The sequence below is a fragment of the Cibotium barometz genome, chromosome 39 (assembly GCF_041138505.1).
Source record: "Cibotium barometz isolate CiBa-2024 chromosome 39, ASM4113850v1, whole genome shotgun sequence".
Lineage (NCBI taxonomy): Eukaryota > Viridiplantae > Streptophyta > Polypodiopsida > Cyatheales > Cibotiaceae > Cibotium > Cibotium barometz.
The window spans coordinates 27,037,648-27,109,736 of NC_141084.1; the positions used below are offsets into that span (position 1 = coordinate 27,037,648).

A 72,089-nucleotide genomic window follows, 5' to 3' on the forward strand; every position below is an offset into this window, starting at 1 on the left:
AATTAGGTGTTTTGATGCATCTAGATGCTTTCAAAAAACTCAAAAACACTAATTTCGACTACTCACATGATCACTTTAGACTCCAAATAACACATTTTCTAAATTTTTGGTCTCTTGAAGTGAATTAATTACTCTTAATGGCAAAAACCAGTCCATTAAGAGAAATTGGTCAAATTCAAGGATTTTTTGATGGTTTTGAGATTTTTTTTGAAAGATTAAGCTATTCCTAATGTTTGCTAGCACTCTAATGCAAACAATTTAAATAATAACACACAACTAAACTAAAATTAATGATTTTAGTTCTATGTTTAACACACTAAAGAGAGCTAACATTCACTAAAAATTGCATTCTATTGCATTATTTGATGCAATGGATACAAACTAAGCCAAATACAAACTATGTGCAAGCCCTAATAACATGAAAAACTACAATAACAATAACAAAAACAATAAATTAAGCAAAAAACATTCTTTACAAAAACAAAAAAGAGAGCTATTCTATACCAAATCACCATCAAATCCACATCTTTTTTATGGGAAACTATTAATCAAGATAATGGGCAGTGGGGTAATGCATAGATTAGAGGAACAACGATGGAAAAAGCCAAGGGATAGCTCCCTAGCAATAACGCCAAAAATGTTATGGCTCACCCGCCCTAACCCCCCTTGAAACACATCCAACAAGAGTACCTAGTGAACTGCAACTGTCGTGAGGATCTTTCCAATGGCCAAGCTCATAACCGTCTCCAAGCTCTACAACTCCTTGAGAAGCAATTCCACTATGCCTCCCACAAGCGTTGTCGCACCACCGCGTTGCACTACAGGTACTCGTCCCTCCTCTCACCTCACATCACTCACACACACTCACTAGTATGCATTAGGGAGAAAGATTAGCAAGAGCAAGACTCAATTGCACAATGGGAGAGTATATTATATTATGAGAGATATTCACTTATATACATGGCCATAAATGTTCACTCACTTGGCCGACCGGGCACTTTAGGCTCATAAGAGGCCTAATGCTATTACAATGACTATTCTCATAATATATCCATGAAGTACATCACTTAGAACTTCATCCTAACTTGCTACCACATGCTCTTGAAGTGGGAATTGCCATAAATACTCTGTTACACCATTACGAGCGCCCATCCAAGTTATAGCTTTGGACACCATTGCTTCATATCTTGAATGTATGACCCTTTGGAGTATCTACCGTGACTCCTTGATGTAAGATAATGGCGGTAGCTCTTGTTAACCCCAGGAATGGGTTAACACTTGACCCTTCCTATGCTTTATTTAGCCCTCTCGAGTTTGATCACTTCAAAAAGCTGACTATTGTTGTCCATGGGGCAACCATGTCTAATTTAGTCTGGTAATTACTACTAGTACCCACCCTCTTTGGCCATAATGATTACATTCACTTGGGCATCACTCGTGGAAGAGCGTACTGGGTCTAGGCAGGGGGAGGAACATCTTGTGGGTCTCCAGCCTCTAGGATTTTGACCACCAATTTCAAAAGTAAGGAAGCGGGAAAGGGCCACCAGAACTTGCCCGGATGGGGGATATTATTATTTTTTCAATCAAAAAGTTCCTATCCTATCCAGAAGGGTATAGCGTAGTTCACTAGGGCATTGGGTCATTGCACTGTATGTAATAGTGGTATATTGATATTCTTTAAAAAAATAGAGAAAACAAAACCAAATAAAATTCACCATTTATATGAGGTTTTGTTTGCAAAAGAAATGTCTACAAAGACTCAAGCAAGTACTAAATCAAATGCAAAAATGACGAGGAAATAAGGCCCTACTTCCAAGGAGTCAAAGCAGCTAGAAGAGTCCTAGGAATTAAAGAGAATACCAAAGTTGCTATAGATAGGTCATTATAGGATGCTGAAGGGTGGGTAACTAAGCATAGTTATTCATCTAGTTGGTTGGGCGATGTTGGAAAGAATGGAGAACACATACTTGTTCAAGTGTTCCAAAGGAATACAGATAAGGAGTCCTAGTTGTTTACCTACCATGTGCTAGAATGCTACTTAGTTCTTAAGGAAGATGGTGTGATGGAGAGGTTGAAGGCAACTAGCTTAGAACATATGGCAGCTTCCTGGAATCCTTAATATGACCCTATTCTCATAACCAAATTCCTAAACTCTTATGATGCAGACAAGGGGGTGGGTGTAGTAACCATAAGAGACTATGAGGCTAAGATTAAGCTACATAGAAAGCTAATCATTGAAGCATTTGGCTTGCCTTCGGAGGTGTCATATTTCAAAGTAAAAACAAGCATCATAGATATCAATAAGCACATAAAAAAATGGAGTAAGTCACCGCATGGAGAACTCTTTGCACAGATCTTGGATCCTAGTAGAAATGGCTTGTAGGGTAGTCTATCTTCTCCCTCAAGTAAAATACATTGACAGACATAACATGATAAAATCTTGGGCTATCTTTATGATTGTAGAAGGCAGGAAGATTGGGCATATATAATCTTTAACAACCTTGCTGTTTATTGTGTAGACCATAAGTATACAATTGGTAATCCCTATCTTCTACAAAAAGTTGTGGATTATGCGGCTAGGAAGATCCTTAAAGAAGAGGGTATCAACACTCCTACTCTCCTAGGACAAGAAGATCAAAGGCAAGACCAAAGAGATCAAGGCTCTTAGGGTAGAAGCAGCCAACATGTGCAAGGTGAATCTTCATCCATGTGTAGGAAACCCCTATTGTAATCTCTCCACAAGCACAGTCTGCACAACAGCAGCAACAACAACATCTGACCCTAAAGGCAAGAGTAAAATTGATTATGGTATAACTACTTGAATAACTAAAGAAGCATCAAAACCCTCTAAACCTCTGACAAAGAAGCAAAGGATTGAAAAGAAAGTCTTAAGCCCTAAAGTGCAACAAGTATAGGAGCAGGTACTCACTCTATTTGGACTAGACACAAAACAAGCAAAGGAGGAATCAGGGCTGTAGCTTTTAGAGTTGACAAGTTTACTATACCAAATGGTTACAGAGTTTTACAAACAAAAGGCACTAAGATAGGTAACAAATTGACAAGGGTAATTAACCAAATGGTTGCAGAGTTTTACAAACAAAAGGCACTAGACAGGCAACTGACAAGAGTACTAAACCAAATGGTTGCATATTTTTACAAATAAAAGATGCTAAGACATGCAACAAGTCATTGACCAACAAAATACTCAAACAACACAGCTCAAAGCAAAACTACAGGAATCGGCCAACCAAGCAAAGTAAATCAATGAATTGGTGGCCAATCTGGAAGAGGAAAAAATGGTGTCTTTAAAGTGGGCTATAGATGCTAACATGCTTGAGGGTCATTATGAAAAGGTAAAAAAACAAAACCAGGATATTATAAGAGAGCTAGACACTGCAAGACTTGCCTTGGTAACAACAAACATGAATCAGGTTCAAAGCAAGGTTATTGAGGAAACAGCTAGGCAAAAGACTTGACAGCCCAATGTAGTGACTTGGAGTGTAGATTATATGAAGCCAAGGAAAGCTTGGTACAACAGCTTCAAAAGTAGAACGAAGAAGAACTCAAGCTAAACCTCAAGCATAAGGCAAAAAAAGACAGTTTATTCCAATAGCTAAAGAAGGAACAAGAAGATTGCACAAAGTATCGTGATGAAGCTATGGACAAAGCAAGAGAATTGGAGTCTACTGTCCAAAAGAAAAATCAGAATGAAGAGGAGGAGTCTTCTCTAGTGGAACAAGGGGAAGGTACACTACTTGATACCATCTCTAACCATGCCTCTAATCTAGCCACCTTAGTTACTGTAGTGGGTTTTTAAAAAGATGTATAGACCAAATGCCCCAACATTTGTAATGGCCATTCTTCATGGGGATATTAGTCTAGAAAGCCCTAGTGATCTCTTCTATACCCCATTGCATTCTATAGTTATCAATTTTAAGGCCTGGGTTAGGGTGCTTCTAAATTCTCAAGATTTACATGTGCTTTAAGATTTAACCTTTGAAGCCCAAACATCTGGGGACTACTTAGAGCAAATCCTAAATTGGATGAGACCTTATGAGACTAGGGACTGCTCCGTGTATTTAAGGGCTAGGCAAAGCAATCTTTGTCACACCTCTTGGGCATATGGAAATAATTCTGACCATTACATTGCATTTGGAAAGCCTAAAATGAGGGGGAAATTCTTTAGAATTTGATTTGCCTCACATCAATTACCCCTCCATTGATGAAACCAAAGTCATTCAATGGGAAAATGATTTCAAGTAATGCTTCAATTGCAAGCCACCTAACACAAAAGAAGATGAAGGGCTGGGCAAAGCTTTAGACAAAGCTTTAGATAGATTAACAGACCCATATGTCACTGCATTCCTTGTGAATGGTCAACCACAACTGTCACCAGAGAGAGGTTCTAAAGGCAAAAGTGAAGGTAACAGTAAAGAAGCTAAAGCTACACTAATACTAAGTCATGTAGGAGAAGTTGACCTACCTTTACAAGATTTGCATAAAAAGACTAAGGAATGGGCCTATGAGGTCCAATGGGTAATAACAGAGCTCACACTCATTTTAAGAAGGCTTATGCAAATGGTTGGCACTCATTTTAAGAAGGCTTATGCAAATGGTTGGCACTCACATGATGGAAAGGCAATAATGGAGCTCACACTCATTTTAAGAAGGCTTATGAAAATGGTGGAAGGGCACTCACATGAAGCTCTGGAAAAAGTGGTTAGCAGTGTCAAGGATATTGCTGCTTAGTCTCTAAGTCAATTGACAAAGGTGGAAGGGGAAGTTAACTAGCTCTCTTCCAAATACTTCTAGTATCTATGACCAATTCAAGAATTTGTGGATAGTGATAAGGAAATGTGGGATACACAAAAGGAATTTGCTGCCAAGGAAATAGTAAGTTTAGAGTATACTCTGGAAACCATGAGGAGCAAAAGGCCATGTTCGGTTTGGGACATTGGCCTTTTGGATCACTATTTTTTGGCTGAAGCACTTGTGGTTCCAAGAGGAACATATTTACTATAATTAAAATGGTGATATGCTGCCTAAACTTGTATATGGTAACTTTGCAGTATGACTTCAAGTAGCTAGGGATGATATACAACTAATTTTATCCTTTCTGCCCCATTATGCAATTCCCCTCTCACCTTTGGTATTTTCATCAAGGAATATGGAGGGATCTTTTATTATGGCCCGCGCACCCATTTGTGTTTAATTTTAGAGCTTGGGTGAGATTCATTACCCTCACTCAAATTTGGGATGATGAGGAAGAGACAATACAGTTTGGAAGCCTCAATAGTATTGTATAATTTTAGAAGTCACTACCAGTGGTGGATGTAGGATAGTTCCTGGTGTGGCTGGAGGTCTATGGTGTGCAAAAAGTCAGGCAGGTTTATAATCACTTGAAGGATGCCCATAGTGTTCTCTATCACCCTTTGGGTATAGTAAAACTGTTTCATGAAATCTATCGCGTCCTAAAAAGAATGCTCTCAAGGACATCCCAAGGGTTAGATTGGACAGTGGACCTTATTAATTACCCCAGAGTAGAAGCCATAGAGGTTCCACATCTACATTCTTTATATAACCAACTATGGGAACTAAGGCAAGAATCTCAAGAAGATGAACATAGGCTTACAAAATTTACTTATCATTGCCTTGTGGAAAGGAATAACATGGGGGTCGTGCCTATAGTTCAGGACTCTATAGGATTGCAGATAGTGCCATCTACCATTCTTCCCTCCCCAAACCTCTTCTCCCCCACCTCCCCCTCCACCGCTCAGTTCATCTCACCCAAGTACCAGCACCCAACCACCACCACCCCCACCCCCATCTCGTACATCCACACTACCACTCTTCCCTCCCCAAACCTCTTCTCCTCCCATTCATTTTCCTACACCACTACCCTCATCAACCCCACGCTCTTTGTCATTACACTTGGGAATGCACAGTGCATTCCGTGACATTCCATCCACCTCAACCAAACCCCCTCCCCTGTTTGATGCAAACCTTGCAACGAGAGCATCCACATCGACCACCCCCAACCCCCGTCACTCTCACAACACAACAGCCCTCCCACCCAAACCTCAAAGAGGGAGATATTATGCCACTGCCACCACAAGAGCGCGAGGAGGTTGACCCTGTGCTAAACCCTCTCAATTGGTGGGACCCCCTCGACTGCATAGAGTTCGAGCAGGCGATCGCCATCCTGCTCAGTCGCCGTCAGGGTCGATAGCTCCAGGCAACGCCCATCACTCACCTAACGGACTGCATGGACATCAATGTCCTGCGCCCCTACCTTGAAGCCAAGCATCGATAGTGGCGACGAGAACACCCACCCAAGGAGGGTGGAGGATACCACCGGCCACCCACCGTCGCTGCTTGCTCCACCATGTTCAAACTCATGGGTGAGAGGTGCCCATTTCTGCTCAAACCCTTCGTTTGGGACACTTACTGAAATGCACCCCATGCACTCCGCATCAGCCCAAACTACCTACCCCATAAGGAGACAGTGGGCGTGAAATGTATTCCACGAGGAGTAGAAGAAGAACCCAAAGCTACAATTCAATTTTCCATGGTTCTCTCCTCTGACGGTGAAGCAACCATGTACTAAAGATACAATGATCAAGCGCTTCAACAAGTTCATTCGTCGCTAATCAAGTACCAAACCCAACCGTGATCATTGACGATCAGATTTTTTCACTTTGATCATCATGTTGTTGGGATCCTTTCCGGATTGGGACCACTACAATGAAGGTGGGGAGGGCTTGGCCTGCGACATCATCAAAGGCCCAACGATTAAGCATATTATGAGCGGATCATGTGGATGCCCAACTGGTGCTTGTAAAAATTCAAAGACATGATGGAGACGACCTACTGGACCAGCTACAAAGTCTTCCATCAAGCCCTCCTACTCCAACCTGGAGCCACAACTTCATCCGAACATACTCGATCTACTACCGATAGATCTAACCAGTTCTGAGGGACGGACTTGAATTAGGGAGGGGGTATGTTAACCACTCTGGTTAACATTACCTTTAGCATGGCTACACTTATTATAACCCATCTTTTGTAATCGCGCAAAGTGCTTAATGTAAAGGGACATGGGATGACCGAGCTTACGGCTTGTGTAATGTCGGTCATGAGGAATAGTTGTACATAGAGCTAGGAACACTAGTTTTGGGCCCCTAATTGTAAGTGGGCAGCTAACCATTATAACTATGAGCTCTTGTATATAAGACGTTTTATGAGATATAAAAAGGGACAGTCCCATTAGTCTCATTTGAGCTTTGCCTCTTCTCTCTCTCTCTCTCTCTCATTCGAGCTTGTGGATGTGTGCTTGCTTGATTGTTGGTTTGTTCTTATAGGGATGGCGATGCTCTAACCTCACTCCTTCTCTCCCTTTACTTTGCTCTCTACCGAGTTCCTCTTGCATGCATGTGGCATGAAGTGAAGGTTGAAGCTTTCCATATCTCCCTCCTTCTTGCTCTCTACCTAGCCATTGAATCTCTTCTTGGGTGACATAAGAAGAGGTGGAGTCAACCCCTAGTGGCTTCAAATCAAGGAGTTAACCCTCATTTAGGTTTTCTACTACGTGGCAACTCTCCAGACTCGACCCTTGCATGTGTCTCTCTTCTCTTCTCTCTTCCTCTTTGTGTGCAAGGTAGTATGTTAGGCTTAACAAAAGTCCAATGCCAAAACCTCGCAATCAATAGCTATTCCTAAATAAGTCTCTCAAGCGTAACCATCTATCTCTAAATAGGACCTCAAAGGAAAATCCTCGAAATAAAAAATTCCTCATCGACCAACCTCACCCCACAAGAGAATGTTGCATGCTCAAAAGCCTCAACATCAGTAGCCACCACTCTACAAGAGACTTAAACCTCATTGTCAACAATGCCCATTAGTCTCAAATCCGCAACCTCAATGCCACCCAATGTGAAGGAGGACCCCAAACCTTCCACTTCAACCAAAAAGACAACTCCACCATGATAGCTAAGTTTAAGTTATCTTAATGGTATCAAAATGTGGCTAGAGAAGTGGCTAGTTGTAGCTCAAGGCTACTACAAAGGTGCCAATCGAATTTGGGTGCGTGGACAATCAAATCCTCTTCCTCAACGTAAAACTCAATGGCCAAAGAAGAATAAAACTACTCCACAATGTCATCCACAAAAGCTTATGTGAGTTCCTCAAAGAATTCCAGCCACTCAACAAGTGCAGGTAACAAAAAGATTACTGCAAGCTCAAGGGTACTCCCAAGGTAATACCAAAGCTTGATTCCCAAGCACATCAAGAAGCCACCCAAGCTTGCATAAAGAAAGAAACCTCAGCACCAAAAGCACCAGCCACCAATTAAAAAATGTTCATCAAAGATGGGTGCCTGTGCACATGCTGAAGAACAAGGATATTATGGAAATCCCATCATATGGTTTCTAAGATCAAACAACGTGAAGAAAGCCTCACCACCCACCAACTTTAATTCCAAAAACTTCACCTAAAGTTTGACAAGAATGGAGGCCCAAGCAACACCAAGCAAGCCACTCAAGCCCCCTTGTGCACTCAACACATACACAAGAGCTTGGGTGTTCAGTCCAACACCAATGGCAGCCAACCAGAATCTGTACCTACCGCCTTGACAACGCTTGAGCCAAAAATTCAAGAATCAATCCCCACATCTGCAACACAGACTTATGAGCACATCAAGGACAAACTCACAATGCTCTTTTCACCCCTTTGGATGAGAAGCATGAGTACAAAAGCTACGCGGCAGACATAAGGACCTATTCTCTCGAAAAGGAGCATAGCCACAAGATCCTATTGTGCTCGCAAAGTGGCATCCATCCATTCATTCATTCACATTTATCTGATTCACATCACATCTCATTCATTCACATCCCGATTCTTCACATCCATTCACAGAATTTAAACATAGAATTTAAGAAAATTCTAATTTTGATATAAAGATTCTTTACGCATCTACTTATGCATAAAATAAAAATAAATCCTTTATGCATCTTTCTATGCATAAAATCAATTTAAATGAGAATAACACTTTTGAAATAAAAATAAATCCTTTATGCATCTTTCTATGCATAAAATCAATTTTAATAACAACACTTTTGAAATAAAAATAAATCCTTTATGCATCTTTCTATTCATAAAATCAATTTTAATGAGAATAACACTTTTGAAATAAAAATAAATCCTTTATGCATCTTTCTATGCATAAAATCAATTTTAATGAGAATAACACTTTTGAAATAAAAATAAATCCTTTATGTGGGGTTAGCCCTACCATGGCTGGAGCAATTGTAGGTTGAGGAAAGGTTGGAGGAGGATCGGGGCTAGGAGGATAATATACCATTGGAGGCCCTTGCCTTATAGGTGGGTTAGATTATGCCCCTTGCGGTCCCATGTGGTACCCAGGGTAAACTCCTTATGGTGGATACTACTGATATACAGGCGGACTGGGCTGATGTGAAGGGCCTGGGTAGACCCTTTCTCTTTGGTACGATGTTTTTGGTCCTTGAGATAATGGACATGGCCCTAGGTTTTATACAGGTCTTTGGGCCCTATAAGAATCAGCCATTCCTGAAACGTGCATGGCTCTCCAGAGACTGGTGGTTTAGTCTGGGTCTTTTGGCTTTTGCCCTGCCCTACTTTTGCTCTAGGATCTAGAGATGGCGTGGCTCACTTTCTTGTGGATAATCCATACCTTTCACCCTGGGTTGCGGTTCTTCCAATTGTGTGTTTCCCAGGGTAAAACTGCAGAGCCTCGAAGCAAGGCTTCTCTATGAATGTGTGGGAGAGGTAGGAGCTTGCCCTTGGATAGATGGTCTGTCCATGCAGTGAGGTTCAGGCTCTCTCCTATCTCGAGGTTAGGAGTTCCTCGTCCCATACTGGGATGGTCTTAGCTTTCGCTGGTGCTGTCAAAGACAAGCACCATTTGACTGATGGGTCCAACCTTATAAGCGAGGGAGCTTCAAGAGAGTTCACTTCATCAAAAAGAGGGCTATTTCACACCAATTTACCCAAGCATAGGTGCATGGAAATGTGGAACTACTGTGCAGAACCCCCCTGTGAAAAGTCTCTCTATTTTTTTAAGGGAAATGTAGCATACACTTTGGAATGGTACATGCGTACATTTTCAAAACTTGAAGGGAACGAGTGCACACTTCTCAGAGGGCAGATGACATGAACGTTCTCTTCCTGAAGGTCACAGGCGTGGCTTCACAAAGGAATGGGCATGCGCTTTGGAATGAAGAAGGTATGGCTATGGTATTTGTTGGAACACGCATGGCACTATCAAATTCAAAGATTTTCAAGATTTGTATGGGGATTTCAGGGAATTTAAGGCTGCAGGTCTGACAGCCACCCACTGTATTCCTGACAAATTCAATTGTACCCACTTGATTGAATGCAACTGAATGCACTTTATGCCCAATTTAATGCAATTATTCCAGTTTAATGTAATTGCCACATTCAGGGCTAAACATCTTACTAGATTTGGCTAATTGAGAAGGGAACGGGTGTGGTAAATATGCGACAGCCGTGGCCTGTAAAGCAAACAGCCGTTAGCTTCTCAAAACAGCCAAAACAAAATGCAGTTTTTGCTTGATTTTTCCTCAGATTCCAATTAATTAAGGCATCTTCCCACCAACTTTTTTTTTGATTCAATAGAGAGCTAGAACTAATCTCAAGCTATCTATTGGTGCCTACAATGCTTAATGAAAACTAACTAATTAAGATTAATTTATGGATTAAACTAAAGTGCAAACTTGATAAAAAAGAAACAAAAATTCAAAGAGTTGCATGAATGTCAAGGGCAATGTTGAGCACTTACTTGCTTCTCCCTCGCTCATAGTGAAGATCTCGATGCTCCGATGCTCAATCAACCTTCAATGTTCCATGGATTCACCATCAACAAACATAAACAAACACAAAATCAATGGATTTGCACTCTAACACTGGGCTAAACAAGGACTCTAGCAAAATGAATAAAGTGGAGGAGTTACACTTAGCCAACCTAAATGAGGGTTAACTCCTCGATGTGAAACCGCTAGGGGCTCACTCCACCTCTTCTTGTGTCACCCAAGAAGAGATTCAATGGCTAGGTAGTGAGCAAGAAGGATGGAGCTATGGAAAGCTCAACCTTCACTTAATTCCACATGCATGTAAGAGGGAGTCGGTAGAGAGAAAAGAGAAGGGAGAGAAGGAGAGAGGTTAGAGCATCACCATCCCTACAAGCACACACCAACAATCAAGCATGCAAGCAAGCAACACAAGATAGAATACATCCACAAGCTCAAATGAGAGAGGGAGAGAAGAGGCAAAGCTCAAATGAGACTAATGGGATTGTCTCTTTTCATATTTCATAAATGTCTTATATACAGGAGCTCATAGTTACAATTGCCTGCTGCCCATTTACAATTGGGGGCCCAAAACTAGTGTTCCTAGCTCTATGCACAACTATTCCTCACATGACCGGCATTACGCAAGCCGTAAGCTCGGTCACCCCATGTCTCTTTTACATTAAGCGCTTTGTGCAGTTACAAAAGATGGATTACAATAAGTGTAGCCACGCTAAAGGTAATGTTAACCAGAGTGGTTAACAACTTTTTTGGTTAGTAAAGATGGAGTTGAAGGCATAGATGCTTTATCGAAGTTGGTTATTGATGCAGATGATAGGTCTTTAATAACTAGAGAGGCTTTTGAGGAAGAGGCTTGTAGCTTTTTGCATTCAACATCATAGAAATCCCCTAGGGTTAGATCCTCTTCCCTGCAGTATGGTATCGTCAACTTTTTGTTTTTGACTATCATGATGACCATATTGCTAGCAAAGCACAATGGTGCTTAGGTACTAAAACAATCCATTTATGGCCCAAGATTGAATTTGCTTCCAACACATACTCAACCACAAAAAACTTGCACATAAGGAGGTTAGATTCCATATACATTGTTTGTTTAGGTACTAAAACAATCCATTTATGCCCCAAGATTGAATTTGCAACACATACTCAACCACAAAAAACTTGCACATAAGGAGGTTAGATTCCATATACATTGTTTATTTAAGTACCCCAAACATGGCATGTTGATGTCTTTTGTGAATGGAATTTTCTCTGGATAAGCTTTTAGTGTTGGTTGACCTAACAAATCCCATAACTCGAGAGTCATGAGATTGTGTTCTTGCTGTGGATAAAGTTGTGCTTAGAGTGTGTTGATTTTATTGTAAAGTTCAAATCCAACTATAACCCTTGGGATATTCTGAGTAAGATATGTTGGAAGTTCCAGCTCCTCCACAAGGTCTCTTCCTCCTGCAGGAGCAATCTCACAATGCCTGCAACAGTGTTCAAGGTGACTGTTTGCATGGATTCTTCAATTGAATACCACGAGTCACATACCCAAGTTCCACCTAGGACAACATCATACTCAAGGGGATTTGGGGTGACATAGAATTTAAATTCCACATTTCCAATTGTTTGAGTAGCATAGCTAAAGCAACCTGGAACTTCAATGTTTTGTTCATTGGCACCTCTTTTAAGACTGTTGTCTTTAGGGATGATTTTAGGTTGTCCTAATGATGCCCAAGTGTCTATTGTCATGATGTTATGACTAGCTTGAGGGCTAATCAATGCGTGTTTGCACTTAACATCATTGCCCATAGGGAAATCTAACAATACCATGATAGAATCTTCAACTGGAACCATGGATATTCCCATATCCGATCCAATTTCCATTCCCATTTCGGTTTCAATTTCCCATTTCTTCATGGCTCTCGGTTTTTTCAAGAGTTCCCAATGTGTACAATGGCACAATCAATCCTTTAGCAACTTTAACTTAGGTCTATTTGTTGGAAACATGCGAATCCTTATAGTCCTGTTCTATGTAGCTCTTGATATATTGATATAACTCATGGTTATCCTTTAAAGGTGCAAGGGTTGTGGCTATGCTAGCTTCACCACCACATGAGAGAAGAGCACTCCTCCAAAAGAGGATTTGAGAGACTACACTGCATCATTCTTTGCAATATTTCTCTTGAAAGGGGAAGCGATACTCTTCTGGTTTTTGTATTTTGGTTGTTTTTTTAGGTTTGACTCTTCTTGGCTTAATGAGTTCAATTCGGTAGAGAGTATGTCTTCCTCTTGAGAAAGGGGAAGTGATACTCCTCTGGTTTTTGTATTTTGGTTACTTTTTTAGGTTTGATATTATGAGGTTCAATCACAACCGGTGATCCTGTATGACACTCAACAATGCTAAGCATGCTCTCATGAGCTTGCTTTTTGCTTTCCGCATATGCCATGTGATCTTGATTTTCAATTTGGGGTAGTTGGGTGGGTTCTAGTTTTTGGATTGGCCTATGAGGTGCACTGAGTGATGAATCAGAACTTGTTTTGTCCTCACTAAGTGACATACTAGAACTTGTTTCATCTTTTGACTTTCTGTGGATCGTCAGCTTTTCATCATGTTTGCCCATGCGACAAGAACAAGCTTTCTTTCGAGCTTTTGTTTCACATGTCGCACATGTGGGTTTTGTGGTTTGAGAGGTAGCCTTTGAGGTATTCGCATGTATCTTTTGGCTCTTTTGGGGTTAGGTCCTCCACAGGCTCCTTTTCCCTATCCTTTATTTCAACCTTGGTTTTTGACAGTTTGTTGGCCCGTGTTTTTCTTGGGTTTAGAAGGTTTGGCATCCTCTTTTGGTTTTTGCTTTAAAAAATGCTCCTCTACCCATTTTGAAGTGTGTTCTTTTGCATTCTTTTTTATTGTTTCTTGTACCTTGGCTTGCAAGCGTGTAAACACATTCAAGGGTACCGTGGAAAATTGTCCATTTTACACACTCAAGATGTTAAAAGTTATATTTTGCAACACAAGCTGCATTGAAGCAACTCGCCTTGGGGAAAATCTTAGAATATGTGATCAATGCCACATCGTTCATATATGGGTTGCAAAGTGTTAGTGATTGTGGGCACAGAAGTATTCCAAACTTGCAGTCTGCCACTTTGTGCTGTTCATGACAATAGAAACACTAAAGTGTTTGCTTAACCGCTTCCTCAGTAGTTTCTAACCTTTGAATTGCGTCTGTTTGGGGCACAGGAGGTTGAGGTTTTGAGGTAATTGTAGGTGAATAGGGACATTAAGATGTGTCGTGACCCAAGGTTTTGCAATGTATGCAGTATAGAAAGATAGGCCTAGGGTATGCACATTGGGGATTAGGATGGACGTAGTGATGGCAATGAACACAAGAAGGCATTTCACCCATCACTTTGAGAGGCATTAAGGATATTTGGTTTTGAGGGAGGTCATCTTCTCTTAGAGATTCCGGTTTTCAAAGCTTTTAAGTAAGGTTGTATAGAATTCAAGAAATGATAATTCTAAGAAGATCAATTTTTCTTTAGCCTTTGCTTCACTTGGTTTATATGAGGAACATCTCATATCATGATCATCCTCTATCATGTTGTCATCTAAATGTATTGCTTCTTTACAACATTAATCGAATGTTTTTGGATTGGATACAATGATTAAGTTGTGTAAGATATTTTTCTTTATACCCATTATGAAACATCTCTTCAATTGAGATCGTTTAGTTTCTCCCATGGCTCACATCGTGAGTCCAAGATTTTTGTCTGAAGAATAAAATATCTAATGGTTTCGTTTTGTTTTCGCTCAATGGAATAAAGTTCTCTTGCTGCACTCCACTGATCACCTTGTCTTGAAAAGCGGTGGGAATAAATGCTATTTTCAAGGTCTTGAAATTCACCTTAATCGTAGTCATCAATGTGATGAACCATCGACTAGCCTTTCCTACTAAGCAAAGATTCAACGCATGTATCTTGGTGGGGCAGTTAGGATTTTCAAAGGCTTCACATCTTTGTTCAAACATTTGCATGAATTGAACAGGATTAGTCATTCCATCATACTTGCCCATAGTTTTGGAAATCTATACGGCTGTGTTTTTGGATGAGTCACTGAGACCATGTGTGGGTGCTCTTGTGGTTAGGACCTCATTTAGTCCTTGGGCAACCCCCCTTCCTAGATTAGTTAATATGTCCAAGGTTTGGGCATTTAGGGACTACAAAGGTTTGGTATCTAGCACTTCTAAAGGTCTAGGTCTTGTGGTAGTGCTAGGAAAGGGACCAAATCTCATAGAGATTAATGTGACAGGGGATGTAAAACCCAATGACACACTTGTTGTCAGCATGGCAAATGGAATTGGGAGGTGCATTTGGGGCATGGATCTCAATGGCTTGAAGATTTCAGCCATCGGGTTCAATTTGGGTGTGGGCCCACATAATCCCTCTATCGTTGCCATATCTTGATGTTGTAATTACTCCTTAATGAGCAAGCATACATGTTCTTTTTTTGCTTTTTAGATTTTCTTACAGCTCGTTACAGCCTCAGGAGAGGCCTGGCGCACCCTTCTCTGGGTCAAATGAGGGTTCATTTGCCTTAATTTGCTTAGGCGCTAATGTACATGAACCTCTTAGATATATTTTTTCTGAAAAAAGTGTGTGCCACTGGTGTCCTAGATGGAAGCTGAGATCTTAAAAGCGCATGTGAATGCCCTTAGGAAAAACTTTTCCAGAAAAAGTGTATACTATTAGCATCCCAGATGGAAGAGGAGCTCTCAAAACCTATTTTCCATAGCTGTCTCAAGATGAAAATGTTTTTCGGAAAGATTTTTCCTGCTTTGCAGCTTGTTTTTGAATGTGTTTCAAAAGGAATTTGGAAAAATGCTATATGAGAGTATTTTTGGAGTATTACAACTTTGTCTCTCTAACGTTTTCCTGATTTTGGACACTCAAAAAGTAGCCCAAAAATGGTACGCAATCTTTTTCAGGCTTTTTTGGGCAATTTTTAGTGCTTAGGCCCGTTTTTTGCCTTGATTTTTGGGCTGAATTTTGAGGCTGCTGATCGAAGGCCAAAATGATGGATTTTTCCCTCGAACGCAAGACCAAATTTAAAGAGATCGATGCAAGCTTTCCGATGAGCACTAGAATGTGGTTGGAGGCCAAAATGATGGATTTTGCCCTCGGACACTCGAGACCAAATTTAAAGAGCTCGATGCAAGCTTTCCAATGAGCACTAGAACACGTTTATTAGCTTCACAGTTTAGGAGATATGAGCCTCCAAATAGGGTTGTTTTCTATACTCTTTCCCTCCCCTGGGACTCCTTACACACGCCATGAAAGTCAGGAAACTTTCACACCGTGAATTGTATCTCACACGTGAAAGTTATTTCACGATTTTTGTTATTTTTATGTGGGCCTTTTTCATACCGTGAAAGTCAAGGACCTTTCACGCCATGAAATTCATCTTACGCATGAAGGGGTCCCATGACGTGAAAGTTAAAGGGTCCCACGCCGTGAAACATGTATTTTTTTTTCACACGCGAGAAACTTTTACGCCGTGAAACACGTATTTCACGGATTTTTTTGGGAGTCTAGAGAGATATTCAGGTTTTCTTGTGTGTAGGGAATATTTTTTTGAGTTTTTAGGAGAACTCAATACTTCTTGGAATTGAGGCATTTACATTGGCAGCTTTGTGACTTTGAGACTATGGTGGATACAGAATTTTGGCCTCCCTACAAAGCTTTTAGGAGAACTCAATACTTATTGGAATTGAGGTATTTACATTGGCAGCATGCTACCAATAAGTTCTTGTAAGTTGGAGTCGCCTAGCCTAAAAGTGGTAGGCATAGGAGTTCAAGTCTAGTCTCGCCAGTCAGTTTTCCAACCATTGCCATAGCCTTGCCCAGTTGTGTCAAGTGGCTAGTTGGTTTTCCAATCACTAGCATAGTCTTGGCATATTGCATCTTCATTTGCTTCCAAAATCCTCTCGTATGCTAGAGGTGTCACCAATCTAGGCATTGGCATAAGAGTCTAATGTCGCCTAAGATTTTTTGGTTAAGGGCATAGTCTTGCAACATGGAGTCATGCATAAACATTTCCTTATACATATCTACATATTGCATATCCAAATATAATAAAATAACATAAAAAATATAAAAACTCAAAATCTTGAAACTCCCTACACTAACGCAATGTGCACTTTTATCTTAAGACTAAAAGCCTCGACATCAAAAGCCATCTAGGTACATTTTGGATGTGGAGATCTTGGCGGGATATTCCTCACCTAAGATACGACCCATCACCTAGATTACCCCTTGATTTCTCTTCTTGCACAACATGCTCTTCATTTTACTATGGAGAATATGGACACTTGCATTTTTCAAGTGCATGCATTAGGCACTCTTATTTGTTTATACCCGTGCACATGCATATGCACTTAATCTTGGCTTCACCGATTTCGACATCGACAACCAATATGTATCGCAACATCATGAAGTTATATTAGGATCACTCGCAAGGTTCTTCCACTTCAAAGGCTCTATTCATCAACACACTTAAGAGAGGTTTTGAAGTTAATCGACAATTCGACAACACTAATGATTCTACAACATTTGACAATCCAATGATGTCTTCAATGCAGCTAATCTTCAACGTCCCTCAGACTTTGCTTTTCTTTGCATTAGGTCCAAGGAGACAGACCTACTTGAGGTAAGGGGGGAGATGTTAATTGCATCTCTGATGGTGGTTGATTAGCTGGGAGGTTGTCTTAGGCGGGCCCACCAATTAATTTTTTAAAGTCCATCTAAGCGTATCAAGTGATTAGCATCATTAGATTACTCTAATTGGGTCACTTATAATGTTTTGTCCACCCGAGCGGGTTTTTTAGCACTTCATGAATGTAATATCTTATGGATTTTTCTTGCTCAAATGAGCACATCACGATGTAAACAAGGTATGTCCGAGCTAAGTGTAATGCTAGCATCAAATACACATGTATACTAGTAGGTGTAAAGTTATCATTTTTACACAATGGCCGCCCAAGTTTGGGTGCCGGCCACTTATAAGTTTTCTATAAATAACAATGTAAGGATTGAGAAAACACACTTCCCTTTTGCAATCTTGGAGCTCTTGTGTTCTCTTGCTCTTATCCTAGAGTGTGTGAGTGAGAGTTGCTTGCAGGTTATTGGTTTGCATCACCATAGCTATGGAGCTGTGAGTGGGAATGTCCAAGAGAATCAACATAAACATCATTTGATGACAAAGTGGTGGGAGGTAAGTTTGCACTAGCTACTCTAAGTGGTTGGAGAGCCTCCCTTGGGAAGCTCTAAATGGATTTTCCTTGCATCCCCCACCACGACAAGTAAGTTGTTTCATAGAGCCTCCCTTGGGAAGCTCTAAATGGATTTTCCTTGCATCCCCCACCACGACAAGTAAGTTGTTTCATGTCTTTCTCTCATGTTGAGCCTTTCATTAGTGTGTGCATAATGACATTGCTTGAGTTTTCCTTAGAGTGTGGTGAAATGAATTTAACATATTGTAAGGGTTTAGACACTACCCTTGGATTAAATTTCCAAGGAGTAAGACCTATTGGGATCATATCTAATATACTCAAGAATGACAAATTTGAGGGATATGGTTTCCACACATGGCAAACGAAGGTCAAGTTTACCTTTATGAGGAAAGCGTTATGGGGTATTACATCAACGCTTTGAGACTTAGTGATATATATATCCATCACATAGATGGAAAGGATTCATCACATGAGGCATGGAATACTTTAGACTCTTTATTTGGGGCACAATCTAAAATTCTAAAATCAGCCTTTTAATCAAGTTTTTTGGGCTCAAGTTAAATTTGGGAGAGTCACTTCCAAATCATCTTAACTATATGAATAGTATTCTCATCCAACTTGTAGGGATTAAAAAGAAAATTGAAGAAGATGTGATCATAGCTGTGCTCTAAAGAGCCTACCCCAAGAGGAGTTTGGTAACATTGTTACTTCCCAACACCAAAATTGATAGATGTGGAAGCATCTCTTCTAGTAGACGAAGACAATAAAGTCAAGCAAAGGCAAGGCAACTTGAAGGGGCTTTCTTCAACAAAGGAGGCTATAAAAAGTTTGGTAACAAAGCATCATCCAAAGGAACAATAAAAAAAGGATTTTCCTAAGAAGTTATGTAGCATGTAACTTCTGTAAGAAAACATGATATGAAGAAAAGGGTTATTTCTTTAGAAACAAAGCACAAAAAGATCTTCTTGTTGCAAGTGAAGGCAACTTAAGTGGAAAAGATAAAGAAGAAGGTGTCTCCTTTGAGGCCAACTACACTAAAGACCATTAGGCTTTCTAGACCAACTAGTCTGAGATCGACCTATTAGTCAGTCCTCTATGCCAAGTTAAATATAATCATAACTAGCTGTGTAGCATCTATCATCATAACTAGCACTGTAAACCTCCATGATTAAGGCCTATGTTCACTTGGATGGTCATCATAACCAACATTGTTATCAGTAACTAGAGCTAGCATTGACATCATAGTGGGGCCATAAATATTTTGTTGAGGGAGGGTGTTAAAATAATACACCAAAGACTCCACTAGTGACATTAGGTCATAAGAGCATTATGGTTCTAAGGTCTTAGGCCACTTTTATATAATGTAATATGGTATATTCAGCTACACAATTCCATAAGAAGAAGGCGCCTATTACAAGGGGGGGACATTTTGCTTGCACCTAAATCTAGGTAAATAGAAGATCTTGGAGGTGCTCAAATCAAGGGTAGTTTAGGTTTTTGCTTAAGGATTAACCAGACTCTATTGTATTGCAACCTATTTAAAGGTAATGATATGATGCATGATTATAAAACATCCTTCTCCTATCTCATTATGTCATTATGTTGTCCATTTAGCTAAGCCATGTGATTAGTGTTAATCTCATCTTTGCTTACCTTTGTCTCCATGCTTTCACCATGAGTTTAATCATCTATCTTAAGCTGCCCCCTTAATGACAACACAAGGTGAGATCTTAAGAGTTTATGGATTGATGTATATAGGACTCTTAGAGTTATATTCCTTGACATAGAATCTTGATGATTGCTAGCCAAGCCTCTAATCGAGCTTACTATGGTATGTCCATTTGCATGTATTGCCTCTCCATAAGAGCTAGGCTTGTTTACCCCTTTTGATGTACTTAAATAAAACTTATGGGAATAAAATATATATTACCTTGTCTTTTTGTTTGAATATTGTCTCTTTTTTTTTAGTAATGTTGTGTAAAATAAAAAATACAGTATGGCCCATAACTTGCCTTTCTCCCTAGAAGGACACGTGTTCTGAGTTGCATTAGAGCATCTAGCAATGACATAGTTATGGCTGTGAATTCCTATCTTTGAGACTATTATTTTATTAGGTAGCCCTATCAATCACTCTTGTCTTCCTCCCTAGAAGGACAAGTGATCCGAGTTGCATTTGAGCATGTGAACAATGATAGAGTTATGGCTATGAATTTCCATCTCAGTTATCAAGACTATTATTTTATTAGGTAGCCCTATCAATCACTCTTCATGTGGTGTCACGAGTGGGTCAAGGATAAAGAAAAGTTTATTGTGATGATAGACATAGATTATCTTCCATTCTATGCCTAATCTGATATTGGCCATGATTATGCAGAATTTAGATTTTGTAAAGGAGTAAAGAACACGTGGCATAAGTATTTTCATCCTAGACAAGTATTTAGCCAAGGTAAAGCATATTACTCTATATCTCCCTCAAGAAATTTATAATTGTAGGCCAATATTGTCATTTTAGCTTTTTAGATCCTAGAAATAAAATCTTCCTTGGCAATATAATAGAAATTATTGAGGAAATAAAAGAATTTTTTTCTTATTATTTAGTCTGCCAATATTTTGATTCAAGTAGTCTTCTCTTTCAGAAGAATCATGAGATGTTGGAATCAAGCTCAAAACATTATACTAGAAATTGAGACATTGGATATTGATATCTAGAAAGCGCTCCATAGATCTTAGCTATAGAAGCATTCCAAGGCTAGGATTACAACCTTGGAGAGGCAATGTTGAATTGGACATATTCTATGGATGAGTACCTTAACATTGTTGAGTCCTTTGATATTTTATGGATGAGTACCTTAACATTGTTGAGTCCTTTGATATTCTATGGATGAGAAATCTGATATTATGGACATATTCTGTGGATGAGTACTTTGACATTATGGAGTAGAATGATAGAAGCAAGATGACTCTTGCCAGATTGAAGTTTATCGGAGTAGCTCAGAATAGTTGGTGGAGGAACCACATTAAATCTTACCATCTCAACCAAGAGTATTGAGATAGGAAGACATGAAGACTCACCTCCATCAAAGGTTTTGTCCCCCTAGATTTCAAGAGGAGAAGATGAATGAATTTCTAGAGTTATCTCAAGCACAGTTATCTCAGGCAAGCAAACCTACTGAGAGTATCATTAGTCTTATGCACCTAATGCTCCTGTGATAGCTGATGAGATACTTCTCCATCAGTTTGTTAGAAGATTGGATCCTCCCCTAGATAGATTTGTAAAGAATGTAAAGCCCTCTTTGTTAGCCGAAGCAGTTAGGATGGCTGAGGAATTTGCATAAGCTTTTCCTAAGGAGACTACCCAGCAACAAAAGCCCTTTTTTTAAACCCCCTCCCCAGAAGATAGCTCCATCTAATTTTGGTAAGCCAAAGTCAAAGAGAAATAGGGAATAGGATCTACTATCATTCCTTCTTATGTGGCACATTCTCTAGTGGCAGGATTTGATCATACTTATAAGCATTATTCCAATAGAGTGATTATTGCCTTAGAAGCGGCAGGAGCATCAATAGCCACTTTGATGAGCATTGACTTGTTGAGTGTACAAGGAGGAATTATTCATATAGGAATATCACAAGGATTCAAGAAGCCAAGATGAGGGTGTAGCCTTTTATATGGTAGTGATGGTGTGCTTGGGCATAGGCTAATAATGGGCCAGGCACTTTTTTCCACTTTAGGAAGTTTTTCCCCCCCCTGAGCATATGTACACACTCTTATAAGTGTGTGTAAGTGACCTCATCATGTTACTTCACTTGTACTTCTCTTATTCTTGTCAATCTACTTTGATTTTTATGCTTCCATCTATCACTCCTTGCTTGCTACATCTATGCATATGTTGTTACCTTGATGTCCACTCCAACAATTAGTATTAGAGTAGGTTCTCTTGGCTCTCACTCCCTTGTTATCTTCTCCTTAAACTTCTCTTTTGGCTGTCTCAGATTGAGCTATCCTCTTGGGTGGAGAAGGTAAACCCTCTGTAGTGTGATGTTAACTATGTTTTTGTACATTTAGGGCTCGTGCGCATGATGTAAGGTTTCTGTAGACATCCGCGGGAGTGTCAATTTGACATTACATCTTTGAGCTCATCTTCAATAGCTTCAATAGCATTGTCAACATTTTCATTGATCATTTCCACACTCTACACTCTGTAATTTTTCATATACTTTGCAGGTTTCCTTCATCATCTATGATCTACTAGCAACCATCTCAATTGCGTTCAACATTACCTACAGGTAGTTGGTATATTTGTATTTTGTGTTGGAGATTAGTTATTTGCATGATGTTGAAATGGTATAGACAGTATTGGGATGCTTTTGAGGATAAGCTTGGCAAGACCAACTACCCATTATGGTCATATATGATGCATTATGTACTAGTTAGCCAAAGGGATTTGGACTATTGTCATTAGCATTGAGGCACGCTCTATCTTGCTAGCACATGATAGTATAAGTACTTTGGATGGAGACATTAGTTTAGATGTAGTACTACATGTGGTTTTTTCTCTAATGCTTCTTCCATCAAACTGACATTTGATGATGAGAATTCGCCTGCAAGTAGGCTTTGATGAAAATTGGTTGCACTTGCTTGCCACCATAGATACCATACCCAAGGCACGCAGAACTCATTTTTGTGACGAGGATGGAAATTCAATTGCACCAATTAACCACCTTCTTGGAGCCATATCTCTGATTGAACGACAAGACGAATTCGAACATGAGGAACTAGAGAAGTCCTTATTAGTGCCTTAGCTGAGCTAAGATCTAAGATGAAGAATGAGAAAACCTCTAGAGAGGGGGGAATGGAAATGATAGAGATTGGAGTTTCCACCTCCTCTCGTAGATCCATGAACCACACTCCCATAGCATACCCACGGCAATTGGTAACCCATGGGGCACCCGATTCTCAAGAACTGTAGGCTGAAGGAGTGAACGAGTTACACACACGGAGTTTTTTGTGTTTGTGTTGTAAGTTTGTCAGAATATCACTCTCAACCATGGCCATGTGAAGCAAAGAGCTTTCACATTTGGTTTGTAATGTGTCCAGGAGTCCCGACGCTCTGCCGGGCACATAAACCTTGACATAGCTGAATGACGGTGATGAAGCACCCCTGAGCGGGTGTAGAGCGAGAGAGAACTCGTAGAGCTATGGCGGATCATGCGCTACTGGGCAGTGCGGTTGGAAGGAGAACATCAGGTATTCTTGATTTTCGTCATACAATAGATCGTTTTCTGCTTCCTTCGTACACACATGCCATAGCTAGGGTTAGAATTAGGGTTCCTGCCTGTAAGAGTTGGATCTCTCATCGCCATATCCAGAGCAGCTTCTTGCTGCGGGCTGCTTTGCCTCCTCATATTGTGGAAGAAGACCTCGCTACAGAAGAGAACTCTAACTCTAACTCTAACTCTAACTCCAACCCTAACCCTTATTTGTCTGATGAGGACGAAACCCTCACCCTAACGCGGTCTTTGCTCGGGAGCTGGAAGCCACCGCGCTATCTGTGGAGGGCAGTGGCCACTCTGATTATTGCCGGCCAGGTGATTCTGCGCATCCTGCAGCGGAGGGTTCATGTGCGGAATGCTCTGCAGCAGCTGGAGGTGATTGGCCCACGGTCGCTGGGTGTCTGCTTGCTCACGGCATCCTTCGTAGGCATGGCCTTCACCATTCAGTTCGTCCGGGAGTTTGCCAGGCTTGGTTTAACCAGGGCCGTGGGTGGTGTTCTCTCACTCGCCTTGTCGCGCGAGCTCTCGCCCGTAGTCACCGCCATCATTGTTGCTGGTCGGGTCGGTTCTGCCTTTGCCGCGGAGCTCGGCACAATGCAGGTCTCAGAGCAGACAGACACTCTCAGGGTACTTCGTACTGACCCCATCGACTACCTTGTCACGCCCAGGGTCATTGCGTGCAGTGTAGCTTTGCCCATCCTAACCCTTATCAGCTTCACTGTTGGTATGGCTGCCAGTGTTCTCCTTGCTGATTCTGTCTACAATGTCAGTGCCAACATTATCCTTGACTCTGCAAAGAAGGCTCTCCAGCCATGGGATTTCATCAGCACCATGATCAAGTCAACAGTTTTCGGAGGCATCATATCTGTGGTAAGCTGCGCATGGGGTGTTACCACTCTGGGGGGTGCTAAGGGTGTAGGGGAGTCCACAACTTCTGCAGTGGTCATCTCCTTAGTGTGGATCTTCATTGCTGATTTTATACTCTCATGGTGCTTCTTCCAAGGTGCTGGGGATGCATTGAAGCGCATGGGATAAACTGTCAAATTGGCATGGGCGATACGTTGGCAGCACCTACCATCTGCAGCTGTCTTACATGATTTTTTTCCAATTTAAAAGAGTTTACAAGGGTGTCAAAAAATGATATTGAGGTGATATGCGTAAAGTGGAAATTGTCATGTTGGCTTAAATCAGTTTTGTGCTATTATGCTCTGATTAGAGGCTGATTATCTTAATGTGGCTCGGTGAAATAAGCTGGCCTAGAGTCTTTGCCCTTGCCCTAGCCCTAGTGCACTTACAGGGGGATGTGCATGCGTTTTTGCTGTACAGTCATATGATGTAGCTTTGGTCCTGATTGGCTCATTTTATATTCGAGGGTAATCAACCTTTCTGTGTTTGTGGTGAGTAAAGGGGGTCTTCTCTATTGTAGATGATTATGCCTTTAACTTGGCATGGTACTGTAATGCTAATGTCGATGTTATTTACATTCTGACATTCTATGACATGTAATTCATGCTATGTGCGCATTGTATAGGACTATCGTAATGCATTACAGAACATGGCTCTGTTGATATGCAGAAGATGTGAATTTTGAAGTGAACTTGGTGTCTGCCTATGTAGAATATGCGAATTCTGAAGTGGGTACAGTACAATATGCAATTTTAGCTGTAGTTGATGGGGAGAGCATAACTCCCAATTTGTAGTACAACGGCTTGGATAAAAGGTTATATATATATTTGAGACAGGTTGTGAAAGGGTAGGAAGGATAGAAGGATGATGATATAAGGAGTCACGAGAAATGTAGGATATAAAAGACTCGAGGTGGATGTTTTAAATAGTGGTGCATGAGGATGAGGCAAAGTGCCACATAAGGATCTAAATACATTGAGAATCTGTACACATCCTTTGAAAAAAATGAAGAGGTTTCCAGGTTATATGAACGTACTTGTCTTATATTAAGGCTTTCAATTGAGAGGTTGGAATCTTAGCTGCTACAAGTCCAAAAATAATTTCATGCTTTAAATATGTAGATTTGGCTTTCTCATTGAAGATGTGACCACCCTGTACGTACTGTACGGTGTTCCGTACAGTAAAATTTTTTATGTACGTAAAAATACGTACCATTGGCAAACAATAGGACATTCAACACCTTTCTACATTTAAGGTACATAAAAGTTTGAAACATTCAAGAATCAAAATAAACCAATTTGCATGTAGTATGTACTAATTTCAAAACACACATCATATACTTGACACAATGGCTGTCAAGACAAAATAGACGTAGAAAGGCTCATACTAGAGCATACAAATAACAAATGTCTGATGTCAACCTAAAAGGCTGATACTAGAGCATACAAATAACAAATCATAAATGTCTGATGTCAAGAGTCAAGACTCAAAAGTAAAAAACACTAAGCAATAACAAAGAGTCTCGACTCGACTCTCGAGACTCTACTCTTTGAATCTCAAAACTCCTCATCGGATGAGGATGATGACACTCCTGAAGAGAGCAAGTCCCCATCTGTCAGGACGTTGCCCTCTTCATCATACTCTGGCTCTGCCATCATACTCTGCTGTCCTGGATCATCATCCTCCGTAGGCTGAATGAGAGGAACAGCCTCATTTGCCCGTCTCCGAGGAGTACGGACAGGAAGCTTTCCTCGCCGAATGGTCTCTCGTCGTGAAACTTCTGGACCTGCATCTCGCCCGACTAACGGGAGACTGAGAACTCGCGCACGTGACCTCGTCACACGTCGATCCACACTCTCCAGCTCTCTGTGCAGCATGCGAATAATCTCCTCCTGATCGTTTCTCACAAGCTGCTGCTGCTGCTGCTCAGTCTCCTCTGCACTCCCCTCCGAGACCAACTTCAATTTCGATGGATCTGTCTGTTAAAAAACAAAATGCAATTCAGTGTTCACATTATTAACAGCGTAGAAAGTAGTAATTAGTAATTACAAATATTCGCTTGTAATATGTATAAACGCTAGCCCAAAGTTTCAACTTTCTAACCTGCTTGGGTGTCCCCAAAGCGTGGTAATCTCGCACAAGCTTCATATTTGCTCGGCAGTAGACCAATCTCTCTAGCTGTGCAGTGCTGAGTCGATTACGGATCTTCGTGTGAATTAGCGAATAAGCGCTCCAATTGCGCTCGCATCCACCAGCAGAGCAATCCTACATGTCACATGTGCATTGTGACGTGTCAATGGTGACAAATTACAATGGACATTGGACATGGTCATAGACAATAGACATTGATGATTGGACAATGAACCATGGTCCCAGGTCCAAAACACATGTATGAAAAATGTAAAGATAGAAAACTTTACCTGTGAGAGGACACGTAAAGCGATACGAGTGAGCTTTGGAAGACCTTGTCTTCCATAACTCTGCCACCATGTAAGAGAGAACTTCGTTGCCTCCGGCCTCAACGCCACAGCTCTAGTAAAGGATGACCCTAAATTATTTTCATAGCTTGCGAGCTCTGCATCAATGTCCAACTGCTCATCCTCCTCGCAAATCAAGCCAATGTACGCATCCTTGCCCTGTAGTAGACTCCTGTCATTAAAAAGAGTTGGCTTCTTGTAGAAAGGATGAAGCAATGCAGCCATCGCATGAATGGGCCGACTCATAAATGTCCATCTCTTGTCTACAATAGCCAAGATCTCTTCCCGACTGTAAAAGCATTGACGCAACATTAGTTAACAGGCTGAATTTTGATTATAGTATTTACTATTATACATTATAGTATTGTACTAAATAGTTAATAGACTCGAGAGTAATCATTGCAGAAGCAAGTACATACCGATCAAGCGCCAGTGATCTGCAGCCTCTGATGTGTGTCTTCATCTCTGAGAAGAGATGATAGACTAGGCCCATGGTGGAGCCCTCCATGTCTGTGACACGCAGCAACACATAAATTGGCTGCAATGCTACTATCATAGCCTGCACCTCCGACCAAAAGGACTCATCAAGCACCCGCCGCTGTATGTATCTAGTGGACTCCTCCTGTGCGTGATGCATCTCTCTCCACTTCGGGTCCACTACTGTCTGTAGAAGTGGATCCCTCACTGCATAGAGTCGCTGCAACACAAGATACATATATGCAAATCTGGTCTTCAAGGGCCGCACCATGTCAAGTGTACTGTGACTCCTAAAGATAGCCAATGCCTTGTGCTTTTTGCGAAAAAAAGTAGTCATTTTTGTGGCATCGGAAACAATAGGCAACACCCATGTTAACTTCCCAATGTCCTCCATCAACAAGTCAAGACAGTGAGCTGCACATGGAGTCCAGACAATGTTCTTAAACTCTGCCTCAATCATCTCACCCATAGCCTTGCAATTGGAGGCGTTGTCAGTAATAACCTGCACCACATTCTCTGGGCCAACCTCAAGTATAGCCTGCCGGATGTGCTCATAGATAAACTGACCTGTAATCCGCTCTCCAGCCTTTCCTGCATCAACAGCACGCAAGAAGTACGTGCCAAGGCAAGACGACACAAGAATATTAATGATGTGTCGCCTACGAATGTCACTCCAGCCATCTGAAATGATGGTGCACCCAAACTGCCCCCAACCTGCCTTCACTGGTACCAATGCCTTATCTATCAATGCTTTCTGCTCCTCAAGCGTAGTGGTCCGCATCTTATTGTATTCCAACCCCGACCAATCCTCTGTGTGTCCAACCTGGGCTATGGCTCTGACCATCCTCTGCCACTGCTCAGTCCTCAAGACATGAAAGGAGATGTTGCACTCAATGAGAGTGCGAGCAATCTCCATCTCAGCCACTTTCTGGCGCTCCTTCACCCAAGAAAGAGAGGCAACTCGAGAAGGCAAGGTAGTCTGCCTTGGTGCATGCATCTCTCCATCATCCTCCACATAGTCCTGCTGCTCATGCATGGTACGAGCCCTCTTCCTACTACCAGTGGGCTGCTCCTCCTGAACCTGTGAAGAACCACCCAAGTCTCCCAAGAGTGCATCATGGAGAGCATCCTGTGTCTGTTGACTACCTTTCACCTTTTTCCCTGCACCCATTGCTGGAAAATTCTCAGCAATCAACTTATCCCTAATGTCCTTTGGTACTGCCTTGCACCCTGCACAGTTATTGGTTGTGCCAATGCCTGTCAAGTGCATAACGACGCGAGAAATGGTACTGGTGAGCTGAAAGTTGCAATACTTGCATTGCCATCGTCGCGTGCCAGATCCAGCTTGCCCTGGTGTGTTGACAATGCGGATCACATTGGTGTGCTCTTGCCAATACGGGTTAGTTGGCTTAGGCATGATGGCTCTTGAGACTTTTGTCTGCACCTGCCAAGTGCGCAGCACATATGCAAGAGAAAGAGATAAGACTCAAGACTCAAGAGGGAGAGAAAGAGAGAGAGAGGAAGATGCTCAGTTTACCTACACGCACGCCTGGCGGCAAATTTCCAACGCTGTGGTCGCCTGGGCTTTTTCGAAATCTTCCTGCTATCGCCTCTCTGTAACGCACGCTCTCTGGAGTCTAATAATTAAACTTGAAAGGCCTAGTATGTACCCAAAGGCAGCCGCCAGGCGGGCGCCCATTCATACACGCTCGGCGATTTTCAGCATTAAAAAACCCACACGTACGGATCGATCCGTACGTGTACGGATCCGTACAGTACGGCCGTACGGTACGGATCAGATCCGTACGTACGTATATATCAACCATGCTCATTCCTACTAGCCACGCTTGGCTAACAACCCTTGATCAATTAGAGGCCGAGTAATAAACAATCCTGAGCAAAGCTAACTGAGGAGCTACAAGCAAAACAATTCTAAGAAAACAGTTGGAAACGATACTTGTTGAAGCTGGCTTTTTTCAAATTTCAAGAAGTGTCATATCTTTCTTGATTGCTAGCAATTGCCATAGTTGAGTGTAGGTTAAAACACCTTTGCTTTTGTATTTACATACGCATGTTACCCTTGAAAATGGGAGTGGGCATTGTAAGAAAGCATGAAGTGTAGTGCAATAACAATTCATACACAAAAAGGAAATTTCCATGTGCAAGACAAAATGCTCAAATTGCACAAAAGAAATAATAATAATACACAATTAATTGTTGAATAACTTCCATGTGGCTTCCCTTGAGGTGTGAGCGTCGAAAGTTTATGTAAAAACCTAGAAGTCATGATGGATGTTGGGTATTACTATATAATATAGAAGATAACTTGATTACTTGATTGGTAAATCAAAGCCTATACACCTCGTTGCAATTATCAATACGTTAATTGTGTTAGCATAATGCCTATTGAATAAACTAATGATATTAATCATACATTGCACATGATCTTATTGAGCCATTCAAACTCAACCATTTGCCTCCCCTAAAGAATGGTGTGACCCAAAAAGCACTAGTCCAAGTTATTGTGTTTTGAGCGTGTTAGCATTGGTCCATGAATATACAGCACCTACTTAAGAGGCATCCAAATCTTCAAAAACTCAACCCAAGCCTTTTGTCTCTAGAGACCTCATGCTCACACTACCAACTATTTAGATTACTTGCTTCTCCTTATAACAAGGGTTTTTGAAACTCCAAGAAATCAAAACCTACACACAAGATGATTGGGATAGAGCATTGATTAAAAAGAAACCTCCTACCATGTCGACCCAAAGGTGAATGTTATCCATGCCGATCAATGGGGATCTAGTGAATTGATACTCCAATAGATCTTTGCTGAATGTCACCATTGGAAAAGATAAAATTTAGCATCAAACCAATTAATCAAGAAAGTGTTAAGTCATTAGACCTTATGAAAGATCTACAATTGATACTCCAATGGATCCTTGTTAGAAAGGTTTAAGCCATTAGACCTAATGAAAGATCTACACATGATCATGATCGTCCTTTAGCCTCATTTAAAGTAGTCTTTGAAAGACCATGGCTTACAACAATGTTGATGTTACACAATTGTGGAAATAATAAAGTTCATTCCATAATTTTGGCTGTGCCATCAAGATTAATCCATACACTTGGGTCAATACTTAAGGATCTTGATTTAGAGCGACAAGATGCTAGAAAGTAGTTGTTAGATGTAGTCCTTCTGTGTATCTCAATGTGCTTCATGCCAGCATGTGAAACAATGGATTTTTTTTTACAATTTCCATACAAATATGATTATCATATATAACAACTTAGTGTGATGCTCTTGAGTTGCTCCCATGTGCCCTAAAATTCTCAACTAGAGTGCTTCATATGAAGCATAACGTGCTGCCTCGTTGCCACTATAGGCTAATTCTTACTGATCTATGAGGTAACTCTAGACCCAAGTGAAAAGCAATAGCCAGAAACTATTTTTTTTTCTAACAATCTCCTACCTAGTTTGAGTCACAATATCCAGTAGTCAAGGTCATGCCTAAGGTATAAGTGATGTTCTACTCAAGTATACCTAGTATGTATTTTAACACCCACATCCTTGCCTTCCACACCGATGGTTCTTCGAGGGCTGATTTAGGAACATGCAGTAAAACAAAGCTAATGTGTGGTTGTGTATATTGCACAAGAAGATCAAACTCCCCACCAACTTCTTGTACTCCTTCATATCCATAAGTTCGAGTGTCAAGTTCGAGTGTCTTCTGCAGAAAACTTCACATCAAATTCCATCTTGCACTCGGCCATACCAAATGCCTTCAATGTTTTCCTTGCATACTTTTATTGACAAATGAAGACGTAAATCTAAACAAAATGCATAAGATAAGGTCTTTAAAAAAATATATAAAATTAACATGTTTACCTTGCATACTTTTATTGACAAATGAAGACGTAAATCTGAACAAAAATGCATAAGCTAAGGTCTTCATTTTAAAACATAAACTTAACATCTCCTTCATGTGTTGGAACTTCTTCTCATGGTTTCTATTAAAATGAGGTCATCTTTATAAAGGATTATGATCACATACATGCCTTACTCAAAGAAAATGTATGAATTTATATCTAAAGGATTATGATCACATATGTGCCTTACTAAAAAAAAATGTATGAATTTATATCTAACGGGCTTTTGTATGATCACATACGTTTCCTCAGAGAAAATGTATAAATTTGTATCTAATGGGCTGTTAGACATATCAATACTTTTAAAATATGTGTACTAAGCTCAAGGGGCCTGTTTTAGCCCATACATAATGCTTTCCAAAATATGTGTACCAAGCTTGAGGAGCCTGTATTAGCCGGTACAATGCCTTCCAAAGTCTACATACCTTTCCTTCTAAACCAAGCAGCATCATAAGTCTCGGGGGCCGCTCAAAATACACCTCCTCCATGAGATGTTCATTCACAAAGGTTTACTTGTTGACATTTATCTTTATTACTTTAGCACTTCTCATGAGTAGACAAAGCTAGAACCATGAGATGTCCATTCACGAAGGTGTACTTGACATTTATCTTCATTACTTTACCACTTCTCATCAGCCAAAGCTAGCACCATATAGTATATTCCTCACACTTGAGCCTCTTGTTCATCCCGCTTAACACATCACTTTAGCTACCACATACACATTCATTGGATTAAATTCAAGAAAGGGGATGTTGTTAACCCATTCCAACACGAGTCAAAAGTCAACAATGGTTAATAGGTTATGTCAAGTGAATTCACTTCCCTCTTTCCCTCTTATTGTTGCTTCTTTCTATTGGACAATTTGACTCTAGTTTGGTTAGAGCAAAAGCTAAGGGCCATTTGGTACAAACGTTGAAGTCAATAATCACCAATGAGTAAATATGCAAAAGATCTCACCTTAGTAGGTGAATAGAACTCATGGAGAATCTTCTAGGTTGAGATAATCAGGCTGGGGTCTCTTGCTGTGTTGAACACCGATCCAACTTGGCATCAGAGCCTAGTAGGTAATGATCCTAATTACACTTGCTAGTGGGATTAGTGACTAATCTTATCATTAATGATGATTATACTCTCTGCTCACACCCTTGTCTAGTGGAGGACCTACAGCTAATTATTCATGCAATTAATGCCACAAGTAGTCACATAGGAACTTTTCTAACTCACAGGTGCCCAGCTTAGTCACTCCAATTCGACAAACCAGCATCAAATCTGTGCGAAATTGGGTTTGTCGGCGCTTGGTTTCTCTGCATAATCAGCAAAATCGATGCGTTTACTTCAAATTGAGCTGCAAGGAGCTCACCCCCAGGGTTTTCAAGGGCGTTGAATCCGATTACGGTGTCTATTTTGCTCGAAATTGCCTCTCAGATTCAGTTTAGGATTGTGGCAGCAGTGCATTAACTCTGGTAAAATCAATAGTTATCTGGGTGTTTTTTCTCATCTTTGATCACTTGAAACACTCAATCCTAGTAAGTGGAAGAGGATAATTAAGTTATAGTCACTGATTTCATCCCTAAACTCTTGGCATTGCAATTTTTCCCAAATCTATGAATTTTTGCTAATACTTGGTTAATCCAATGATTAACATCACTAATCTGAATATTTGACTGATTGGAGCTATGTTTCCACACTGTAACTCATTGCTACTCAAGCTTAGAAACTCCTTGTAAGCTGAACATAAGCTTGCTTGAAGCTTTTGAGGCTCCAAGAAGGGCTATTTTTATGCAAAGGGGAAGGAGGTTATATTTAGGTTTTTGTTTCAACAATTAGGGTTTATTTCAACAATGCCCTCCTCATGTGAGTCAAATAACAACACTTATCTCAAGGCCAAGAAGAAAATTAAGAAAACAAAAAAAAATCTCAAAACCATATTACTATGCACATGCTAAGGGATTTGGATTATGAGATTTTCTGTGTCCTCATAACATGCAATTATATGGTGAAGGTAACATCTAGTGAGTTGAGTCTAGGAAAATTTAGTTTGTAAAGGGATTATAGGCACTGCCTTATCAAAGGTAAGACCTTCCCTCATGGCCACTCAAATCAAATTAGATAAATTTGAAGGAAATAACTTTAATACATGGTAGACAAAGATACAACTTTCCTTAATGAAGAAAGGATTATGGAACACTGTCAATGGAAAGAAAAAGAAGCCCTCAACTAGAGATCCTAAAACTACATGGTTAGTAAAAGATGAGAAGGCACTTGCCATAATAGCATTGGGGTTAAGTGATAATTATATACATCATATTGATGGGAAAGAGACCTCATTTGAAGCTTGGGAGGTAGCCAAACTCTTTGGTGCTCAAGCAAAGAGCTCTAAAATTAGCCTTCTCATCAAGTTCTTCGAACTCAAAATAAACTAGGGAGATTCTCTTTCTGCACATTTGAATTACATGAAAAGCTTAACTACCCAATTTGTAGGTATTAAAGTAGACATTGAGGAAGATATTAACATTGCAGTTCTATTGAAGAGTCTTACACTAGAAAATTATGGCACTGTGGTCACAACTCTCACCAATCTGCCTTCACCAAAGCTTGTGGAAATTGATGCTTCTCTTCTAGAAGAAGAGATAAAATCAAGCAAAGATGTGGAGACTACATCATAGATGGTGCTCTATACACAAAGAAGACATTCAAGGGATCATCATCAAAGGTCAACTTCCAAGACAAGGACAATATCAAATGCCACTTTTGTGGAAAACCAGGTCATTATGAGAAAGATTGCTACACAAAGAAGAAGATTTCAACCAATCTTGTAGAAGGAAACGATGAAGAAGAAGAACCCATGAAGGACGCTGAGGCCTCTCATGAGGCCAACTTTATTGATGTTGAGTGGGCTTTTTAGTTTTTTTTTGCTCACATGATTGCATGTCACAATGTTCAACTTAGACCTCACTATTTCGTAAACTAGATAGTCTAAAACTAGAGAGACTACAAGGATGGGGGCATAGGTGTTAACACTAGGAGGTGGTCAAGCTATATAGCTTCCCTTTGATTACTTCTAGAGATGAGGGTCATCAATTTGAGGGGAGGATTGTTGGACAAATTGACTTTAGTGGTTAGAGCAAAAGCTAAAGGTTATTTGGTACAAAGGTTGAAATCAATTATCACCAATGAGTAAATATGCAAAAGATCTCATCCTACTAGGTGAATAAACTTGTGGAGCGTCTTCTAGGTTGAGATAATCTGTGGGTGTGTCTTGCTATGCTGAACTCTGATACAACACTTTCATCTTTGTATGGTTGTATGCTCTCATTGATTTGTAGGTGGGAAAATCCTTTTGCTTCTTGAAGCCTCCATCTTACATGGTATGAAGCATGTGGATAAACAATGTATGGAGCCATTGACCTTTGAGAGACTGGCATAGAGTACGTTTGAGAAACCAACTTGAGTATGTGTGGCTATAAGTCGAGTGGGATTGGTCTATAAGTATGGGCTCAAGTAGGAGAGCAATCTCTTATTGATATTTCCATTGAGGTAGCATGCAAAGGGGATTGTGATTATACGTAAGGAAGTAATTTCTTGGATATGGAATCTTGGAGAGAAAGTATGTAAGGAAAATCACATTTTCCCAAAATAGCCCAATGGTCCACCAACTTGCTACCCCGAATTCCACATACTTCCTATATCCTCACACCAAAGTTATAGACATAAATGAAATAAGAGACTTGATTAGTCTTATCTCAAAGCTAACGATCCAAATGACGTCATAAATACTTATGTATAAATATTTTCATGGATGGATTATCCATTGATTACTTTGGTATGTGGGGATTGAGAGAGTGAATCCATATGAGTATGCATAAGTAGTCTTGTGGTCAATTATCGTTCCATCCTATGCATAGATTTTGAAGATGCATGGAAGAGAAAGGCACAATTGCCCAAAATCTTTTCCATGCAAAGAAAGGAGCTTTGCCTATCAATTTCCTTGCCACCTTAGGCTAAACATCTAAATGTGGACCACCTTAGGCCTCATCCAAGCCTTATCACAACATTGTAGCCACTCATGTGGCTAGATATGAAAACCCTAGAAAATACACTTGTGCACCTAAAATTAATGCTCATAACTATTGTTGCTGTGATTAGTTTACAAAAAGAGCTTCTCTATGAGCATTGGTTTGAGTATTGCATAATGATATAGATATTTTCCTTGCTATTATGAATAGTTTTTTGGGAGCTCTTCCTAGTGACCATTGACCTTCCTTTTGGCTTCTTGTTTGTAGAAAGGATTGAATCAATGAATAGTTTTTTGGGAGCTCTTCCTAGTGACCATTGACCTTCCTTTTGGCTTCTTGTTTGTAGAAAGGATTGAATCAATAAACTATGACCAAAATAATCATATAGCTCAAGATAAGCATAGACATGAATGTAACATAAGTAAAATGGTAGACACAAAAGCACATAAGCATTGGGTTCAATCTCCCTCCCCAACATGAGTGGCTCCGATTTCGCATGTGGGTATTTAAAGTTGTATTTTCAAAAAAAGTCTAAATAAATATTTTTCCCAAACTTATATAAAAATGGGCCTAGGGATGTAAAACCAAAATGTAGCTCGTATATGCAAGCGGCTTAGCCTAGAAATAATAATATGGTAAACACCTAAGTAAGTGTTCTTGCTCAATAACTTTTGCCATCATCTTCCATTTCATAGCCTATACTCTCATAAAACCCACAATGTTTTAGATATCAATCAATTGGACTTGCTCAATAATTAATTCGAACATGTGCTAACAATTAGACTCACTCATAATTGCATGTGTCACATAATTAATTGGACTCACTCAACAAATAAATTCTAGAATCAATTAGACTCACTCATAATTGCATGTGTCACATAATTAATTGGACTCACTCAACAAATAAATTCTAGAATCAATTAGACTCACTCAAAAATCGATTCTCACACATAGCATGGTATAAGCACAAACACATGAAAACAAGGCCACCCATGATGGAAAGTATTAAAATGGATTCTCCCATGATACTTTGTTAGTGTCAATATGCATGCAAGCATAAATTGGTGTCACCCAAGATACCCTCACTGAGCCTAATGACACATCAAGCATCCTTAGTGCATCATAGAAGGACTATATGTAGCATTCCCAATAGGATGATTCTTGAAAATGATTAGATACTTGCTGTAAGTATTTCTTGTTCTTGTATTGGTGTGGTAATGATCAATAATAGAATATGGTAAAGGAACTTCTTCTTCATCAACAAGTAGAGGTGGTTCTTCATAAACCGAATGGGAAGTTGAAGGTCCTTTAAATGGTCTTAGAAGGCTAATATGAAAAGAGTTGTGAATTTTCTAGTATGAGGGTAGTTTGGTGAGGAGGTTGATTTTTTTAATTATCTTGAATGGTCCATAAAAACTCGGTGCACGTTTCACCAGTGGATGGTTTTCCACACTTTTTAAATCTCTTTTTAATTTGCTAAAGTACAGTCATTTTCTTTGAAAGATATATCCTTTCATTTCTTGTTTTCTTGAGTCGCATAATATCGCTCTTGTGTAGAATGTATGGTTGCATGAACCTCATGAAGTATACTGTTAAAGTCAATTGTAAAGTCATCAGTAGCTTACATTCTATGTGAAAGCCTAGAAGCTAGAATGGGTAAGGCTTTTCCATATATGATCTTAAATGGAGCATGAGAATTGTTGAATGAGGTGTATTGATCCTAGAGCTTTGGTTGAGAAGATGTGTAGGCTCTAAGTAAGTTAAAAATGGGTAAAGGCATTAATAATCCTTGAGTGCTTCCTTTGTAGCATTCAATCTTTTGACAAACAATGCATTCAACTACAAATTGAGCAATGTCTTTACCATGTATGGAGAGTTGATATCCCATGTATGGAGGCTAGTGCATCTCGTCCATGACCATTTATCTAAATGGTTTGTGTTATGCATAATTTCTTCTCAAAGAAGAAATAACCATCATTATAAGAATAATTACCATTAGGAGTCCCAACCTTGACTATGCATGTTAATCCAAATTGGAGAGAAATCTGGGTCGTTCTCGTAAGTTTCCTTTATGGCTTCAAAGGGTTCACTCTTAATGACAAAAATATTGTGAATACTAGGCCTCCTACTAAGAGTGTCAACTATAACATTTTCCTTACCCGGTTGGTATTGGATCATAGATTAAATGACGCCTATTTGATATGTTGATCAAAAATCAAGGGTTATGAGAGTAAATGTTTGATACTTTGTTGATCAGTTTTTATAAGAAATTTAGAACCGAGGAGATAATGTTTCCAAATCCTAAGAGCATGTACTATAGCAGTAAATTCTTTGCCATAAGTACTACACTTGGTTTTAGTTTCTGACTCCCATATGCAATAGGGTGTCCGTCTTGCATGAGCACTACTCTAATTCCATTAACCACTAGCATTGATCATAACTAAAAAGAATGATCTTGTGAAATCAGGTAGTTGTAATAGTGGTGGGTGAGTAAGAGCTTCTTTTAAAGCTTGAAAAGATTTATCATGTTGAGCACTACAATGGAATTGTTTAGTCTTCTTTAGGAGTTCAGTCAAGGAGTGTGTAACATATGCAAAGTTCATGATGAAAAACTTCCTATAGTAACTACATAGTCCCAAAAATGATCGTAAGTCATGTATGTCATAAGGTATGGACCAAGTAATAATACTCTCAATCTTTTTTAGAGCTACTAAATATCATTGGTAGAAACAATGTGGCCGAGATATTCAATCTTATCGTGGAAGAAACTACTCTTCTCACGATTGAGGTAGAGTTGGTTCTCCTTCAGGAGTGTGAGTGCTAACTCTAGATGTTTTTTATGTTCTTCAATGCTTTTAGTGAAAACCAGTATATCATCAAAAAATACAACCATAAAGTTTTGATGTTTAAGGAAAATCCGGTTCATCATACAACTAAAAGTTATTAGAGCATTGGTTAGTCCAAAGGGCATAACCAAGAATTCATAATGATGGGTTTGTGTTCATAATATTCTTCCTCAGCCATTCTCACTTGATGATAACCAGACTTGAGGTCGATTTTGCTAAATACCTTAGCTCCTGTTAGTTTATTAAGTTATCTAATCTAGGGATAGGGTATCTATTCTTTACCATAATTTTATTTAGAGCTCAATAGTCAATATACATACAGTAAGTGTCATTCTTCTTTTTGACCAAAAGTATTGGTGCACCATAAGGTGAGTTACTAGGTCTAATCAACCCTCTTGCCAAAAGTTCCTCTATTTGTCATTGAATTTATTTCTGTTCAATGATATTGACTCCATAAGGTGCCTTGCAAAAGGTGGTAGATTTTTAGGTAAAATTTATATCTTATGATCTTCTAGTTTGGACTTAGGTAGGCTAGGGGTTAATTCTTCAAGAAAGCAATCCAAAAATATAGAAAGTAATTTCTAATGAGATGAACTAGTTGGTGTTGCTTTGAGGCGGCAATGAAGATGACTGTATTTTACAAATGCTAGGTAAGTCTTTTCTCTTTTCCTTAGAGTTCTCTTTTCTTTAGTATGACTTAGCAAAGATTCGAGTTCTTTTTCCATTTTATTTTTGAGACATAAGGATTTTCTATCCTTAAGGATCCACATCTCATGTGTATCATAATCAATCTATGGATTGTATTGGTGTCTCCAAGGCATATCCAAAATGAAATCCACTCCTTGCAAAGGAGAAACTAAAAAGTCTCTATCATATGACTCAGAGTCCGAGTTACCCTCTTGCTTGACTTGGCCATTGCTGTCTTCATCATTAATCATGTTTGCAGCTGCCACTTGAGCCTTCGACTTATCTAGACAATCAAATGTGTAATGGCCTTCCTTTTAACATTTGATCACACGAGGCTTATGCAATGTGTTATTAGTTTTCATGGTCACATCTGTCTTTTTTGCATTCATTTGGGATTTGTTGTTATTCTTGTTTTTGTTACCACTACCAGCCTTAGATCTCTCAAAAGCTTTAGTGTATGGTTTAAATCTAGGGCCCTTAGAAATATGAGATTCATGTGGTCCGGATTCCTTTAGATGTTTATTCTTCTTCTCGAGGTTAGTGGCTAGAGATATGGTAGAACTGAGGGAATAAGGATGGAACATGTTGACCTCTACTCTAATAGTGGGTCTTAAACTAGCTACAAACTTCCTCTTTTGTTCCCTGGTACACACTTTTTCAATGGCTTGAAATTGTAGTATACACACTTTTTCAATGGCTTGAAATTGTAGTAAGGTTTGCCAAAATCTATCAATATATGCAAACACATTCTCTTTCTCCAATTGCCTAAGGATAGTCCATTGCTATCTAGTTTGATCAATTTTTGAAACTCCTTCCATGAGTGGGGTCTACGTTTGTCATGTTCCACCATAATGTTGCACTAAATGATTACTAACGCACTTGATTTTATCCTTCTCAGAGATTTCTCCCCCAAAAAGTAGTCATTAAGGTAACTAAGCCATGTAAGTATAATGCGAGCATCTTTCTTGCCATTAAAATTTTGAAAAGTAAAAGCTTTTTTGCTAATCTTGCTCCATTTCTTTTATTCTTGGGTATGAAAAATAGCTTGGACCATTTTGGGAATATGATCATCTTCAGAATATGCAACCCTCACCAAGGTTGAATTGTACCAAAACAAGCCCTAAGTGTGAGAAGATGCAATGTGGCAGCATGATAGAGTTGATATGGGATTTGGCTATTGTTGTTAAGTAGATTTTGTTGTGGTGGCATAATCATATGCAATAGTTTAGGCATGGCATATCTTTTGTTGTGCGGTCTATGTTATTTGCGTCTACTTTATTTGCAGCAATATAATATTGTGAGATGAACTATTTTTTGCTATGGCAACTATGTCATATGCGACACTGTTGGATGAAAATCATTACTACCATAATGAAGAAGCATAAAATACGTATCTTCTTCTTATTCAAATTTTTTTAAAATAAGGTAAGGGATTGTAATTTTTGTAGCATGGATTCTTCTTCTTCCAAAAGAAATCATCATCGTCACTTTTCATCGAATGAGAAGAAGAAGAAAAATATGAAATGGAGAAGCATAGAGAACACTCTGATATTTGGATCGATGGTTTACTGTACCCAAAATATCTTATAAGTCAATATTATTCATCCTTCACCAAAATATCTTTGTAAGTCAATATTATCCATTCTTCACCAATCCAACATCATTCGTGAAGTATATTACAACAATAGGTAAAAATGGTGATTTATTTAAGTATTGTCACAATCTATTTTCAACTATGTATAAAGGTTCTCTTATCTAAAAAGATCAATAAATTGGAGAAGCTTCTCATATAAAGGATGTGATAGAAAGTATTTAGAAAAGAGACTGCAAAGGAAAACACTATCCAACATTGTAACCTTAAAAATAGGAGGAGGTCATTTGAAAAGGAGAACATAAACTATAAGGTGATTATTTCTCTAACTTATTTGGTTAATATTAAATATTTATATTACTTTCAAGTTGATAAAATGGATAGGGATATATTATCTTGAAAACAAAAACATAAGGAAATTGAAACAAAAAAATGTGATGAGAGGTTTACTAAAGAGAATCAAGTTGATGTAATAATGGAGATATGAAGACCTCAGCTTTTCTTAGTCATTATGATACCAAAACATAAAATTTCATCCAACTTCCTTATTCTCTCTCTAGATTTTATATCAATTTCCTTTCCAGATATCTAATTTTCCTCTTCTCTATGCTTAACATTATCTTAACTTAACCACCCTAATCCTTCTCATAATCAATTCTCATACAACCATTAGTGCAACAATTCTACACATAGGCCATTATCTCTTTAGATTTATAATTTCTCTCTCTAGAAATTGGGATTCAATTTGATTCCTTCTAGTTGGAAAACCCTATTTTAAATTTCTCACTTTAAATACAATATTAATTTGTCTTATGTACAACTAGGTCATACTATGACATATTCTCTCTCAATTTGGTATAATTTACTCTCCCTCTCTCTCTCTCTAAACAAAGCCTCATCTACTATCAAAATTTTAACAAAATTTGATCCTCAATATTTTAGCTTGTTAAAAACTCAATTTAAGTATTTATTTGTGATTAACCTAATCAATTTATTATATTCTCTCTCTAGGATCTAGGCCAATTATCTAATTCTCTCTCTAAAAATTTATCCGAACGTATTCAAAATTTAGACATAACCATGGTAATCATAAATCTAAAATTTTTAGACTTTTATATGGTCATCCAAATTCACATTTTAGGCATAATCCTATTTTCTCTCTCTAGAAACTAATAAATTTCTAAAAATTTAAAAGAGTTACGCGAATCTATAGGTTATTTCTCCATCCTCATCATAAATTAATCCTACATCCAATTGGATACTAAAAATTGATTTAAAGGGTGGTGCACTAAGGTCTAAAGTCTGTCTCTGTTCTTGATAACTATGCAGAGAATATAAATTTTAATATGAATTGGCTATGGTTTGAGTAAATACAACCAAACTCAAACTTAAAACAAGAAAGCAAGTATAATTTTCTATTTTTGAACTTAGGGTATAAATACCTTTGATAATTTGGCTTGGGGGATGTGCAAGCACTTGATGTAAACTACTACAGGGCTCCTCTCCCCTTTCAAAAACATGCCTAGAAGAAGCTCTTACTAAGGTGCATAAGTACTATCAATACTTTGTAGATGACAAGAAAGTGCATGCTCTGTATGGGTTCAATGCTTCAATCACAAGTACGACACTAATTTTAGATAGAAAATGATATTTCCTTGTACTAGGAACAAGTGTGGAGGAGAAAGCTCTCCCCCTCTCCCAATTTATATAAAATTGTGATGGTTCAAGCCCCTTGGACTACTTTGAATATCCTCCTCTTCTTTAAGGCTTGATTTTCTCAAATTACATTCCATTCTATCTTTCACCCTTGATTTATACTATTTACATATAGCCATATCCCCCCCTTTTTTTTGGCAAGGATGTGCATGACACCACCCTTTCCTACTTATTTAGCTAAAATCACTCTCTATGATTTGTGGATCATATAAGTCTACTTATCCTTTATTTTTTACCATCCAACCTTGTAATTTAATTAAATACCCTCTAAAACCATGGATTACCATTTATTTAGCATGGATACTACCTATTCAAGCATTTACATTATTTTGCACATCTCCTTGCTAGTTTCTAATGCAATTTTATTATTTTTACTATTATTTTCATCTTTATATATCTTATCTTTTCACATATTAACCAATTTTTAGAATTGATGTTCAACAATTTATGTATGTGCACATCGCTAAGGGTCTCTATTAATTTTCTAAAGAACTTACCTTTTCAAAATCTTGGGCTCTATTAATTTTCTAGAAAACTTATCTTTTCAAAATCTTGGGCTCCATAAGAAATATCCCATATTTTTGTCATATACTCATTTTAATTATGCATAGTCCCTTCCTTTTATTTTTAATTTATAAAATAAGAAGGCTCCCTATGATATTTTTTTAATAGTACAAGAAAAAAAGAGGTATCTTACATTCTCCCCCACTTAAAGATCCAAGATGTCCTTAATAATTCCTCCTCCTTTTCCCAAGTCACATCTTTGAATGGATAGAAATTCCATTTGGTTCGGCATTCTTGAAGGGTTATATTGTGAAGTGGTTTCTCTTGAACATCCAAGATGTCTTTGGGTTTGATTTCCACTTGACCTTGGGATGGGAGCACCACTTGTTCATCATCTGGCCCACATACATACTTCTTAAGTAAGCTGACATGAAATACATTGTGAATGCATAGGTAAGGGGGGGTTAGCAGAAGCTCGTTTTCCCGATCCCCAACCTTCCTTGTGATTCAACACAATCCACAATATCTTGGTGACAGTTTTTTTTACTTTCCCACAAGGAAATTGAGCTCCTCTTGGGTTGGACTCAAATGAACACTATATATTCCCTTCTTCAAACTCACTGGACCTTTTTGGATCTGTGGATACTTCTTCTAGATACTTCTTCTAACGATCATGAGATGCCTTGATATCCTTCTTCAGATCTTGTATCTGTTGGTCCATGTCATCTACATCTGCTTAGAGATCTCTACTCTAAGCAAAGGGTTTGCCTAGTTTAACAAAGTGAGGTAATCTTGTTGGTATAAAGATTTAAATGGGCTCATCCCAATGCTTCGATGGTAAGAGGCATTGTAGGAAAACTCAAGCAGATGTAAATAGTTTATCCATATTCAAGGTTCACACCCACACTAAGCTTGGAGGATGTCTTTTATCACGTGATTTAGTCTCTTTGTTTGACCATTGTCCTCTAGATGATAAGAAGTACTAAGGTCAATAGAAGTACCAACTCCTCAAAGAATGCTACCCACCAAAGCTTGGATGCAAATTTTTCATCCCTATCACTTACTATCCTTCTGGGAAATCCATGTAACTTGAACACTTCCTTTAAGAAGATTCTGGCAACATCCACCATAATATAGGTTCGGTATCAGATGGGTTGCCTTAGTTAATATGTTCATAAATACTATGATATATTCATAGTAGTTTTCTTGACTAGTATTAGATGGGTTTCCTTAATTAATATGTTCATAACTACTATGACTGGTATCAGATAGGTTGCCTTAGTTAATATGTTTGTTAACTTAGGGTATGATATATTCATACCCTGAGTTAACGAAAGATAATCACAAAGGTAATCTCATGATAAAGTCTATACTAATGTACTCCCATTTCATATGGGGGATATATAACATAGATGTAACTTCCTCGACATCTTTACTCTCTTATAGCTTTAATCCTCTAGAAACCTACGCATTGGCAAACATGTTGTAATACATCCCTCAAGAAAAAGCTTTTCTATATGGACATATAAGTTTTTACATAGCGTGGCTATCTTGCAATTAGACTTGTGGGATCCCACTGCCCCCTCTGTGCACCGGATTCCCAGATGGTAGTAGCAGCAGCAGAAGTAGCTTCCTCTTGCACGGGGCAGGGTTTCCCACTCGGGGCCTCGCCCTTGAATGTCCGGGCATGAGACTAAGCTGGTGGTCATTCCAAAAACCAAAACCGGGAAAATTTCCCATGCCTGGAAAACGGGGACGATTCCACCATTTTTATTTTCTTAACGAATTTTTCTAACGAGGTCAAAATACTGAACTAACCTTCATCTGATTAAATCAGATAGAAGGGAAGCTATTACAGACTTAACTTGAAGGAATCAGCGCTTTTTTCCTAATTGAATCAGGCACAGCCATTGATCTATTCATTAGAGAAGTCTTCAGGCTTTTATTTAACTACTCGAGTTCTAAGCGTATTCCTATTAATCAATTTTATTATTAAAACTCTACTGATTCTAGCCTAACCCCATCCGGCCCATGGGTTAGCCACTGCCCAACCACCACTGGAATTAGTAGAACTAGACAAGTACTCACCCACCCATAATTGAATGCCTTTCTTAACTTTTGCTTTAGAATACAGATACGCACACACTCCTCTTCAAACTTTAACTTATAAAACAATCCATTGACAAACAATTATTGGTTACAGATGTCATAACTCAAAATTTCCATTCAATCCTTGTTTCTCACAAAACAGTATCACTTTGGACTCTCCGTTTTGAGACCAGCAGGTCAGCAAACGAGATCTAGTAACAGATTACAATAATTCTCTCATCTCAAACATATATATATCTTCCACGACATACGCATGGGTGTCCTAAGTACCATGAGCCTGTGCATCACCTGGTCAGAACCCTCCAAGAGCCTCCTTAGGTGTCCTCGCACTTCACTCAGGGACCGCTTCGTCGGTCCTCACCCATCGTACCAGAAGCACACCATTTTTCACCATACCCAGGCTGGTCAAGACCTGGGCAGGTTTTTGCCGAGTGAGCCGTCCTTTGAACACTCCTCGCCAGCTGTTGCAACCAAACTTCCCTTAGAAAAACACATATACTAAATGCTTCCTCCAGCATTCTGGCGTAAGACAGTCCTTTAAGAAAACATCGTTTCTATGCAAGTTTTTAGTTTTGATTTTCTTTTGAATACAATGGGTATATCTTAAATCCGTATCCCAATACTTCTAGATTGCAGGTCTAAAATTCCAACAGAATTTCTTGAATTTTGTAACCTTGATTCTCAGATCAGAATCAAGGGTCTTAACTTTGTTTCAGATTCTCGGTGGGTGATTTGAGTGAATTTTCCTAAACTAGTCACATCGTCTTTTCTTGAAACTGATGAAGGAGATTAAGTCTTGGTCATAGTCTGATTCAGGGTTTGAGTCTGGAAAGGTTCTCCCTGAACTATCTTTCTCGAAGGGTAATATTTCAATTACTACTTTATTGAATTTCATTCATTGAGTATTTTGCTCAACTGAATTCAAAACTAATCACAAATTCTTATGAGGAATAAATTAATCATTTATCTAAAATTCTAACTCCGATAGTTTTTCCTAAGTTTTCTCATTACCATCCTAGATAATGTGAAACGGTAGAATTTTCTCTCACAGAGTATTTACTTATTCATTTATCAATATTCATGGGATTTAAACATAGGATTAAAGAGAACTCTTATTTTGATATAAAAATTATGTATTCATCTATTTATGCATAAAATCCAACGTCTACGGAAATAACACTTTTATATAAAAGAAAATCCTTTTATGCATAAAAAATCAATTTTGATGAAAGTAACACTTTTATAATAATAAAAATTCTTTTATGCATAAAAATCAATATTGATGAAAGTAACACTTTTATAATAAAAAAATTCTCTTATGCATCATTTTATGCATAAAAATCAATATTGATGAAAGTAGCACTTTTATAATAAAAAAATTATTTCCAATATGCATCTTTCTATGCATAGAATTTAAATCTAATGAAAATCACACTTTTATAATAAAAAATATCCAATATGCATCTTTCTATGCATAGAATAATAAAAAAATATCCAATATGCATCTTTCATTGCATAGAATTTAAATCTAATGAAAATCACACTTTTATAATAAAAAATATCCAATATGCATCTTTTTATGCATAGAATTTAAATCTAATGAAAATCACACTTTTATAATAAAAAATATCCAATATGCATCTTTCTATGCATATAATTTAAATCTAATGAAAATCACTCTTTTATAATAAAAAAATATCCAATATGCATCTTTCTATGCATAGAATTTAAATCTAATAAAAATCACACTTTTATAATAAAAAAATATCCAACATGCATCTTTCTATGCATAGAATTTAAATCTAATGAAAATCACTCTTTTATTAAAAAAAATCCAATATGCATCTTTCTATGCATAGAATTTAAATCTAATGAAAATCACTCTTTTATAATAAAAAAATATCCAATATGCATCTTTCTATGCATAGAATTTAAATCTAATGAAAATCACACTTTTATAATTAAAAAAATATCCAATATGCATCTTTCTATGCATAGAATTTAATTTTAATGAAAATAACACTTTTATAATAAAAATATTTCTACTATGCATTTTTCTATGCCTAGAATGAAAATAACACTTTTAGAATACACAACTGGTGGGGATTACTCTTTTTGAATAATAAAAGATAAAAATTATTTCACAAAATTTAAAAAAATTTTGCCATAACCTCCTTTGTATGGCTAACCATTTTTTAAAATTTTCAATCCTCAAGTTACTTACAAATTATCAAATGGTTTAAAGCATTCTAAACTAATCAAATTTCACTTTTAAAAAAGAAACAATATGAAAAGTTTAATTCTAAAAATATGATTACTTATCTAGGATAAAGAATGGCTGAATTTAAGAATGAAGAGAGGGGGAAAGTCTTTCCAACAAGGCATAACATCATTTTTTCATTTTAAAGAAAACAAAAATTAGAAAACCATTAAAAGGAATAAGAAAAAGTAGGATTTCTAGCTTACATGAATTTTTGTGAGCTTTCCTTTGTCTTGATGGTTTGAGGGATCTACTCTTGTTTGCAACAAGAGTGGCCACCAATTCTTTTAAAGAGGAAAAGGTCAAAAACTAATGAATTATCAATAAATTCACTGTTTTTGGCTCTGGGGTGCAGTAGAGTAACAGTGCATATATAAAACACTATTAAGCTTCTACAAAGGGGGAGGCTTCTATTTATAGGAAAAAGTGAGCTTCTAACCAAGCAAATTGATTCTAGAATTTTCTAGATCAGTTTGGTCAATTTTTGACCATTTTTGGGTCAGTTTAGCTTACTTTTTGGAACTAGACTTGAATTAGGAGAGAGGAGAGATGAAATATCTCAATATTTGAGAATTTAAAACTCCACCACACATGTGAAATAGGCGCCTCCTTCATGAGGGAGAATCCCCACTCTGAGGTGTCAAAAAATCATTTTTTTAGTATTTCCTTTGGTCCTTAGTCCACTCTTCATCTTATGTGAGTATTTCCTTTGGTCCTTAGTCCACTCTTCATCTTATGTGAGTATTTACTCATTTTTGGGGGGATTTTCTTTATTTCTTCAATTTATCTCCTCCTCCCTACATTTGGATGAATCTGATTGGCCCCCTCAGAACCTTAATTTAAAATTTTCAAAAAATCTGACCCTTAGGGGATAAGGCCTTTTGAACAGATTATTATAATTTATTTCTAATGCACCTTCTGAATTTTTTTTGAACTTCTGTTTCGGGGGAATTTATTTTAATAAGAAGAGATATTTTTTCATCCAAAAATATCTAAAATCTGAATAATCTCTCTCTAGAATATTTTCTCTCTCTAAGCCAAAATAGGTAGAAACAAGATCTTTTATTAATTTGAAGAGGGTATTGATTTACAAGGGAAGATACTGGACATCTTGAGGGGCTGGGGAGGAATCTTACATTCTCTCCCACTTGAAAAACGTGAGATATCCTCATCTCGCAAACTGGGGGTAATCGCGCAACAGTTCGGCTTCTTTCTCCCAGGTGGCATCTTCAAAAGGATGGAACTTCCATTTAACCAATAATTGTCTCAGAATTCTATTCCTGAGAACCTTTTCTCGAACATCAAGGATTTCTTCAGGTTGGAGTTCCATCTATCCTTGGGTTGAAGAAGTTAAAATTTCATTATCAAGCACATGATTCGGGCTTGGTATGTACTTTTTAAGAAGGCTGACATGAAATACATTATGTACTTTGAGATGAGGAGGCAGAAGAAGCTCGTAGGCTAAGTCACCTACTTTCTTTGTAATCAAATATGGTCCACAATATCTAGGGGATAACTTCTTGTACATCCCAAGAGATAGAGAACTTTTGGGACATACTCGAATGAAGACCATATTTGCTTCTTTGAATTTTTTGTCTGTCCTCTTCTTATCTGCATACTGTTTCTATCTTGGGCAGCTTTTATATCTTTGCGAATTGACTGCATTTGCTACTCCATGTCATCAAGCATCTGTTTGGACATCTCGACCCTAATCAATGGGTCGGACCAAGTTAATGGAGTTAAGCAATCTTGTCCATACAGAGCTTTGAAAGGGATCATCCCAATACTTTGGTGATAAGAAGCATTGTAGGAAAACTTGACTAGGTGCAGATAGCTTAGCCACTTCTTGGGTTCCTTGCCACAGCATGACCAAAGTATATCTTCGATTACTTGGTTCACCCTTTCAGTTTGACCATTGATCTCGGGGTGGTAAGCTGTGCTGAGATCCAAGAAAGTTCCTACTGCTTCGAAAAATGCAGTCCAGAATCTTGACGTGAATTTGGGATCTCGATCACTTACTATTCTTCTGGGTAGGCCATGCAATCTGAAGATTTCCTTGAGGAACACTCTGGCCACATCCACTGCAATGTAGGTTTCTTTTATTGGAATCAGATGGGCAACTTTGGTTAGTCTATCAACTACCATGAAGATGGAGTTGTAACCTGATTGCACTGAAGGTAATCCAGTAATAAAATCCATACTGATACATTTCCACTTCATCTGGGGGATGTCTAATGGATGTAACTTCCCATGCATTTTTACTCTCTCGGCCTTGACTTTCTGATAGGTCAGACATTGACGTACATGATTAAGCACATCCTTTTTTAGACCAGGCCAAAAGAAGCTTTTCTTCACAGACATGTAGGTTTTGATGAAACCTAGATGTCCTGCAATAAGCCTGTCTCATGGGCTTCATTCACAATTTGACCCTTAGTTCCCTCATCATTGTTGGGAATGCATAGCTTGCGATTATAATACATAATTCCATCATCCAGGCTGTATCCTTGAACTTGGTTCAACTCTTGTGGAGTTTTGCTTTCTTGCATAAGTAGGGTAGCAATAGGGCCAAAGAATCTATCCTGCATGATCTTCTCTCTTGCTTCAATAATCAAAGGATTTGACACTACAGTAATTGCAAGCAAGGAGGCTTTTCTGCTGAGGGTATCTACTACCACATTTTCTTTGCTGGGCGATACTTGATTTCAAAATCAAATCCCTGCAGGGTTTGCATCCACCTTCTTTGGCGCATGTTGAGATCCTTTTGAGTGAAGATCCACTTTAAGCTCTGATGATCTGTCATCAAAGTAAAATTATGATGGTGGGGTCAGCATCTCTTTCCATATTCTGAGACGGATGAGTGTAAGGTCTCCTAGACTAAGGTCTTCTGTGAGGTTAATTTGATATTGAAGGAGAGAGAGTGTTAGTGTAGATAAAAACAATGTTAGTGTTTAAGGAGGGGCTCGAGGAGTTACCGACAATGAATCTATCTTCTCGTTCAATAAGGAGTCGTAATTCATCAGTTATTTTTGTCCTCTGAGTCCTTTGTTGCATGACAAGTTGATGTTCCAGTTCTTGTATCCTTGACTCGTTGGTGGAAAGGAGGTTGGAAATGGCATCCTCTCGTACCTCTCTAGCAGCAGCTAGCTCATCATACAATCTTGTAGCTTCTTCTTGTGCCCTTCTTGCAATGGTGGCATGTGCATGAGCTTCTTCAATCTACTTCAATCTTTCTACTGCCAAACTCTAGCTATTGCTTAGCTGGCTGATGTATGTGTTTAAGCACTTGCTGGTGGCTAGCCAGCATCTAATCAATCTCCACGGTCTTTGCTTGGATCACTTCATTTAAGGCTTTGAGTTTGTCATCATGGGATTTGTTTATTTGCTCCCTTTTGGTTTGAAGGTTGACCACCCTTTGTTCAGTTGCAACAATGGCTTCATTTAGCTTAATGATTTTCCCCTTAACCCCTTCTTCCTTGGCTGTTAATGTAGCATGGGCATCCTTAAGTTGCTCCGTAAGTTGGTCGTCCCTTTCTCTTCCATGTGCTCCTTCCTTTTGAAGCTGGTTGGTCGACTTATGCTTTGAGGTTCGTGTTTTATTTGTTCCTCTAAACCACTATCTTGCTGAGCAGTTGTGCTCCTCTAATGTTTGGAATTTGTTTTCCTGCTCTTGCATTGCTTTTAAGCTTTTAAGTATTACATCTTTGTGTTTTGCATCTACTGTAGCCATTTGCTCCTTAAGCGCGCGCACTTGATCATTCACTTCCTATAATTGTTTCCATAGGGTGGCATTCTTGTCATGGAGCATGTGAGTAGTAATAAGTAATTGGCATCACCCGTTGTTCTTATTCCCACATAGAGGCACTTGTGGAGGGCGAGCCCTCCACAAGCGCGAGCCCTCTATTTCCATGAAATTAAGCGCGAGCCCTCTATTTCCATGAAATTGCAGTTGCAGCATGTGATGAGCTATGGCGGATCAAATCCAAGAATCAACATAATTAACAAGTGATTAGATGATGATTAAGATGAGATTAGTGAGAAATTAATCTAATAGGATAATGTAGGCATGGATACTCAAAAACCAGCAATTTCTCATTAGCCGATGCCTCAATTTATAGGTTTTACATCCACAAGATGCCAAGCATCTAATCCCACTGATTTCTCCTTGATTTATGCCACCTCCCCTACATCTGGGGCACCTTTTCCTAGAATCTTTCCACACCCCTATATTCACTCATGCTACCCTTGATTCTCTCATCAGTAGATTCCTCTCACCTTTTCACCGCTACCCACTTAATTACAGAATCCCTTTTATAGTCTCTTGCTAAGGGCTTGTTCCCGCACACACCCATTCACTTGCATATTTCAACAGCATGCTATCAAGGACCTCCATGGTTTCCTGTAGGAATTGATCAGCCTCTAAGTTATGCAGGAAGGAACTTTCTCTTGCTACGCCTGTATCTTCTATTCGCCTCTTCTTGATGGGGCTTGTCGGCTCTTCTACTCTCTTTCAGCTTTGTGGTCTTCCTATGTGGCCTCTAGTTGTGCTGATGTAGCTTCTTTATACCTTGTACTCACATTTGTTTGGGGAACTTGCTATTCTGGAGCTTGTTCTGCACCAATTTCTACCAGAAGGTGGCTGGTCCGAAATGACAGAGTCACGGAGTGTTGAGAGGTTTGTGAATACTATCTAGCCGGGCTTGAGGGTGGTGTGGGAAGTGGCAAATTAAGAGCTGCACTTACTGGTATGATTATCCTTTCAGTGCTCTATGCTTCTTGCTGCTCTCTAATGCCTGCTTCAATGAAGCTATCTCTTGTGACATTTTTGAATCCAAGCATTAGGATTCAGCTTCAACCTACAGGAGGATCCCCCTCATCTTTTTGTCCTTCTTGGTTCTCTTACCCTTCTTCAGCTCTTGTAGTAGCTTCTTAGTTTCTTTTAAGAAGACTGATTGTCCTTGTTGTAGCCCTTTGGGAGGAACGATAGTAGCTAGTTCCAAGGGTGCTTCAAACTACGATACATGTGCTTCCTGTGTGCATTCTGGAACTGGAAGGTTAGTTGCATGGCTGAGCACTCTAGTAAGAAGATAGGGGTTACATACCTTTGATTGGTGTGACTTGAGATAATTCTCCATTTCACGATGTATGTACCATGCCCAATCTTCTTCTTTTTCTTCATGGACCTTGGTGATGCGGTTTAGGGATACCCTGTTATACTTGTCCATGGGTTTTACCTGCATGAGCATGGACATGGCTCTACAAGCCTTTTCATGTACTTCATCCCTTATATTATCATATTCTGCCCCATTGGAGTTATAAGAAATCCTCTTCAGCATATCTTCCATGGGCATTTGCTCGAAACTGTGTATATGTGTTGGGATTGGTGGGGCAACTACAGAGCGTTGTGTATCTATTCCTCTATGATGAGGACCTCCTCAGTGGTGCCATCTGACTTTGTCAATGTACCTCTCTTGGTTTCTTTGTTGTATGATTTCAAATACTCCACACATAAGTTTGTGTTGATAGTGAGGGGGGAGGATCTCTACTATTCGCCCAAGGCCCACCTTCTCTAGCTTGTTTTTAACCTCTGTATCCTCCAAAATCTACAAACACTTTGGGTTGTGGTACTAGAGCAATATCTTTCCGCCCCGTGAGCTGTTTGTATGTTCGTGCTGATCTTCACGAAGCCCTAGAACTTCTGTGCATAGGCCCAAGATAACTGAGCTTAGGGCCGCGTGGTGCTCTCTTCTTTCTTTCCACTGGTGACCCTGTGGTACTGGCTTGAGTGACGACTGAATTTCCTTCCACTTCAGGGGTCTGATGTAGCAGAGGAGGCCATCTGTAACATTGAAAAGAGCGTCAGCCATAATGACTGGTAGGATCTCATGGCTTGCTTGGAATACTTCTCCTTATCCTTGGGGTGCCTTCCTGGTCCCTTGCTTGTAGCATGGATTTTTTGGCTAGATTCCCATGAGGTCTTGTCTGTATCATAGTACCCTTAGGTTTGAAGCTGGGCTTTGAAAATTCACTATTGACCTATTGGATACTTTTGCTACTTTGCTTATGGTTTTCTTATATGGAGATGAGGTTGTGATGTGGACGCTCTCTCTTTTATGGCCTTTGCTTTCTTTGGTACTAGCGGCTCCATGTCACATGTCATTACCTGTTTTCCTTTATTTAATGGACTCCATAATGGCATGGTGATGGTGTCCTTGCCATCATTTAGGTGTGTTGCTCGTTTCTCCCATTGGATGTGACAACTACTGGTGCAAATCCAGGATTGTCCAAGAATCATCTATCCTCCATGGATCCTGCCAAGCATGACAAACACCTTTCCAACCAAGGGATTATTTTTGATAGAAATATTAACATTAAAAAATCCCACGGTTTTTGTAGTTGTCAAATGCACATGTTTGGGGTAGACCTTAGGAGGAATTACTTTTATCATATGTATAAATCCTTAGTCTATTTTGGGGACTTTTCATATCTTAGAAGTTAAAAGGTCGTTTGGCTCTTGAAAAGGGGGAAGGCTTTTCATTTATGGACGTTCTTGATACTAGGCGGATTTTCTGTGTAGCTATGGTGGATTTCTAAATGCAAGATGCAGTTTGTCAGTCTATCTGTCTTATTCCTGTTTCCTGTACTTTGCATATTCAGTGTCTTGAGTGTAGATATAATGTAGTAGTGATCTGAGAGGAATGTGTCTGTTTTGGAACTGAAGTTCTGTGTGTGTGAGGATTTTCTTGGTCTGACAAGAGTAGGAGTCATCTAAAATGATAGTTCCTGTGTGACAATTTCCTGTGCAAAAACTGCTTGGTTGTGAGCAAAAGTAAACACTGGCGATCAATGTCTTTTAAACACTGGCGATCAATGTCTTTTAAACACTGGCGATTCACGGTGGTTTCAACCACAATGGTTGATTAGGATGGAGCCTACAATAGGAGCATGCAAAGCAAGTGCTGCAGATTCAGGCACTGCTGCAGATTCAGGTGCTATTTCGAAATCAGATTCAGGAGGCAAAATCAGTTTTAGGAGGTAAAATCTGATTCAAACAGGCTGTGCAAAAGATTGAAGAAGAATCAGTTTGTCTATTTTTAAGAAAGGGTGTAATTCAAATCACGGTGCTTTTGAAGGGTGTTCATGGTCGAGTTTGCTTTCTTCTGTAAGGGGGATGAGTGCCAAGAAGATGCCGAGCAGCAGTTATGGTGGCGGTTACAATGGCAGTTATGGTTCTTGGAAGTCAGATGCTGAATGGTAATACATTCTAGAGAATTCACAATAGCCTTCATATTCTTATTTTGTAAGTAGTAAGGCGGCAAGGTTCATAGCAAGGAGGATCATGGCGGATTTTGGCAGTATGGCCGATTTTGACAGTGCAGTTTGACAACACAGTTTGACAGTTTTTCTGATTTGCAGACTGAATTTGCTTTGCAGCCAGAAGGTAACTTTTTATGGTAAAATTTTCAAGGAGAAATCATAATATTATCAATTTAAAATATTTCAATCAATTTTAAGCAGCCAATTAAATGAACTTTGCGGATCTCGGTACAGCATCCGTGGCTCTCCGTTTAGCAAATTTAATGGGTCTCGGATTGGTGTGGTGCATCTTTTTTAAGGGCTGAATATGATTGTTGTATTTTAATGACGTGATCATAATGGGAGGTAAAAAAAGAAGAAGAAGAAGTGCAAGGTTTGCATGAGTCGGAAGCATGAGGTGGATGATTGTCCATGTGCAATTGATGAGTGCTCAATTAAAGATGCATGTAGGAAATGGTGTATGGTTGACCTATGCACAAAGTTTCATAAAATCATCCATAAAGTGCATAAAGCATCATCTTGGGAGGAAATGGAGACTACATTTGAAAGGTTGGCGGATTTTGAGGATGACTTAGAGAATGCATAGCTGATCACAAAGGAGACAGGTGAAAGTCATGTTCCAGTAGGAAAAGCATTGGGAACTTACAAAAAGCATGTGAGAAGTTGAGAGATGCATATGCGAATGAGTTTGAAGGGGAGTCAAGTGATGATGATGACATTTGGGTTGGCATGGAGATTGAAATACATCAAGTGGGAGGAGAAGGAGGTGCAAAAGGAGGTTGGCAAGAGAGCCTAGAAGAGCCCCTAGATACCCCTAACCTACCACTAGAGTATGCTCATGGAGTGGAAGAGGAAGATTCATTGCTCAACATTAGGTTACATATGTCACTTGCATCTGAGGAATGTTGTGAGGAGAAGCAGATCATACATAGCAATGATGTTGTTCATGTCATTCAAAGCGCAATTGAAGAGGCGGATACCAAGATGAATGAAGAGGAGGATGTGATTCAGTTGTTTTTAGGTTCCATGGATGATGTGTGTGGAATTAAAGATAAAGAATCAACTCAGGAGGAATTCCCTGAAATCAGATTTGCTGAAGAGGAATTTTTGGCAAATATGTCAGTTCAAGAAGAATTTCCACCAGAAAGATCCGCACAGGAGGATTTGCAGTGAAAAGATATTACAGAATTGATATTTGTACCCTATAAACAGATTTTGCAATAAAAAAACCAGTGGGAGGAATTTCCAGCAACCAAGCAGGTGTATTTCAGAGGAATATGGCGGAACAAGAGCAAAATCCGTTCTTGTACATCAAAGCATGGTTGTTGCAGATAATTGTTATGGTCACATTTCAGGTGCTGCAGGAATACCAGAGGAGTTTCCAGATGTTAATTTTGATAGTTGGCGGATTCAAGCGGATTTTTCGACTAATATAAGTGATGTTGCCGATGATCACGAAAATCAAAATTTTGATTTTTTGAATGTTTTGAAGGACATATTTTGATGTCACAGGTTGATATTCAGCAAGGAGATGTTTCAGTTGCAAAGAATTTGACCAAGTGGATTGATTTTTGGTCTGAATCAAAATACAAATCTTATGGATCAAATTGAGCAGGGGGATTGTCAAGAGCAAGTTATTAAAGAGTACAAAGCAGGTTTGACACATTCGGGGGATTAGCATATGATGCCTGAAATGCGGGCTGATGAAATTTTAAGCTTAAGTTTGATGGATGTGCATTCTGAACGAGATGTGGGACAGGTTGTTGTCAACCCAAACATACTTTTGTCAGAGGATGTGTGTTTTAAAGATGATGAGCCAATAGAAGTGGATTCTTACAGAATGGGTTGTCAGATGTGGATGACAAATTCTAAAATACAGATGATGGCAGATTGTTAGAATTCAGATATTCATGTGTTGCAGATTTTGGAGTTGCAAATTGGTCAAAGAGGATTGCATTATAGGATGCATAGTGATCAGTTTTTATGGTTTGTGGATCGGATTCCAGAGGATTATATGCGGATTATTTTCTTGATTTTTATGGAATTTTCAGATTTCAGAGCAAACTTGGTTTGTATACATCTTAGTAGGTTTCTTGCATATTGGTGTCACATTTTCATAGCAGATGGCCAAATAAACCTACAGGAGCTGATTGAGGCTGATTTTGATGGTTGGAGGATTCAAGCGGAATGCCAAATTCATCAATGGGAAGTTGCAAAAGTTGTTGAGGGTCAAAGTTTTGGTTTTGAAGTATCTGAATCTCTGATGTTGATGAGAAATGTTCAGTCTAACTTTCAAAATGTTTTCATTGTGAAGAAGGTGATCAAATTGACTTTTTGGCAGATTTGGGTTCAGATTTATTTGACAAAGGTTGTTTTGATAGTATTCAACTTGGAGGATGTCAAGTGCAGATATTTGACAGATGTGAAGCAGGTTTTACAAATCCGATTATGTTAAAACAGGTGTGGAGGATGAGATTGGATTCAAGGCAGAATTATGATGCAGAATTTTTAAGTGTTCTGGAAGTGTTATCTGATTTGACAATCAAGTTTCTTTCATTCAACTTGACAAGGGAGTATGGTCCGATTTTCAAAATGCAGAGGAAGCAATATTTCAATGAATGGATAGGAAGTCAGATCAATAGACAGTCGGCAGTGCAGCAATATTTCAATGAATGGATAGGAAGTCAGATCAATAGACAGTCGGCAGTGCAGCAAATTAGTCAAAAATCAGCAGTGGAGGACTATGTTGCAAATGGAAAGTCAGTAGATATGCAAGATTTCAAAGAGGAGGATGTTCTGATGACATTTATGCTGATTTTGTTTTATCTTTGCAAGATTCTTTGCCTATCTAGTTTATGGATCAAGGGATTGTGGGTCCGATGTCAGCCTTTGGCTCAAGCCACCCTGTGCTGCCAGGTGTTTGGGGTAGATCTTAGGAGGAATTACTTTTATCATATGTATGAATCCTTAGTCTATTTTGGGGACTTTTCATATCTTAGAAGTTAAAAGGTCATTTGGCTCTTGAAAAGGGGGAAGGCTTTTCAGTTATGGACGTTCTTGATACTAGGCGGATTTTTTATGTAGCTATGGTGGATTTCTGAATGCAAGATGCAGTTTGTCAGTCTATTTGTCTTATTCCTGTTTCCTGTACTTTGCATATTCAGTGTCTTGAGTGTAGATACAATGTAGTAGTGATCTGAGAGGAATGTGTGTGTTTTGGAACTGAAGTTCTGTGTGTGTGAGGATTTTCTTGGTCTGACAAGAGTAGGAGTCATCTAAAATGACAGTTCCTGTGTGACAATTTCCTGTGCAAAAACTGCTTGGCTGTGAGCAAAAGTAAACACTGGCGATCAATGTCTTTTAAACAGCACACTACAAACTTGTGCATTAGAGGCTTCAAGGTGAGGTTTGCCTAGAGCTACCCATGTTTCATAGGAGATCAAGTTATGACTTGATCCTGTATCAATAAATGGAATGATTTTAGTGTGACTCTCTTTTGTAGAAATTTTTACATTGAGACGTGCACGCTCAATGTTTAGGTCATCAAAGGTGAGTGAAGCATTTTTCCTGGAGTCTTTGTTTTGCCTTGGCTTCTTGTCTGATTTTTTATTTGGCTAGCTCCTTTTGTTTTAGAAGATTCTCTTGTGTGAGCATTTCCTGTGTCAGGGGGGTCTTTTTTTATTTTTCTCCCATTGATGTATCCTTCCATTTCTACTCCCTTGATGGTTTCAATTCAGACTGACTCTTGAGGGGTGATTTCAGACGCTCTGAAAGGTCCTAAGCCTCTGTATTTGAGTTTCTTTTTCTTGGTTCTTCCAACACCATACAAGAGGATGAGGTCCCTCGTTTCCAGTTCCTTGTGTTTCAGGTTATTGTCAAAGCAATGTTTTCTTTGTAGTTTGTCGACCATAAGCCCATGTGATGCAATTAGCCTGGTTTCATCAAGTTTTTCCAAATCAACCAAACTCTCGGCTAATGCATTTTCAGTAAGCCTTTCCTATACTGCAATTCACATGCTTGGAACTAAAAACTCCATTGGCATTACCTCATCAATGCCATAAGATAGATGGAAGGGAGTATATCCCGTCGCTACCTTATACGATGTACAATAAGCCCATAGAGTTGCAATCAGCTTGTGTTCCCAATCCATGCGACTGGCTTCTAAAGTTTTCATCAAGATAGCACATAAAATCTTGTTAGTGCTCTCTGCTTGACCATTTTCTTGTGGGTAATAAGGTGATGATTTGTGATGTACTACAAGGAATCCTATAAGTAAGTGTTCAATCACCTCATTAATGAAATGTGAACCTCGGTCTCACTGACTATTTCAAGTGGGCAACCAAATCTAGAAATAATTTGTTCGTATAAGAACTTGGCTATGGTTTGAGCATCGACTCGTTTAGAGGCCCTCACCTCTGTCCATTTTGTGAAATAATTTATGGCATCAAATATCGAGCGTGTGGACAAATGCATTGCTGGACTAATGGGTCCGATAAAATCAATCCCCCATTTCTCAAAGGGTTGTCTTACAATTACAGAGGTGAGTGGAATCCTATCTTTTTATTGTGGAATAGCAAATCTCTGGCATTCCTAGCATCTTTTCACAAACTCTATGGCATCCCTAAATAACCATAGTCCTGCTTGAAGCACTTTGTGAGCTATAGCTTCTCTAGCGAAATGTCCTTTGTCTATTTTTTAGTGTGCTTCTTCTAATACCATGACAAATTCATCTTCTCACACATATCTTCTCATGATATAATCCTTGCCTAGCTTATATAATTATCCAGCAATAAATTGATAAGGTGCGGCCAACTTAATAAGCCGACACATTTTATCCTTGTTCAAAGGTCAAGATCTTGCGAAAAACCATGAGCTAGATAGTCTGAAATCTCCTCACTCCACTCAGGCACCATGTCAAGTTGGAACACAAAAGCATCTCGGAGGTCATCATCAATGCCAGTTGTAGATTATCCATTTGGAATTCTAGATAGATGGTCAGCCAACACATGTTGTGTCCCTTTTCGTACTGTTATCGTCATAAAGTCAAATTCCAAGACTAGAAGTAACCAACGTGTGATTCTTCTCGTGGTGCAAGGTTTGTTTACCAAATATAATAGGGCCTGATGGTCCACAAAGAATACAAACTTGTTGGCCAGTAAGTAATGTCAATATTTCTTTACAGCATAAACCATGGTCAACCCTTTACGCTTTGTAGTGGTGTAGTTTATCTCTACATTGTTTAATTGATAACTTGTGAAGCGAACTGGGTAATCCAATTTGAATTCCCCAGGTTGTGCCAATACGCATCCTATCGCAAAATTTGATGCATCGATTGTGTACGTGGAATACAAGATTCTAGTTGGGTGGCTTTAGAATAGGTACAATTGCAATGCTTTCTTCAACTTATTGTATGCTTCTTGGCATTCCTCAGTCCACTCAAAGATAATGAGTAGTCTATACAATGGTCTGGCAATTTTAGCATAGAATAGGATGAAACGATGATAATACCCAACGTGGGCCATAAGCCTATACACCTTTGTATAGTTGGTGGGTGGGGGTAATTCCAAGATCAATTTTTCCTTGCTCTCATCTGTGGAAATACTATTTTCAGACATAATGTGCCCTAATATTACACCGTGCTTGACCCATAATTCACACTTCAAAGGATTTAAGGATATATGATACAATTGACATCACTCAAACACCTTTCTTAAGCAAGCCAAATGTTCAGGCCAGCGTGAGTGTGCATATAGATCATCAATGAATACCTCTAGCTACTTTTGCAAGTAGTCCTTGAAGGCCGTGGAAGATTACTGGGGCATTGGTGAAGCTAGAAGGCATAACCTTATAAGCATATGTTCCCCATATCATATTCAAGGACATTTTTGTGCTAGTCTTCTGGTGCTATGGACACCTAATTATAACCTGAAAACCCATCTAAGAAGCTGTAAGCTTCTTCACACCTGCTACCCATTCCAATACATGTTTAGTATACAGTAGTGGTGTTTCTTGGTGGCTACATTGACCTTTTTGAGATCAACACAGACCCTTAATTTCCCATTCTTTTTTGGCACGATCACGATTGGTGAGAGCCAATTTGTGTGCTCGATCTCATAGATGGAATCCGTAGTGATGAGTTATCAATTTCCTCCTTTTCGGATTCATCTGGTATGGCTTTTTCCTAGAAGGTCTTGATCTTTCCATGATCTGAATCATGTGTTGAACCACCTCGAGTTGTACATCCTTCATTTCAGTGTATTTCCAAGAAAAGAAATCTTTGAATTATTTGAGGAGAGCCACGAGTTCTTTTTCTTTAGCTGTAGTTAAATCCTTAGCAAACCTCCTTAACTTCAGCGGGACTGTTGTAAGACATGGATTGGCCATCTTCCTTTACCCTTTTAGCCATCAATTGGACCACTTTTCCTATGTTTTAAAATGATCCAGCACTGAGAGTAGGTCTGGCATGTCGTTCTCCTCATCTTTTGTCTGAGCCATCGCCTTCTTAGCCTCGTGCACTCAGCTTTAGCCAGGGCCTTGTTTTGTTTTCTTCGTCCTGCCTTTGTGTTAGGCACTTCTGGCTCTTGAGGTATAACCTTATCCTCTTATTTTCCATCCAGGGTTATCTTACTCAATTCTTCACCCGAGTTCTTAGAAAACTCCTCGTGCACCTTAGTGACCTCGAGATATCTTATCCACTGGGCGTCCGTGGGTTTACTTTGTAATAGGGCATTTCATCGAGCGATATACCTCTTTTGTTTACGCCATCTCTTGAGGCATTGGGTATTGTTGCAGCCTTGTGATCTAGAACTGTCTAGATCAAACCAAATAAAAAAGGGAGCCAAACTGGTCCAAAACTTATCCAAATTCAGCGAAACTGAAGCTAGAAAATTCTAGAACTCAGTTGGACTTAGTTAGTGGCCTCCCTCACCCATAAATAGACCCTCATTCCTTTGTATTCTCATTTGTGAACTAAACTATACTGGTATTACTCTAAGTTAAGCTTATTTTCTATTATCCTCTAAAAATCCTCTATAAACTGAAGAGATTGGAGCTTCTCTCTCTCTTCAATCTTCCTTGGAGACTCCAACAACATACCAAACCAATTGATTGGTTGGGGGCCTCTACTGTGATCAAAGAATCAAGTAATTTAGGAGGTAAAGTGTGGATTATTGTCTTCTTTTTCTTAAATCTCCAAATGTTTCTCTTCTCAACCCCTCTCAAGCTTGAGAAGCATTAATTTGAATGGCGTTTGAATACTATTGAAGTTCTTTAATGTATTGTAAAACACATAAATTTTCATTTATGCTGCTTAATTTATAATGGTTTTTAAGCATTTCTCTCTCTCTCCCCCAAAGAATGGTCATTCCTATGACCTATTCTCAATTCAAATGAAGCTTCTCATGAAGCATTTCTCTAATCTAAAAGTAATTTCTATGCTTGTCTAATTTGAGGCCAAAATAATAGCTTTTTAATACTTTTATGCTATTTAATTTATGGTAAAATTAAGAATCAATCCATAATTAGATAATGATCTAATTAGTGGTTATTCTAATTACATGAACAATACTAAACTTTATGCTTTCAAATTATTTAAAAATTATCAGTAATAACAGCGAAGCTATGGCAAAATTTCTGGAAAATAAACACATAAATCATTTTCATTTTTTTTATGAAAAGAGGACTTCCTACCATATTCTAGGATTAATCATCCTAGATTAATTGAATGATTCTCATTATAATCATGAAAAATTTAATTTTATGTTTATGCATAAATAGTTAATTAGGAAAAAGAGGAATTTCTAGTAATCCATTTTTATGTTAAAAGAGTAATCCCCATGACAATGGAAATCCATGTATTCCAATGATCCAAGAGAAAAATTGTGATGCTAAAGTAATGTATATTTTATTTAAAAATTAAAGAAGGATTCTAGTTAAATTTATCTTTTTACATAGATAAATTTTAAATGATGAAAGAGGAATTCCCACCATATTGGAATCCAAATATTTAAATGAGGAAAGTGTAATTCCTAGTGTAAAGGAATTAATGAAGATTTTTATTTAAAATTTTAAGAGAAAATTTAGTTAAATTTATCTTTTTGCATAGATAAATTTTAAATGATGAAAGAGGAATTCCCACCATATTGGAATTTAAATATTTAAATGAGGAAAGTGTAATTCCTAGTGTAAAGGAATTAATGGAGATTTTTATTTAAATTTTAAGAGAAAATTTAGTTAAATTTATCTTTTTGTGTAGATAAGTTTAAATGATGAAAGAGGAATTCCCACCATATTGGAATTCAAATGTTTAAATGAGAAAAGTGAAATTTTTAGCTTAATGGAATTAATGGATATTTTTATGTAATTTTTAAGAATAATTTTAAGTAGATTTAATTCATGGTAAAAGAGGAATTCCCATGATAATTGGATTGCACTCATTGAAATGAGAAAAAGAAGGATTTCAAGTTTATTCAAAAAAATAGGTATTGATATTTTAGTTAAAAGAAGAATTTTTATGATATTTAAGAAAAGATGGATTTGAATTAAATTTTAGTGTGTCAAAAGATGAATTTCCACCATAATTCTACTGTAACATACCCATCTTCACTAATAAAGAAATGTTCATGTACTGAAATGCCATCTTTGGAGACGATGAATCCAAGATACTCAATTTGATGAGTAAAGAAGGTACATTTGCTCTTCTTGGCATAGAGTTTGTGTTTTCACAACAGTTGCAGAACTCTACGCACATGCTCCTCATGCTCTTCCATTGATTTGCAGTAGATTAAGATGTCATCAAAGAAAACAAGCACAAATTCATCCAAGTAAGGATGGAATATATCTTGCATTAGGCGGTTGAAATTTGCAGGAGCATTGGTTAACCTGAATGACATTACAGTAAACACCATAGTGGTAACGGGCATTGAAGGCTGTCTTGGGTATATCTGCTTCCTTGACTTTGATCTAATAGTAACCAGACCTCAAATCTATTTTTGAGAAGACTTTGGTCCCATGAAGCCTGTCAAGAAGTTCATCGATGCGAGGGATAGGATACTTATTCTTGACAGTGACTTGATTTAGCCCTCGATGATCTATGCAGAGGCGGACAGTTTCGTCCTTCTTTTTTTGGAAAAGAACAGGTGCCCCCCAAGGAGAGTTACTCGGGCATACGAATCCTTGCTGAATGAGTTGGGAAAGTTGCTCTTTAAGTTCAATGGCTTCAGGAAGGGATATTTTATAGGCGTTTTTGAGATGGGTTGAGTCCAGGGATCACCTCGATTTCATGATCGACTTCTCGAGGAGGCGGTAGCCCTGTAAGCTCATCAGGAAAGATGTCAAAGAATTCTTGGAGCCAAGAGGGTCCTGTCTCCATACTAGGTTTAATGGCTTTGTTGAGCTTGACCAAGAAAACTTGCTGACCCTTACGTGTTCCTTGAGAAGATGTTTTGCCTTGACTACCCTAGATTTAGGTTTTCCTATTATCCCCTGAACAGATATTACTTGGCCATGCCCATTTTCAAAAGTGATACTCCCCTGGTTACAATGAATGCTAGCTTTTTTTGCAATTAACCAATCCATCCCAAGGATTCCATCATAAATTCCTAATGGCAAGACTCTAAAGTGGCCATGAGTTTGCTCATTACCCAGCTCAAAATCAAGGTTTCCTATAGAGTGGCGAGATACTACTTCTTTCCCACTAGCTAACTCTACAGTCATTCTTAGCTGTTTTTTGACTCAAGTTTAATTTTTGCAAACACCTAGGAGAAAGAAATGAATGGGTACTGCCACAATCAATCAAAAGTTGAAATGGCTTACCGTGATGAGTGGCTGGGGTTTGGATTACACCAAATTATTTATTCGGACCTTGGTGTTCTACTGCCACATGGACGGTGGCACGCTCTTCTTCAGCCATTTCCAAGGTTGGTTCTTCACTTATAATACATGCAGTCCTAACTGCTCCTCCGTGGCCTCTGCCATGCCCACCGCCTCTTGCACCTTGGTGGATAGGGGTTCCACGGCCTTGATTTCCTCTGCTACCTTGGGAAAATGATGTTCCCATCTTGGGACAGTTGGCTCTAAAGTGTCCCGGCTCATTGCACTCAAAACACAGAGGGCCTTCTCTGGAAGAAGCAGCATATGAGCGGGGGACAAAAGAGTTGCCTTGTCGCCCTCTGTTGTAATAGGGGAAATTCTGTTGGGTTTTCTTGTAGGGTTGATCTTTAGGATTTGCCTCAGGGTAAGATCTCTTTTGATGCTTAGGTTTGTCAGTCTTCATTTCTTTCACAAGGGGCTTTGCTCGTATGAGAGCATCCTGTAATGTGCTTGGCCTCATTGCTTCAAGGCGGGAGTCTAAGGGTTCATTTAACCCTTGGGGTAGAAACAAGCCACTTGTTGGGAAGTAGTCATAGCTGAGGCATACTTCCGAAGAGTGATAAATTTGGAATAGTAGTCCTCAAGAGTTAAGTTGTACTGCCTAAGACTAAAAAACTCATTCATCTTTATGGATTCATGGGATGGGGGAAGATATCTTTCCTTCACTGCCTGCTTGATGTCTTCCCACATTTGAGAATGCTTAGTGACTTCCTTGTCATGGCACCACTGTTTCCACCAGAGTTTAGCATCTCCGATGAGGCAAAACCGTGCAAGCATAGACTGATTTGCTACTCTAGTACCGGTGGGGCAGAGAAATAATCATCCATCACCTCAATCCAGACTTCAGGTGGAAAGATAGGGAAATAGAGGATTCGACTTGGGAGTCGGCTGAGATTGTTCAGCGCAAGTCTCCTTCTTTTCATTACAAGAGTGCAATGTTTTGAGAGACGGGAAGTATGTTATATGCACATTATATACACATTATGTGTGCATATACTAGGAGGCTAACCTACATTAGGCTTGTGAGCATGGAAGCATGGGAACAAGCTCTAGTGGAGCATGGGTTAGGACTAACCTTAAGGGTTAAGGTTAGGGTCAAGCATCCAAGGGTCACACATGGGAGATGGAGAGTCAAGAGTCACTTGAGGGCCCTCCTATATAATAGGGGCATGGGGCACACTCAAGAGAGGCTTAGGCTATGGTCTCTTGATGTTATCTTGAGGCTAGGTTATGTTATGTTCTCTTGTGTAGAGGATCATAACTACTCACCTAAAATTTCACACTATAGCTACATGGTGTTGGATTGGAGTTATATATCTTGATGGTATGGGACATCAAGGTAAAGGTATGATGTACTTCATTATAATTCATGTGTGCATCCCTTGGGCTTGGGGGTGGTTGGATGGATGAGTTTATGCCTGATTTATGCATGTTTATGCATAACAATTATCTAGAGAGATCTTAGGGTTTTAGCACCCTCGGATATCTATACATGGCAGTGTCATGGTTCCCTAATCTCACACAACGAGCACAATAAAGTAGCTTCCTTAGTCTTAAGTGAGGGAATTCGGTGCTTGTGTGATTTTGCCTATAGGATGGAGCACCAAATAAGCTCTCTCTGAGGGTAGATGGCTTCATTTGGGATGGTCTCGATTCTAGGGTGGGGCATAGTTCCCTGACCATACCTCGACCCATTTCAACGGCCATATTTAGCAGATTCACCCTTGTGACTATGTTCACATCTACATTTGGATCCACAATTGGTCTTTGAGGAGCTACCTCCCCCCTACCTAGACCTCTTCCTCTTCCTCTTCCTCTTCTTGCATTGGTTCTTCTATTTAATTTGGGTTTATGGTGGCTAGGTCCGGCCAACTCCTCGTCACCTGGTTCATTATTAGAGCAGCTTCAACTCGCCTTTGTTGGATTAGGAGCTCATGCCTTGCAAGAATGTAGGATCATTGATCATTTCTTGTATGTCCTCTCTTGTATAGAGACGATCCTCACCTTTTGTAGATACCCTAGGTAAACTTTCTCTCCTCTTCTTGCATCTCAAGGCCCTTGATCCCCGCCCTTGATTTCTCATTGATGGGTTCTAGAGTTGGTATTGCTCCTTCTGTTATTCCCATCCACATGCTATCAGTGGCGCTTCTAGATCTTTCGGATTCTTTGCCACGAGATCGAAACAGATTTACATTATCCATTTCCCTTTGTTCCACTCTTATTCTTTGAGTATCGAGCTCTTGTTTTCTTAAGCTCAATGGCTGCAATTGTTAGTCTGCTTCAACCCTCTTCAAGTTTGTTTCTATTTCCTCTGATGTAGAGAAGAAGACTTGACCTGTCTTGTCAGCACTTTCCTTATCCCTTCTAACCCTAGGGGTCATCCCACTGATCCTTACTGTGTTAGTATGCTTGGAGCCAGAAGGTTGGGTTGGTAATTCTGTTCTTAGACCGTATCCTGCTTTGGTTGATGGGCCTGTGCTGCCACAGATTATGCGTCATCTTTCGTGCCATGTTGGAGACCAAAAAATCTCCTAGCCATATCAAAGATTCCACTAGATCTTGTAGGGGAAGATGGTTTTTATTCCTCTCAAAGGCCAGAGAATCTTAACCCTTCTTCCATGGACTCTTCGCTACTTGTATCAACGATGGTCAAATTCCTCCAAGCTAAAACACTCAATTGAGTGCTCGTCTCGCTGATTAGCCTTAACCAATACTCCTTTGGTAGGAAGAACCTGGGTGGTTTGATGCACTATCGTCACTCAGGAGTAAGGTCATCTCGAATGAGTTTACTAGACCTTAAGTGAGTGAGAGTGTATTTCGACAGGCGAAATCACTACTCCAACTTTTTCAACTGGTTTTCTACCAAATTGTCCGCCCGTGAACTAGTAGATATCTGTGAAACCATAGAAATTGGTTCGCGTTGTGAAGTAGCAGGGAGCAGTTTAATTGGAGGCATCTCTATTAACTCCTTTAGGAATATATCTGAATATTGTGGCTCATTAGAATTTTCTCGTTTTTCCCTATTGGGTTAAGCTTTACTACATAGATTGAATATTTATTTTGGAGTCCTTTGAGTAGTTTAGGTGCTTTAACTAGCTATAGTATTAGACATCCATTCTCACCAATCCCCTCTACCTTATCACCACCATGAAGGTTGATAAAAGAGATGATCCCTTTATGGCAAAGGATATCACCTTAATTCTCCATGAGCTAATCCATTCCCAAAATTCCATTGTATTATCCTAAGGGTAAAACTTTGAATCTACATACTCGATCGGGTTTCACCTAATGAGAATTGAATTGTGTGTCTGTGGTGGGTGAGTAGTGACACTAGCCAAATTCCATGAGCCAATCATTCCCAAAATTCCACCATATAATCCTAAGGGTAAAACTTTGAATCTACACTTTGTTAGGTTCTCACCTTTTGAGAACTGAATTGTGTGTCTATGGGCGAGTAGTTCCCACTAGCCATATTCCACTTATATCAGTTTTCCATGTTGTTGTTTTGAGACTAGTTTACACATGCATCCAAGTGAAATGAAAGAATGAGTACTTCCAAAATCTATTAGAATCTTAAATTCCTTACCTTGATAGTTTGTCGGGTGCTTGGGTCATTGAAAATTTTGCCCTTGGTATTCTATGGCTACATGAATTTGACCTTTTTTCTCTTCTTCTTCCTGCTGCTCGACAATAGTCATCAATGGCTTTAGATGCAGCCAGCTAAGTACAGAATCGTCCTTGAGAATTTTCCCAGTTCTAAGAAGGGGGTCCCTAGTTACACCAAGCTGAACGAGCACATGCTTGGAGATCATCTGATTATTCTGGGAGGTATCTTGATATTCACTTGATGTGGACATCAAAAGATCTGTGGTCCATTTTCTTTAAATTCCTCTCTCATACTAGGTGGGAGGGTGGTAGTAAACGAAGTGGGGTGTGTCTTCTTATATGCTAAGGAGGTGCATTAGGAATTTCCTCTCTCATGCTAGGTGGAAGGGTGGTAGAGGCACTAAGGAAGTGCAATGTAGATGGTCTCTATTAACCATTTTCGATTAACAAGTATGCTCCTCCAATTGACAACATTAATAAGTGTTATGCAAAGGCACTATAAAAGTTATACATTATAAGATATTAGCCACCCAAGGCCTTAGTTAAGTAAGTTTTGGGCACCCAAGTGTGAATAAAGGCCAATTGTATATAAAGCATTTTCTCATAATAAATAGACACAATCCCCCTTTGTGCTATTGAGAGCTCTTCTTTGTGTCTTGAGAGAGAGATTGAGAGAGAGCATTCTAGCACGGGGGATTTTTTTGTGAGCTTTTTTGGCCGAGCTTTTTGGAGCAATGAACAAGTAGTCCGAGCTTTGCAAAGGACCAAGAACTTACTATGAGCTTTGTAAAGGACCAAGAACTTACTTACATATAAATAACAAGATTTGAAAGATCAACAATATAAATTTCAGTCTTTTAAAGATCTAGTCCATAAAAATATTAATTGCAAAGTCTTTTGATCCACATCATACTTATTGATATAATTACATATATACATATACCTATCTAAATTCATGCACCTCATACATATACACATACAAAATATACATATACATACATACAAAATATACATATACACATACAAAATATACATACATGCAAGAGCTACCTACATACTAACATATATACATACATACATACATACATACTTTCTTACTTACTTAAATATAAAAAACAATCCTTTAAAGATGAAAAATGTATATACCGATCTTTAAAGTTCCAAACCATGAAAATCTCAATTACAAAGTCTTTTGATCCACATCATACTTATTGATATAATTATATATATACATATATCTACCTAAATTCATACACCTCGTACATATACATATACATACATACATACAAGAGCTACCTACACACTAACATATATACATACATTACATACATACTTTCTTACTTACTTAAATATAAAACACAATCTTTTAAAGATCAAAAATGTATATATCGATCTTTAAACTTCCAAACCATGACAATCTTGGTTACAAAGTCTTTTGATCCACAAATTATAGCATTCTTCTACGTGTCATCCTAACCTAATGAGAAATCTCCCAGACATGCTTTGGCTACCTCCATGTCATTCTCTATCCCCATATAGTACCTTTTTAACTCTTGGCATGCACGTCCCAAGCCTCCACATCCCGTAAAAACATCCAAGACACCATCTCCTTCACTTGAGAAGGTCTCCACTAGCCACCTACAATGAAATATAATCATAAACGTGCATCTAAGTATTTTGAAAAAGTAGCTATGAAAATGAACAGAATGAAAATTGTCTCACCTAAAGAACATAGGAGATCTTTCTACACCACCTCGAATGTAGTGCTCCAAGACCATCGTGCGTTGGAATGGATGCTTATTATTCTTCTCAAAAATGAAATTTCGTTGAGCGTTAAATAACTTCTTTGAAACATTTTTCCCAGCCTCACGATCAATAATAGGGACATGGCAATTTACTCGATAGAACATGGCAATTTACTCGATAGAACATACTAAGCACCAATGTATCCTACCATAACGAGAAAACATTATGTTTGGATATCCATACCACATAACATGTATACATAAAGGGAAATATTTGAGAGATTATGACTTACCCGTTCTCCATTCTTATACAAATAACTTGATTCCACATGAACAGACATTGTTCAATGCATGACCAATCCAACCTTCTTTCCCATGGAATATATTTTAGGAAGTTGATCCATTAGACTCAAACACACAAACCAACCCTCGTCAGCCACAAACAAACCAACAAAACTGAGTGTGGCACGTATCAATGATGAAGAAACTTGATTCCATGAGGGACACCCATCCGTATCTACATCAACAACCTGTAAACCTGTAGGAAAGTCAACCCATACGAGGCGAACCACTATATCTAAGGGAGCACCTCTATGAGATAGAGCCTTGGGAATCTTCATCAAGAATTCTTCCACACTACATAAAAGATTTATGATGTTTGGTTTTGGTAAGTATAACTTGGAAAACTAATTATATGGTGAAATTATTCTTTTTACCTATCTGAGCCCTCCGAAAGAGTGTGGACGTCTACCAGCAATATGTGTGAAGAAAACAAGACAAAAAATGAGATGCATTTTGAAAGCACACACTTCTCAAAATAAATTTGTGATGGAAAGTACTCTTACTAGTCATGTCCATGATGTCACGTTGTCCAGACACCTCCCCCTCTTGAAGATGCTCTGGAGGGTCTCTCTCTTGATCTTCATTTGTGGGGTCTCCCTCTTGAACATCATGCATAATGTCAAGACGTCTCTTTGTTCGCCTCTCACGTTGCACTTGAGACGATGTAGATGTATGCTCTTGGTGTGATTGTGGCACTCGTGAGACAATGGTGCGGATGGTTTTGGGGCCACGTGCGAGGATCCAACTATTGGAGACTGGGTCAAGTTTGTTGGCTGCGAGGAAGGTATTCTAGAGTTTTCTTGAGTTGGGGGCTCTCTTTCAAGCTCAGATTGGTAATTCTTAAATTCTTCAAGAAATAGATCAAGATAATTTAGTAAAAAGGTAGAAATCCCCAGACCTTTTTGTATATGTATATGTATGTAGGTTTATATGCATGTATATATATATGTATGTATATGTGTATATGTATGTATATATATATGTATGTATATGTGTATGTGTATATATATATATAACATATGTATATGTATCTATGTATATGTATATGTATATGTATATGTATGTGTATATGCATATGTATATGTATGTAGGTATGTATATATCAAAACTTAACAACGTTCCTTTAAAATCTGATATGCCAAACCTTAAATGTAACATGAACTATGTATGTACGTATGTATGTATGTATGTACAAATTTGTAAAAAATTTGGACAGCATCTCCTTTGCATTTTCTAAAAAATCCCAAAATAAACTTCAAAACTTAAGAATGTTTCTTTAAAATCTAACATGCCAAATCTTAAATGTAACATGAACTTTGTATGTATGTAGGAATTTAGTATATATAATTTAGTGTATGTATGTAGGTATGTATTTCTGTATGCATATGTATATGTACATATATGTTTACATATGTATTTGTATATGTATATATATGTATGTATATGTATCTAATATGTATATGCATATGGATAGTTTATATATATTTATATGTATGTATAGGTATGTATTTGTATAGGTAGGAAGGTTTACATATACATATACATATACATACATGCATATAATTCAGTAGAAAGCAAAAAAGTACCTTTGTCTAGGAGCTCCTCACTTGGAGGCACATGATTTAGAGGATAGTCCAACCACCAATCAGAAACCCCTCTCTCAACACATTCCTTCGAGTACATTGTTTCTGAGGAATTTGGATTTGCCCATTCTCTTTGATTGCTTCCGTCTCTTCGTCCATTAGACCTTGGCCAATGAGTAGGACCCACCTACATATCCAAAATAAAACAAATAGCACTAAAATATTTTTTTTAATGTGTATATGTATTTTTTACAAAAATAGAATGGCATTAGAAGATATATACCTGTAGACAACCCTCTTAAATGCGGTATTCTCCACCTCAGGTTGCTTTTGGCCTTCCTTCACTTTTCCAATCTTTGCCCACACCTCATGGAAGACCCATGGTATGTGTTTCGATCACTTGCATAAATGGTGGGATGTAGATAACATCATCATATACCAATAAACCCTCCAAAATAGAGTCCGCCTCCCCTAGTAGCTCTTCCCAATATAACTCTTTCTTCATATGCAGCAACGTCTTTTTGTTATCCCCAAACATCTCCGAAATTACCTTGTCCTTCGCCCTCCCAGTCATAAGCATTTGAAGCAATTCCGTCTTCCTATTTCAACATCATACCAAAGCCATAAGAGATTAGATGTTAAGGTTAGTTTATGTTAAGGGAGGTTTATTAACATGTGACATACCTTTGAATTGAAATCCGA

General features: G+C 38.7%; 1 protein-coding gene across 1 annotated transcript; it reads right to left on the reverse strand.

Annotated features, from left to right (window-relative positions):
• Positions 1-25,756: 25,756 nt before the first annotated feature.
• On the reverse strand, positions 25,757-29,068 carry LOC147615940 (uncharacterized). The gene is made up of 4 exons (XM_086778578.1): positions 27,210-29,068; positions 26,734-27,079; positions 26,417-26,578; positions 25,757-26,292 (listed from the first exon to the last, which is right to left on the reverse strand). The coding sequence occupies exons 1-4, from the start codon at positions 28,682-28,684 to the stop codon at positions 25,870-25,872; spliced, it is 2,406 nt and encodes an 801-aa protein (XP_086634704.1). The 5' UTR covers positions 28,685-29,068; the 3' UTR covers positions 25,757-25,869.
• Positions 29,069-72,089: the final 43,021 nt, after the last annotated feature.

Excerpts from the sequence above, each read along its gene's own strand:
- LOC147615940 (XM_086778578.1), bottom strand. The coding sequence starts at position 28,684 with ATGCCTAAGCCAACTAACCCGTATTGGCAAGAGCACACCAATGTGATC. Across the intron at positions 26,579-26,733 it reads CTTTACGTGTCCTCTCACAG|GATTGCTCTGCTGGTGGATG; the intron begins GTAAAGTTTTCT and ends TGTGACATGTAG. Across the intron at positions 26,293-26,416 it reads CTTTGGGGACACCCAAGCAG|ACAGATCCATCGAAATTGAA; the intron begins GTTAGAAAGTTG and ends GTTTTTTAACAG.